Here is a 72,089-nt window from a genome sequence, read left to right as displayed (position 1 = left end):
CTTTAATTAATAAAACTGATTCTGGTAGTTAAGAAATGCTTTCTATTAAGCATTTTTTGCTTAGTTTGTATAGCACCACCATGACCTCCTTATTTTATTTCTAATGCTTCTTACGTCTTGTTAGATTTCTTTTTTTTACAATGTAAAAATCAAATATAACTGAAATATATCGTAATTAGAATATACCTCTTTCTTTCACTTTTTTTTATTTTTCTTATAGGAATATTATTCCAGTCTTCATCACTGAATAATCAGTTCATCATAATGAAGATAATAAACTTTGTGTTTACCCTCCATTAGCAATTTTCGTACGTCGTAGATAGCACAAGCACTTTTGATCTTTTTTATATAGTGAAAATAATATTTAGTTTTTAATTTAATGCTTATATTTTCTGGTGTTGATGCGCTTTCTCCAGTTTAAACGACATTCTTTAAATATCCTGTTAGTGACAGAATGTCTATGTTTATGTTTATTAAAAATTTATTTTATTAAAAATCGGCATTTAAATTTTGTATTGGAAAAAATCATCCTATTTCATCTCTCTTTTTTGTTTATTGTTAGATTTATTTGTAGTTTTTTTTCATGCACAAAGTATTCTGGTACAAATAAATTGCATTTATTATCAATTTTTTAAATAAAACAACCAATATATTCTATTATATTAAATTGCATTTATTGTCAATAATCACAATCTATCTAATTTTTAAAATCGCTATCTAATTTTTTTTTTTTTTTTTATGCTACAGAAGAAGTAATTCTGCTACACATTCAAACGATATTCATTGAACAAATGAGCAATGCATCAGAACAAGAACGAATAAATTCATCATAAGTAATTTTGAATGCAATTATAAAAAAAGATTAATTTAATTCTTTAACATGTCTCAAAATCTAAAAAGATTAATTCTTTAAGAGCTTTTTATCGTGAACAAACATCTGCGCCAATGTCTCGACAATCATCACTTACCAGAACAAGCAATAAGACAGAAAAAAATTAACAAAGAGGAAATTTAAAAGAGAATTGAATTTCAAAATATTTTGAGTAACTAAATATAGATTAATAATGAAAATTATTTTTTTTTGCATATAGACATTATGTAATTTCTTGCGATTAAAAAAATTTTGAAAAAGAGAAAATTTAAATTTCTTTTGCAACTAAAAAAAAGAGAAAATAATTAGATCAAAATCTTACTAAGAAAATCTTACTAAGAAAAGTTAAATTTTAATTTGCTAATGATAATATTATTGTCTTAATTTAATTTATCATATCATTCATTTGTTTATACGTAAAAAAGGATTTATAAATTCCATTTGGCATAATAAAAGATAACATCAACCTATGTTCATTAAAATAAAATAATGAATCTTTCATAAGAGCTTTACAATAAAGTGACTAAGTACAGAGCAATTGATTGATCTTGCATTGATAATAATTCCAGATAATTATTTTTGATGCTATTGGTCACATAAGTCGTACTCACTTTATCAAACTAGTATTTATCAATAATTACTTAAAAATAACAATTAATATATGAATGAATCGTTGAAATTTTCATAAAGAGAAACTAAGGCCGTCGAACAATATGAAACAATGGGAATTATCGAATAGTTTTGTGAATTCAAAGAAAGGTCAGGGGGTAATGAGTTGTTTATTCTGAAATTACATCTACTTAGAAGAATCTTACTTAGGCTAGGCTTACTTACTACAAACTAAATGATATAAGTGAAATATAAAGAAAAAAGTTGCACGAAGAATTCATTATATTTCGTTTTATTGACATACAGGAATTTTTTTACAATAATTAAAATCTAGAAAGGATATTATGCATATATGTGCATGTGCATGTAATGCAAAGATAAAAATTAGAAAAGTCTTGTTATTGAAACCTTGGTTTGCATAAAACAGCAAATAATTCAGGTATATTTGTCATATACTAAAGAAATGTTGAAAAATTCTGCGTGAATATATGAATAACAATTAAATATATTTTTTGCGTGCTAAATAATTATATTCGTTTTGAACTTTATTCAAGTATTAAATAAAATTGAAAGAAAATAGGAAAGAAGTAAAGGAATTATTTTTCTATTATTCATTGATATTTCTCTCAAAAAATAAAGGATGATTAAGTTTTTCATTTTAAATATAACCCAAAGATAGTAAATGTTTTAAAGAATTTCAAAGATTTTTTTTCATATTTGTCTTATAACTTTCTTTTATCTTTGCCTATTTTTTCTCATCTTTTCTAGGTTTTTGATGAAAAGTGTTTGCTCATTTAGGATGTCAACGATATGTCATCTTTGGGTGAGTCTCGAATGACCAATGTCGTGAAACGCCTGCTTGTGGCACAACTTAATAGTAATTTTTTGTCGGCTTCCTTTATGTTTTTCTTTTATTTTTTAGCATTTAACTTCTATCTTTTTTTTCATTTTTTCTGTTTTTTTTTTTTTTTTTATTTCTTGTTAACATTTATGTCATTCACCGGATGCCATGTAGAAGAAAACAGTACAGAAGGTCCGAATCTCTTAGAATGATTTGTTGATTTAGATGGAAAATATTTCTGCTTTCTTTTTTTCGCCATTTTTTCTCCTTTGTACCTGTACTTTTTCTCCATTTTTTTAGATTAATGTTATATTTTCAAGTAGTTATCAGAATTTTGTTCCTCTAAATGTAAATATTAGAAGTGAACATAATACTTCTTGCGTATTTCTCAGAATTTTGTTTGTTGAACTAAATTAGATATATGTAAAATTCAGCTATTATTTTTTAGACTATCGAATCGACCAAATATAATAGTTATTATGACGTATGATCAGGATACTGAATTAGGCTCAGTGGAAGTCTCTTTGTATTTTATTTTATTTATGCTTATTATGTGTTTATATTTTATTTTATTTATGCTTATTATATATTTAATTATTAGTGAAATGATTATTTCACTGATAACTTTCAGTCGAATTTATGATTTTTTTCTACATCGAGGAATCTCTTTTGGATTTATAACCTTTTTAGATGAGACATCTTGAATGTTAGTAGCAATTATTTGCTGAATTTTAACATAATTTAAAGATAACATTGATTTGCTGAATAGAATAATTATGTATCTGTTTATGACAAAAACCGTACATCTACTGAAAAGGGGGTAACATTCAAATCAGGTTTTGTTTCAACACCTATATGTTGACTAAGTCGAAGTTCGATATTGACCGGAATCTATGCGCACAATCAACATGCATTTGCCAATAATCATAACTGTTCAGGGAATGATAGAATTTCATAACCAAATTCTTCCTAGAATTTAGAATTTGGTTAAGAAATTTTGAGCTATTCCCTACAAAATTAGAAAGCATTGTCCACTTGAATCAATTGCATTAATGATTTGAATGTTAACTGGAAAATCCGCATATCCGTCATCTAATTTTTTTTTTTTTTTTGAAACAATAAACACTGTTGCTATATTGAGTGATTGATATAGTTCAAGACCAAATTATCTTACTAGGCAAATGAGAGATATTTGTAATAGTTAAATTTTTTGAATTTATGTGGAGACTGATAAACTACAATCGATGAAATAGTTAGCAGAAATATTAATAAATGAAGTGTAAATGAACTTCATGAATAATTAGTAAATTAGGCGAATGAATTCAAGCTCAGAACATAGCAACATCAAATGTATTTTTAGAAATAATAATAATATACTTCGAAAAAAATATATTTGCTGTATATCTGAAAATAAAGCAAGTTATACAATAGCATATTTTGGTAAATATTTAAACAAATATACCGGTTGATATATTCTATCTTTGCGACTATTGGATGGAACGAAAAAGTTATGAAGAATTACCTTTTTGTGCAGAATTTCAACTAATTCAATAAATAGATTTGACAGGTCTTGTCACTTTTTTCAGCAAAAGGTGTTTTTTTCTTTCTTAATGACTTTGATCAGTAATTAAAATTTCTGAATTAGTACATGTTCCAAGATTATTTCATCGACTTAATTGCTAACAATAGGATAGCATTTATCGGCAATTGCATAACAAAGACCCGTTCAAGTTATATGTGACTGTGGTATCATTGGAAGCAAATCTTTGTCGTGGAAGATCAAATAGTTTAATTATTAATTCTGGGAGAGGGTAATAGTAGAGATACGTGGAGTAACGGAGAAATACAACAATCCTTTATTAACAGAATAGACAATACGTTAATAGAGAACAATTAAAATTGAACTCGTCTGGTTCTTGGTAACAAAAAACACACACTCAACTTTCAATAAGTGTGACTCTTATATAGCAATTATATCCTACATGTGTTAAGATATGAAAGTGACTTATAAATAGACATTTCTGTACGCTGGATAAATTGTCTAAACATGATGATGACTTAATTTAACAATAGTGGATTGAATGGAAAGTACAATAGATTACATTATGATGAGTGGCTACTATAATGGGTCGCAATAGATGTTCATAGTACATGAATTGAGATAAGATCAAAGATCAGTTAAACCATTACGATGAAACGTAAAAGACATCAAGAGACTGCTATACTAAGCATTAAGATTTATTCAGTGCTTTGCAAAATTAAAATCCGCGATATGAAATGTGAATCACACGGTTCTATATATCTGAGTATCATACATCAATGATTTTTGAATAACGGTTGTATATGTCTGAGTATCATACATGCAGTGAATTGTCTCAAGCATATACAGCCCTGATTCGCAATTCATGGATGTATGCTACTCAGATATATACATCCGTAGTTCACAATTCATGTATGTAAGATATTCAGACATATACAGCCGTATTCAATATTAATGAGTATATGAGGCTCAGGCATATACAACTGTAATTCACAATTCATGGATGTATGCTATTCAGACATAATCAACCTCGATTCAATATTCATGAGTGTATGACAATCAGATATATATGACAGTGATTCTGAGTTCATGGATGTATGATATTCAGACATATACAACCGACTACACTAGTTGTTAGTACTGCTTGGATCTTGAGGTAAGTTTCAACAATTATATCTCTTCGTTCTTCTCCTTTTTTCTAAATGATGAACTTGTATCCATGGTCATCGATGTCGAAATTGCTGGATAAACTAAAAATAAATGGACACTGATGTGGAATTGTTTTAAGCTACAGTTTAAATTTCATTTACAGCTAATCAATTAACCTGTTTAGTAAAAATATATCATGTGTCTGTTTCTTTTTTGCTTTTGTTATTATTAATTAAAGACATATTGACTTTTTAGCTGCTACAAAAGGCATTTTTAGGCATGTAATTCATGATAGTTATGCAGCTGATTGTTTCATTTAATTTTTCCTCTTTTTTTGATTAAAAAAGGGATGGAATTTTAACCTAAATTCATGACCAATCGTACTAGAAGTATTGTAACTGTCCATACTCATTCATTCAAAATTATCATCAAAGAAATCATGTTTAACTATCATTTAATTTTTCCTCTTTTTTTCATCCAGCCCACTTATAGCCCCTATTTACATCTCTCCTTTACCATTTCTTTGGCTTCTTTTTCCACTGCATTTTTCTACTCTTTTTCTTATCTAAGGATCCAAAATATAATTAGATATTGTCCATGCCTAACCAGAAAGAAACTGTTGTTAACTGTCTTTTAATTCCAACAAGTGTTGCACATGGAAGAAACGATTAACACACTGTACACATTCCGGAACTGGGCATCGAATTTTTTAATGAAAGAAGGATAAATGAATTTTATTTAATATCTATTTAAGTATTTTTAATATGTCTTGAAAGAGAAATGAATGAGACTGCTGTTGGTCTATATCATTCAAAATTTATGATAGTACGGAAAAAGATAGTCTTTAAACAGTCTTCTACATCGCAAAAAATTTTTTCCACAAAGATAAAGTTGATCGGAAGCATTTGGATGAATCTTAGCTCTATTGTACGAACAGTTGTCATATTGTCGTTCATTACCGTTCTTGATTGTTGACTGTAGTAGCATAATATCGTGAAATACTACATAAATGTTAATTATGCTTAGTATAGCAATCCATTGATGCCTTTTACAATTCATTTTTTAACTAACCTTTGATCATATATCAATTCACATACTATGAGCATCTATCATATAATGCCTATTGCAACTGATTATTTTTCTGTTACTCGACATATTTATACCCATTATAGTAGCCACCCATCATAATGTCTAGATGTAATACATTGATAAAGAACAATTGAAATTGTGCTTTCTTTTGTAATATCCATTGTAAAACCTATTGTTAAATTAACTCATCATAGTATCTAGACAATTTATCTTTCGTACAAAAATGTCTAATTATAAGTCACTCTCATATCTTAACACATATAATGTAAGATATAATTGCTATATAAGAGTCACACTTATTGAAAGTTGAGTGTGTGTATTTTGTTACCAAGAACCAGACGAGTTCAATTTTAATTGTTCTTTATCAATATATTGTCCAATTACTTTTGCTAATAAAGGATTTGTTGTATTTCTCTGCTATCCCACTTATTTACACCTACATTCAACGAATCTTCTTGCGATCAAAAATCTCTCTCTAATTGAACTATCAAATTTTCCATTACAAAAATTTGCTTCCATATAAGGTCTAATATATATATATATATATATATATATATATATATATAATTTTTCGATTTTGTAGGTTGCATTTGTTCATTTTGGTTCATTTGGCATTTTGGCAAAATGGTAATCTTTTTTTTTTTTTCTTTTTGGTTGTTTGTATACGAATATAATGACCTAAACAATAACACAAAAGTAAATTTTATACGATTTTGTTACATTTCTGTGATTTTCATTTACCAAGATCCTTTGCAGGTATGTGACGCTGGAGCTCTTTATAATGTGGCGATATAACAGCAACTTCGCAATTTCAAACAGCTATAAATTGTTATTTGTAAACATTTGTTGAACTGGTGTATAATTTGTATTGTGGAAGCGTGTTTTTACTTAATCGTAACGTATCACCTGTTCCATATTTGTCATGGTTATAGATGTCTGAATATCATGTATGCAATGAATTATGAATCAAAATTGTAATCATTTGAATAGCATAAATCCATGGATTGTGAATCACGGTTGTATTCGTCTGAATATCATACATGGGCTGTGAATCATGATTGCATATGTTTGAATATCACACAATGAATTGTGAATCATGTTTGTATTCGTTTGAACATCTTAAATTCATGGATTGTGAATCTCGGCCGTATTTGTTTGAATATCATGCATGTGATGAACTTTGAATCTCGTTTATATTCGTTTAAATATCATAAATCCATATTCATAGATTATTAATCACAGCTGTATATGTCTGAATATCCTACATTAATGGATTGTAAATCACGATTATCACGATACATCAGAATATCATGCATGCAATAAATTATTGTGATTCAAGGTTGAACTTATCTAAGTATCATACAAGCAATGAATTGTGAATCACTGTTGCATTCGTTTGAATATCAAAAATTCATGCGTTGTGAATCACCATTTTTCCATAATTATTTATATCATATATCCATGAATGGTTATTGATGTTTAATATGTATTCACAATTCATGGATGTATGATACTCAGACCGTTATTCACTATTCATTATGTATGATACTCAGAAATATACAATCGCGATTCACAATTAATGGATGCTATGAATTTATTTTTACAATCAATAAGATCAAGATAATATCAATAGAATAACTTTCATTATGCAGCAGATATTAATTTCTTTTCCATTTTGCTTGAAACTTTATACCATCTTATATCTATGAGAAGAAAATGTGATTATATTTTGAACACAATGGTTTCACAGCACAGAATGTTATAAAGGGTGGTAAACAAGTATGATGTCCTCTTCTTTCTTCACTTTTCAAATATACTAGTAGCAAAATGTATCAGTTATTTTTTCATGAACTTGCTCTAAGGTTTGAAGTTTTTATTTTTTTCGACTTGATATAAAAGCGGCACAGGATATAATTTTATGCTCAAAAAAGATATCATAGGCTCTTTTATGCTCAAAAAAGATATCATATTTACAAAATATGTCCAAAACGTCTTGGATATCAAATACACCTTAAATTCAGTTCGTCCTTATACTTCTTTAGCATTTGAAATTGACCTCTCAGTGATGTGTCTCGGTGTCTCAAGAAGGAATTTTCTGGAAGCCTTATAAATTGTAATATGTAAAAACACTACTTTGGTTTTAAGCGACACTATGGTAAATGGAAGCGACATTCTTTTCATTCTTTTTCAATAACCATCGTTGCTTTTAGTTTTTTAGTAAATCTGTTCAGTTTAATAGCAGTGAACCAAACTGGATCAGTTGAAGCTTGTGTTTTCACTTGGTTAGCTTGTTAAGAGTAGCTATTAAATTATTAATCGGATTTATTTAATCTGAGGAGACAATGAAAGATAAAACAAATTAATTCATAAATATCATTTTATAACCAATGAAAAACCACAGAGATAATTCAATATTGCTATTTTGACCTTTTCATGCAAAAAAAAAAACCTGTTTAAGGGTAAAATTAACTGTTGAGCCTTGAACCAAAAAGTTATTTAATGGAAGATAGTTGTAAAAAAAAGTTTTGAAATTAGATTTCTTCTCTGACTAAAGCAGATGTATGTTCCTGAATTTCTGTTTGCATATTTTCATGTTGCCTATATATTTACATTTGTTCTATCTATCTGTCTGCCATTTAAAATAGTATTTTTTTAAAAGATTTTTTAGAATATTTTAAAATTTCCGCTTCCTTTTTGTTTTCAAACAGCTGAAATTTTTTGATTAACATCTTTTCTCATTAGGACTACTGCATTTTTTTATTTTTTTTTGTCATCACTCTGTGATGACAAAAAACTGTTATGAAGTTTTATCACCAAGAGTGATATGATAGCAGTGATGACAAAAAATATGCTGGAACTCAAGCAGCTTACAGTGCTCTCTATTTACAGTAACTTTAGTTTTATAAATCCTAATACTACGAAAGCATTTTGTCAATGATGATGAATGACTCAATACTGCGAAATCATTTTGTTGGTCACATGGAGAACGAGTTAGTGCTGACCGTATCCTAGAGCTATTGTCTCTGATTTCAAAATTGCCTTTCAATTGGGACTGTTACTGTCAATTTTGACAGCAAAATGTTATTTATATTCTATCCGTTTTAAATTTTGCTTATTGAAAATAAAGAGATTTTCAGAAGCGACGGATTGAGAACAGAGTAAAAGCAATAGTTCAGAATGTGCGTTTGTGTGCCAATAACATGTTCTCACCATAATTTTTTCTTTAAATAACTTTAAATGATACCAATTTTTATTTTTGAAGAGTTTGAAAATGGTGCTATTTGTCGCGGATTTTAACATCGCGAAGCACTAAATAAATGTTAACAATGCTTGATATCTTTTACAATTCATCGTAATACTCATCTGACCTTTGGCCTCATATCAATTTTTATACTATGAGCATTTATCATTTAATGCCTATTGCAACCCATTATAGTGGCTGGCCATCACAATGTCCAGACAGCCCATTATACTTTTCTTTGTGATATACATTCAATCCATTGTGAAACCTATTGTTAAATTAAGTCATCATCATGTTTAGACAATTTATCCTTTGTACAAAAATGTCTAATTATAAATCTCTCATATCTCAACACATAAAAGTAAGATATAATTGCTATATAAGGGTCACCCTTGTTAAAAGATTTTAATATACGTGTAATTTGTTGCCAAGAACCAGACGAGTTCAAATTCAATTGTTTTCTATCAACATATTATTCTATTACTTCTGCTAATAAAGGTATTGTTTATTTCTCTCTCACCCCATTTATTTACACTTACTCCAATCAATCTCCCTACGATCAAAAACCTCTCTCAAAATTATTAATTAAATGACCAAATCTTCTACGACATTATTGCTTTTTCAGAAAACGGCGCAAACCAATTGTTCATAGTGAGATGTTTTAGTTGTGCCATTATTAATAATAATCATATCTGATTAACACCTACTTATCATAGAGATCTAAAATATCGTGCTTTATGCGTAGGATGTGATAGAGGAAAGTTTATTACTTATGTATCCTCGTGATTATTCTTATACCAATTTTCATTTGTGAAAAAAAAAAAAATTACCATTAGCAACCACTAACAAACTTCTTCAGGAACGAAAAACAATTTTAGCAAGGAATCAGTTTGATGATTGATGTTTTCAGAAAGCAATTCTTAAACACTCAAAAGTCATTCTTTACTGATGTTTATTTATCCCAGCTGAATAAGCAATGAAACCCACGTTGGCCAAATTAAGTTTATTTGTCATTTGTCTTAAGAATCTGTTATTTCACATTCATATTTTGCACTCATTCAATTTCTCAAATTTTATAATCACACCTATACTACTAAATATCAAAATCTGTTATCAATTCCTCAATATTATTTACTTTATTGCAAATGCTAGAACAATAAGATAATATGCGGTAGATTTGTTAGAACAGCAAGAATTTTGTAAAAAGTGATATATTCGTTATGAAATTATGAAAAAGTGATATATGTTAGAATCTAATATATATATATATTATATGAAATTATGAAAAAAGTGATATGTGTTAGAATCTAATATATATATTATATGAAATTATGAAAAAAGTGATATATGTTAGAATCTAATATATATAGAGGAAATAAATTATTTTTAGGATAATTTCAAGCAGTGAGTTGCAGATAATCCAGCCGAAATGCGGTAGGCTATCTCTTTGTCTAAAAAATTGAACTCTTACTTATAATACGAGTGGTAAATAAATAATTTTAAATTACTTTCAAAATTGATTCCGTTACAAAATTAATTTCGGAGTAATTTTATTTGATCTAAATCTAATAAAAAAAATCCCGAAAAAAGTTAAAATTTAATTTCAGGATAGTTACATGAAAAAGATTTCAGATTCCAATATCCACTTGTTTATTTTTTAAATCGGAAATAAGTTGCAATGCAAAGCAACACAAGGAAGCGATAAAAGAACCTAACTGAAAACAATTTAAAATTAACTATCAACTCAAATTCACTTTAAAACATGTTGAAAGAATATTCACTGAAAACCCGTTATCTTCAAAACTGCTTTGATGATAAATTAGAAATTTAACATGTTTGAAAGTAAAAAATGCTACTTATTTTTTTGGTATTTTTTAAGAAAAGATAAGGGAAACAGAGTTATTTAATAAATGTGTAAAATAACTAGGCGATGAAGCTAAATGAATTTCGATCACTTAAAATAATTACTAAATGCACTTTTAGTCTTTAATCTTTAATCAGATAGTAGTCTGATTCATATACTTCAACTTAGTTTGAAATCAAACTTTAAAACTTCTGCCACAATAATTATATCTGATTCCTACTTCATTGCCTCTTCTTATCTGTTTGAAAAATTTATGAATTTGTATTTTTTCAAAATAATTGGATTGATAAGGGAAAATAGCAATTATGTTTTTTAAGACAATGGCGGGAGTAAATTTTCGTCTTAAAATTGTGACTTATTAAATTAAAGTGATAAGCTGCTATAGTCTTTGACTACCTCTTATTAGTTTTAGGAATGATAATTTGATTAAAACGGTTTGTGACTTTAAAAAACGAATGCACCTTTATTACAATTCATTGACCAAATAGCAAATGATAGCAATTTATAAAATTACTTCCTCAGGTATTTATAAAAGTAAATATATATCATTTTTCATAAAATTAATGTAAAATAATGTAAAGGATGATATATTATCTAATCATCCTTAGGGTGATATTCGTCATATCATCTTAATCAAATTTTATTCTGATTGATTTATGTCTTTCTCCATTAGTAAAATCAAAGTTGACTCTGACTGCTTCTTAGCGTTTTTTCTTTCTTTTTTTTTTATTTAAAATAAAACATACCCTCATTTGTCAACGTTATAAACAACCAGTTGAATTTTTTTCAACACATGAAATTTTTTCATGTGTTCACCATTTTTTTTTTCACACGCAAACACTAGCAGGAAGCAGAATTTAAACAATGCTCGTATCATGCTGATCCATCATCCAATAATCATTTTTTTACTACCGATTAAGGATAGTTGATAGAAAAAAAAAAGTTTTTTAGATATGGCCTTGACCGTTATAACAGTCCAGGAGAGCAAAGCCATGATTTCATCTGATGATAGATCTTATAGCAATTTCTGTTCTTTTATCAAAACTTTCTCAGATTTTAGTTTATTCAAAGAAAGGGTTCTAGATAGCATCCAACGAAAGTTGAAAATATTTCCACGTTTACTTATTATAAAAAGTTTTTCAAAAAATATTTATTAAGTATAAATTTTGTAACTTTTAAATGTATTACTTCTTTAAATAAAGGAAATAAATTGACAGACCATAATGTCGGCAATTTAGTTTTGGAGATATCATTGTCTATGCTTCAAAATTAGAAGTTAGTTCAGAATTCTTATACTGATGTTTATATATTATACATAGCGTTAAAAAAAACAGTACCATAGTGTCATGACCTGCAAAAATTTTTTACACCCTTTAATATTCAACTTTTTCTGGATTCTACATGAAGAAAAGCAACAATTGGTGGTACGATCCTTAAAGATTGCATTGGAAATTGTCGAATGATGTTTATGTTCTTGCTGCTTTCACTTTCCTGTACTTATTATTGTCAACATTTTTTAAGAAATTGGCTTCCAATTGAATGAATAGAAATTTGCGTTAAAGCAGTGTGGTTGAAGAAATTTGGTTTTCAACAATAATTAAATATGATTTAGCACTACTTCTTCATTATTGATATAATTCACTATACGTTCATTTGTATAAGCTTTGCTGCATACTGGAATACTGTACTTGTTATCGCAGATCAGAAGGGAAATAGAAAAGAAGAAAATTTCTTTTTAAATGGTTATTTTTTCAATTTTTAATAAAAAGTAATTAAGTAATTTAACAAATGCATTTGAATGAAAGATGATTCGAAAAAATTTTCAAAATTTCCAGAATATTTTACGTTCCTACTACTTTATTGTTCAGAAAAACATCATTAATTTTAAAAGTTATGAAAACATTACTAATTTTAAAAGTTATATGCCCTGTTGTCGAATCTCTGGTTAGCTAGTTTCCTGTTTTTTGACCTAAACTTTACAGCTCTGATACAATGATCATTAGTCCCTTGGATTGTAAATCATTTTTACATTATTAAGATTCAAAGATCATTTTGAAGGAATATTGGATAAGTGAATAATTGCTAAAAAAATTATTTAAGAGAACAGCAGGGATAGGATAGTATCAAGAGAAAAGAAATTTTTTTTTTTGGATTATGAATATGAACAAAATGTGGGAAACGATTACATATTCAGTTATAAATTGATACAAGAAAGCAATTAAGGTAATGATATTTTTGAAGGAATTAATAATCCTCTTTGATAACTATTCTTTTTTCGTGAGTGTTCGTCCTTGCTGAACAGTTCCTGCAATCAGGTTAACAAATCAGAAAACAAAATTCGACAATATTTAAAAATTACTTCGTTTTTACCTTTTGTCTCACTTATTTTCTAGTTGTTTTCAAAATCTCGCTCTTTATCCAAACGAGAGGAATCATTATTTTTGATTTCCTGAAAATCCTCTTATATTTTTGCATGCACAGTTATAGTTAAAAGTAAGATAGTTAAAAGCTATAATAGTTAAGTAAAGAAGATGAAAAATTTAAGAAAAGTATTTTAAAATATTTGAGCATTTCCTCAAAATTGTATCTCTTTTTCTCGCTTATATGAGAACTTATTCGTCTAGGAATTTGTATGGATTTGAAATATAGGTAAACGAAATTTCAAAACTTAATATGAAAAGCCTATAAATACAAAACTAAAATATACGGTGACCTTAAAAAATGCCACTATTTTTAAAAGTCTCCGAAACTGAAAGTCTGTGATAATATCATTCAAAAAACAACCATCATGTATGAAGTTGGCTCAAAAAAGAACTAAATAAGTATTACCATGTTACACCAATATTCAATCAAGCCTTTAAGAATCATATTTCTCTCATTTAAATTTAGTTGTTTATTTTTCAATCAAGAAAATAATTACTGTAATAGCAGAATTTGTTATAGTGATACCAATTACAACATATGCAAATATTACTTCTTGCAACACAGAAAGCATCAACTTCACCACTAGAGCTATACCTATTGAATCCATTAGCCAGATAATATTTGTGCTTAATTTATTGAAGCAACCTTGCTGGTGCATTCTAAAAAAATGAAATATTATCAGGGCAATGAGTTCTTTCGATACAATATTAGTTTTCGAGATTTTTTATTATTGCATTTTTTTTTATTATTGCCATGTTTTATATATATCAAAGGAGAAGTGTTCAGCACAGCAAATCTACATAGTTCTGTCATATTATCCATCTACGGTTTTGATCATTTGTTCGAGGAAGCTTGCTTCCTCTATTTACATCACATAGCGAATGAAAAACTAATTTCTCATCCAAATCAGCTTTGCAATTTATTTCAAGCCTTTAGTCACAATAGTGAAATTTATGAAAAAATATAAGTCCAGAAGAGCAAACTTTTCTTTGGAGCAATTCCTTTTGGTGTTCGAGCAACAAGATAAAGAAGCTGAATTCATTTTTTCTTCATCATTTTGTGATTTCCAAATATCTGCCTGATCTAGCATTATTTTTAATTCATCCTCGATCTGCAATTTGCAAATTGTTGATACTTGCAATAACTTCAACACATGATTCAAAGATCGTGTATCTAGTTTCAGAGTAGTTCTCTCTACGATCATTTTTACCGGATCATAATAGTGAATTATTTTTTTCTGCATCCACTCCGTGTGATTTCCAGCAAAACCACAACACTGCATCCTTCTTTGAATATCATCTACCGTATGCATAAACTTTTGCAGATCATCATCTTTCAATAACGTTCCTATGCCAGCGATTAACGTTGATGACACCTCGGATGAATTTAAACCTATTGCTACTGTAATTGTAATAATCATTTAATATTTTAACTATTGTCAACAATATAACAATTATATAAGCCATCTCGTCATCAGTACTTCTACGAAGTTCATTTAGTTAATAAATAATAATTTGCAAATTTAGGTAAATTTATTGATTGCTGCAATTTTTTGATTTTTTAACATACTTTTTAACTTATATTATTATAATTTATTGTGTTAAGCGATCAACTTTGAGAATGGGATGTTTTAAAGAGAAGCTTAGTGCACAAATGAAAGGGCCTGCATTTGACAACTTCAGTCTGAGCATGCAAAAAGGTCAGCACAGTTTTTCAGGAAGATATTGAGGGAGGAACAATTATTGTGTAGGTGAATGATGGGAAAGGTCAATGTGGAATGCATAATATGACATTGCTGAAAAATTGTGACATCAAGTGGCAACAAAACTTGCGATATGATGGCTTCAAATTAGAAAGATGTGTGGAACAGATACTTTTACTGGTGGAAAATTGTGAATTAACTAACGTGATGCAGATATGTACGTCAACAAAAAAATAGCAAAATCTTTTTACGTAAGGATTGTCTTCTGTATTATCATTTTGAGGTGGATTATTTGAATAGACTAACACAAGATCTTCAATCAAAAACAAAAATTTCGAATTTAATTAGGGATTTAAAAATCCAATTAATGTAAATTTCTTTTCATTATATAATTACTTACCGAGAAGTAAGTAAAACAACAAAAAAAGGAATGAGAAAGCGAAGTCCACAGCTATTGATACGCCACAGAAAGCATATTCCTTCTTGATAAAAGTTAGAAATAATATAAGTTGTACTGAGATTAGAATTATTTCCATTCCGCAAAATACGTAAGTAAAAGAACCAAGGCACTTTATCAACTGAAAATTACGCAATTTTCGAAATATCATATACATTTAAACGTTATAAAAAGCAAGACAGATATTATTGCGAGCATTGGAAGTAAGTCGAGCACTGGACAATGAAATAAATGAATGAGATAAAACTATAGGTAGATGGATTGATAGATACTTTCTAATAATGATACGTCCGGGATAGGCAAAGATTAAATATCATTTTTTTATTTTTTGCTTAGAAAAGCTGCTTCAAATCATACAATTTGAGCACTGATTGTAGGCTCTGCAACAGTATAAATTTGATTTGCAGGTTGTACATAATTGATAGCAAAATTCAGTGATATAAGTATAACTGCTATGCATCTAAAATGGGCTTTTTTTTTTATTAGCATTTACTAATGCTAAGATAGGAAAGCTTTTGATATTCAAATATAACTTTGCTTAGCATTCAATTTAATGTAAGCTGAAAAACGCTTACATTAAATTTATTACGTTTTCTTATCGAATTATATTTAGTGCAATGTATTGTTTCATGTGCTTATTGAATGTAAAATATACACATAACTATTGCAGATATTCATGCAGATTCTCAAAATGTTGCCGAGGAGTACAGAGATCGGTAGATCTTCTAATATCTTTTGGATCTTTTAAAATCTTTTAGCTTGAAGATGGATTTACGCAGAATTTCTGAATTAGTAAGAACTACCATTTCGTTTTGCAGTAGATCTTAACTCATAAAGTGGATTCAGTTACCAAACTTTTTAAAAACAAACGTTAATATGCGACAAGTAATTGTAAAGAATATTGTAAAACGAAACAGTTTGCTTGGACACTTCCCGTTTCTAAACGATTTCCTGCAATGTGCAATAAAAAGAAATTTTCTGTAACGACAAAAATGAAGGTTTAAAGAGTGTTAGGGATGTAGGGAATGTCATGCACAGATATATTCGAGCATCGTATCTCATTACTTATTAAGACTATTGCTTTACAAAGCTTATTTTATTAACTGGCCGAACAATAAATTATATTACAATAGCAAGTGAATGCTGTCTTAGGTATTTCTCTAATATTTATTATACCCACATTATTGTTCGATTCGGTTATTTAGAAAAGATAAAATTCAAGATGCGACTTCACTAGATTCTTCAATGAGTGGAATTTTGTAATTAGTTATGTCTGCCGGAAACTTCAGCATCCATGAGATAATATTATCATAAAATGCTAAGCCCGAATGAGGACAAATGTTTCGCATGACGAAAATTGGAGCAAAATAGAAACACCTTAGCGATAAATCTTCCTCACTTCGACAAAACTTGAAAGGGATTTCATAATGTTCCTGTGAATGGTCATTTGTTTCTAAAATTTAGCTAATTTGCGAATCATGATATTGGAAATAAAAGAATTCATTTTCCGACACACGGTTCAATTTGGCAAAATAAGATAGAACAAACAACTTCACGAATAAATTATATCGCATAACTTATAAACTGTCTGAATGGTAGGTAGTAGTAAGTAATGTTTAAAAATTTCAGATTAACGAAAGCCTTGACATCTTGAAAAGTTAAAGAATAATCTCAAAACTTTAAAACCGTTAACTAATTAAAGTTACACTTTTAATCTACCCTTTTATTCATTCATTATTCAATAACAATTAATTTGCGCAATATCAGATGAAGATTTGATAATCTTTAAATATTGCTTTCTATGCATTAGTTTAGCCGATCTATTTAATCAACTTATTTTGATCATTGGATGGAAAAAAGGAACTGAATTCTATACGACCAGAAATCATGCATTATTAGCACATGACCAAATGTTCGCGCATCATTTAGTGACCTCGATAGTGCTTTTATTTACAAAATGACAATTATGTTTAAAGGAATAGTTGTGTGATGCCTACTTGGCTCTGGAAGACACTTTATATTTAATGAAGGAATTTTCATTGTTTTGTTCGAAACTAAAGCTGAAATGTAATGTTTGCAATAGAAAGAAAGTAATGCAAAAAGAAAGAGTTGGAGAAAATGTTGTAGAATTTCACTGCTAACTTGCAGTGAATCACTAACAGATACGAAAACCATTGTTTTAATTCTTACGGAAGAGACGATCAAAAAAGGAACCTTGTTCGCTAAAAGTGAAAGAAATTTGGAAGCAACCTCTCAAATGTGGAACACAACTGAAATGAATATAGATTTCGAAAATCGAATTGTAGTAATATGCACAGATTTTACATAAACATCTTTCAGCATATATGTAAATAAAAAAGATTTCAAGTATATACCATATGACAATATAAATAATAATCGTAGACAGAGAGAAAATGCATAAACCCAGAACAAAGCCATAAATAGCAAAAGAAAGTGCCCAATATCGAAAAACTCAATAACTACAAGAAAAATAGAAAACCGAAGTGTAATATATAGGCAAAAAAAGAAGTTAAATAACAGAAATCCACTTTTATTGCATGTTAACGATATTCACTTAGTTTACACGGTGCAGTGAAATTCATTTTCAAAGTTTATTTACAGTGACTAGGAAAAACAATTTGAGAACACCACTGATAAATAATGGCGAAGTGAGACATCACAGAAGTTAAAAGTTGTTGTTATAGATATCGGCTCTAAACTCTTCTTGCAAAAAAAATAAAAATTTTATTTTAAAAATAAACTACTTTTTTATTGGAAAAATAATGGAAATTGGAATATCTGCAATAGTGAGATCATTTATTGAATTGCTGATCAGAATACATGGAATATCTTATTGCGATACGATCGTTCCAGTTAATGAAGATCTATTTGAATGCCGGTGTTTATTTGAGCTACAAAGTTTTAAATTTTACTTTTAAATTTAAAAGTTAATTATAATCTGAGTATAACAGAATTATAATCTGAGTATGAGTATGACTGAATTACAATCTGAGTATAACTGAATTATAATCTGAGTATGAGTATGACTGAATTACAATCTGAGTATAACTGAATTATAATCTGAGTATAACAGAACTAAAATCTGAGTACAACAGAATTATAATCTGAGTACAACAGAATTATAATCTGAGTATAACAGAATTATAATCTGAGTATAATAGAATTATAATCTGAGTATAATAGTATAACTGAATTATAATCTGAGTATAACTGAATTATAATCTTAGTATAACTGAATTATAATCTTGGTGTAACTGATTTATAATCTTTGTATAACCGAATTATGATCTGAGTATAATGGAATTATAATCTGAGTATAACTGAATTATAATCTTGGTATAATTGAATTATAATCTTGGTATAACCGAATTATGATCTGAGTATAATTGAATTATAATCTGAGTATAACTGAATTATAATCTGAGTATAACTGAATTATAATCTCTGAAAAGGGACAAAAATTATTTATGTAATAAGCGATGAGGGTGATTTTTTTTCTGCAAGAATTTTATTGACAACATCAATCTTGTTGAAAATACTAAAAATGGGATTATTTCATTTTTCTTTCTACCTTCCTCAAATATCTAAAGTAAAATAACTTTTGGATCTGCTGGGATTTTCTACTTATCAAAGAAAAAAGAAGTAAGATGTGAAAGAATATTAACCAAATCTTTTAAACTTGTTTCTGGAAAATTAAAGACAAGGTTTGCAATCTCTTTAAAAATTTTTATTTCAATCCTTCGCTACTGTAACAAAGGATTAACAATTGTGAGAATCGTAAAAAAGAATTGCTTGTTTCACAAGTAGCAATCAAGTACAATACCATTATGCAAGACATAAAAAATTTTTTTTAAATTACTCTAATGGTAAAATTTCTTACTCAGTAGTATCATTATAAACTGCTCTCAAGTGTATTTTTTGGATGTTATCAGTGCCAAATGAGGCTAATAATTTCGGACAGCGTATGTAGATATGGACATGAATTATTAGCCAAATTGCACAGGTAAGTGTTAAAACCGTATTTTTTATGTGGAAGGAATAAAGTTGAACTGAGCTGTTCCAGAAAAACGAATAAATTTTCCGTTTAATTTTATCATTTATGTTTTTTGTGCCGGCATTTCAAACGGGATAAACAGTTTTTAAAATCCATATTGTTTTAGTTCTTTTGAAAGTATCAAATAAGATAGAAATAGCATAGAAATACAAGATATAATTAAAAACAGGAAATGCTGAGAAAATGGGATATATTCGCAAGACGCGCAAATTATAGGAATAGAAAATTGTGCGATATAAAGACTAAACAGGCTAATAACCATCGTCGATTTATTTAAATGTATCATAGGAATATTTCATCATATTTTAATACCAAAATAAGAATTTAAGGGATTTTTTTTTCATTCCTTGTTTCTTTATCTTAACAAATGATAGGTAAGAAGTTGAAGCATCTTTTTTTCCACCACTTTAACTTTTTTTTTTAAATTTAGAAAAAAGCAATAGTTAACTTCATTGTGAACATAGTTTATTTTCAGAGCTGGTTGTTTCATTATTTTCTTCTATACAACTTTTTTCATTAAAAATTTGCTTACAATTGATAAAATAAAGAGAAAAAGTGAAGTGTTACGCCGACTTATTGTTATTATTATTGTTTAAATTAAAAGTTAATTAGGGTTACATATTGATATTAATTAGTAAATGAGAAAGAAAAACAAATTTGATTATTACTGGAATATTGTCAGATGGCAATTTCCGGCGGAACTATTACATTTCGTTTATTCGTTTTGTTTCGAATATTTTTCAAAATTATGCATTTAAAAGATACATATAAATGCTCTTCAGTCTTACTTTCATAATATTTTTCCGTTTTTTTAGAAAATATTAATAATATTAAAAACTTCTTAAAATTTTTTCTTTTCTTTGGGTTTCTAAATGAAAAAAAAAAAAAGAAAAAATTGGTGATAAATACAAATGTTAGCATAAATTATAAAGTTAAATAAGCTAAAGCTCTCTTAATACTTGTTGAGGTATATTCTCTCAGCATCTAATTATTAATATTTAATAGCACCTTTTAAATTTTCATTTCATAGCACGCAAACATTATCTAATTATTTGTTTATACTCGCGTTTTTTTCCGTATTAATTATAAATAAATAGGGAAATTAAATAATTCACTTATTATTTCATATTATATCTTGCTAACTTATTTCACTAATATATTTGCATACTTTTCAATTGTGCAATTTCTATTAATATATTGGGAACTGAACATCACGAGTATAATTAGTCAATTATTTCATTTCCTTATTTATATAAAAATTATTCCTAACTGTTTTTTGATTAGTTATTATTAATCTGCAATAATTCTTCCAAAAAGAAAATAGAAAAACTAAAAGAAAAATATTATATTATTTAGCGTTAATTATTACTAATACAATATTCAACCTATGATAATATGAACATATAAAAAATACATGATTGCAAAAAATAAAATTTCAATACATTTTAGAATTTTTCACAAAATTTGGTAACGACAATTATCAGTTGTGTGATATTCTAAGATATCAAAATGGATGCTGATATGCAAACACCGCTTGATTCGGCAACTCCTCCACCTCTTCCTGGTAGTAAAAATATCAAGAAAGCGATACCAACATTAGATTTTGAAACTATAGGATCAGATATGGTTGGACGGGTATTTTTAGTTTGTTTTCTTTTTTTATAATGCTGGATTAACTAGAATTTAAGTTCAATTTCATGCATTATTTAACTTTCTAATTCATATAAGCAAAAAATGTTAGAAAAAAAAAAAAAAAAAAAACGACAAAAAGTGTTATTTTTGAAGATTTATTAATTATAATTGAGTAATTTTCAATTAATAATTATTAAAGTTGATTGACTAAATTAAATTTTTTTTTTGAAGCTGAATAACTTTACTTACGTGTATTATTTCGACAAGTAGAATGAAATAATTTGATAAATAATATTGCAGGAACAACGATTAGGATTTCAAGAGCGGATAAACTTGATATTGGATCGTGAATGTACGCCGATTCTTTACGTTTATTTTGCTGGTACTGCTATACTTGGCGTTATTACTGTGGGTATTGTTGTTATTATTGGTTTACAATGTAATTGGAATTTTATTGCTGTAGAATGAAAATAAAAAAAATTGTGCCTTATTTCGGCAAGAGAAATAATTATTTAAGTTAATTTAAGTATCAACTGCCGGAATTGTTGTTATCAACATTAATTAATGTATAATCTTCAATATTTTTGCAATATCATATATCAGATACTTTTCTAACTTTTACAAATTGTTCATTCATTTAATCAAATGCATAATTTTTTGCATATTTTATTTTCTTTTAGTAAAATAAAACATAAACTATGACAAGTAAACAAATAATTAAAAGTTATTTGTTATAAAAAATCTGTCATCCGATTTATTCAAATCTTTTTATTTCTATCATCAACCTCAATATTGCCCAATTAATATTTTCGTTTTACTTCTTCTACCCTTGTATTTTATCGTTTGCTAATACCAATTTAATTTTTGAAAATTTCAAATAATTCGTTCCCTTCAAAACTTTACGTCCATTAATTATTTTTTTTTCATCTCCTGCCAGTGTTGCGATAATAACAATAAACTCAACTATTTATGATTTTCTCAAGCTTTTGCACTACTTTGTAAATTATTGCAATATTTTCTTTCATTCTATCAGCACTCTGAAATGTAAAATTCACTTGTTTATTCCAATTGTTCATTCCTTGAATAAACTTGTCTCAGATGCATTTCTCATCTTCTCTTTTTTTTCTAAACAGTTTAAAACACATTTTAGTTAAATAATTTAAAAATTGAAATAGAAATAATTTTTAGATATAGGCTGATGCTTCGATGTTGGCAAGATGATGTTTTTTTTGTCTTTAAGTGGAATCTTAATTAACTCTAATAAAGTCTAATATAAATAACCAAGGTATGGTTGCCAAAAAAAAAAAAAAAAAATAGACATGTAAGACATGTTCCTGCAGCTAAACAAACTTCCACAATACTATTGCTGACTGATCCAGAAAATCATTAGATGAGCACATAGATTAAACAGAATAATTAAACTACTAATTGATTCTTTTTATAATCATGATAAAATCATATGTAGTTTTCATAATATTATATTTCCTCAACGTAAAGATGTTTAACTCATTCGTTTTTAAACAATCTCTAGATATTATATTCAAGATATTATATTCCTGGTAGGAGCAATCAAAGATAAACTGACCGCGAGAGTTATAAAGTAAAGCAGGAGTATTTCCATAAAGTTGATGACAAAGCAGATTGCTGAAGCACAGACTGTTCAACATGATCCGGCTGCCAATAATAACATGTCTGAAATTCAATTTTTGCCGTCAAGGTATGCACTGTTTAGTATGATCGGCATACATTTTATCATCATTTTAACATTGTTAGAGAATTTATTTCATTAAAAAAAATTGTCTCATATAAAATTAAATCCTAAAAAATTACATTGATTATTTGTCTTTAAGGTCGATTACTACTCGGTTAACCAATTTCAATTCCTCCGGTCTTGTTTTATAAATTCCTTCTCTTTTTATTGCTCGATTTATTAATATTACGTCTTCCAAAAATAAAGGCATATTAGTCTTTTTACTGTATTGCAACTATTCGAATATCAACCAGACAATCTTTCACGACAAAATTTATTGGTGCCACGAGCCGGGACATGTCAAGCCACATTATCGCGAGCTTTCAACCGGCAAAGGAAAGGTTAGTCAGTTTTCTTAAAGAAGTAAATCAACTGGAGATCAAATTTCCAGATCCAAATATGACAATAGAAGAAAAGGAAGATTTTTATGTGATAAGAAAAAGAGTGTTAGAAGATAAACTTCGAAGAATCCAATTATGCGTGACTACGCTTGAATCTATCAACGATAAATGGTTCACATATACTCAACAAATCGTCACGATGAAAAGAAGAGAAGAAGAGGAAGAAAAATACAAAACAGTAATAGAAGGTGACCAAGGAATATTTCAATTATTACACGAAGGAAAGGAAGCTGTAATAACACTGACAATGCACAAGGATGAAGTCGACCAAAACTTAAAACAACTCTCAAAAGAGTTGACGAACAAACAAACAAAAGAAGAAGCAAAATTTACTCCTTCTTCAAATATTAATGTAAATCTTCCTCATTTATCGCTCCCTACTTTCGATGGAGACCCTAGACAATGGCGACAATTTTGGAGCAGTTTTAACGCAGCAGTCCACACACCAGCGATTCCAGAAATACAAAAATAGAATTACTTGTACTCATGTCTTAAAGGAAAGGCTCTACAAGCAATATCTGGATATGATATAGCTCCAGAGAATTATGAAGTCATCAGAAAACTGCTCAATGAAAAATATGGCGATCACTCAATAGTAACAACATTACTATACAACGAACTCCAATCAATTAAACGAAATGAAAGAGAATGGATTGGAACAATTGAAAATATAGAACGAGTACTGCGCCAGTTAGAAGCTCTAGGAGAAAGCCTCGAACATTCAAATATTGAAATCTTGATCGAGAGCAAGTTGCCATTATGGATATTAAATAAAATATATAAACATAAGAAGAAGGACATGCCTTGGTCAATTCTCAAACTAAGAAACTTTTTAACAAGTTTAGTTAATGTGAATGAACAGATCAGAAACTGTCAACATTCACTCACTCAGCTCAATATTAAATCTACAACTACCAAACCGGAACAAAAACAACGATACAATCCCGGAGGAACTTCAGCACTGTCGACAATAAAAGATAATCAAAATACTTCAAAAACTACAACAACAAAAAGACGACCATGTGTATTCTGCAATCAAGATCATTGGGACAGCGATTGCGTGAACTACACGACTCTCAATGCTCGACTTAGTCGTCTCAAAGTATTGAAGAAATGTACTATTCGTCTTAGAGACAGTCACAAAGAACAGAATTGTAATGTCAAAAAACAATGTTTTTATTGCAAAAGCTTACATAATAGTCTTTATGTAATAAAAGGAATTCACTTTCTTTAAAACAATACAATGTCTCAAAGAAATGAAGAGCAAGAAAGAATTGAACCTTCGAAACGAAAGGATTGTTCAACTTCCCTCTACAACTCGACATTAACAACTCGATCCAAACAGACAAAGGAAACTTTACTTTTATGTAAGGAGATAAAGGTTTTTAATCCATCACAACCTCAACTACAACAAAATGCCCTTGCATTATTTGATATTGGATCGCAACTCTCCTTCATCTCTAAAAAATTATCACGTCAATTAAAGTTAACCGAAACAAAAACTCAAATCATGAGAATAGCTCCATTTGGTATGAAAGAACCGAAATCATGTCCCACTGCTCGCATACAACTAAATGTGCTAACTACAGGAAGCGAAATCATACCATTACAAGCAAATATAATTGATTATTTAACGAACGAACTGCAGGTAGTGGAGACATCAAATGAACTTCAAATTCAAAATTTAACAAATTATTGGAAAAAACCTTATGTATTGATTGGAGCTGACTATTTTTTCAAATTTATTAGTCTACGAGAAATCAAGGAATTGAAATCAGGGCATATGTTGGTTCAATCAAAAGTTGGTCCTGTGATTGTTGGAAGTGGAGATATTAAGAAGCTTTGCAAGAACGAATTATATCCTAAAGAAGTAGTATATTCTACAAACGCCAGTATTAACTCGGAGCTAGAAAATTTTTGGAAATTAGAGACGATTGGTATCCAAGAATCACCTCAAGATGATGATGATGATCAGGCTTTAAAGCATTTCAAACGGACCATCATCAAACAGGGTTAAAGATATCAGGTTTGTTGGCCATGGAAGGACTCCAAACAAAAATTAAGCAATAATTATGGATTATGCCTGGGACGATTGAAGAATTTGATCAACTGCCTACAACATAATTCAAATCTCCATTCATATCATCAAATACTTATGGATCAACTACATTCAGGTATAATTGAAAAAGTACCTCCAAAGGATGAGGTAGGCGTTATTCATTACTTACCACATCATGAAGTATTAACTCCTAGTAAATCAACAACTAAATTAAGAATAGTATATGATGCCTCAGCACATCACAAAGGTTTTAAAAGCTTAAATGAAGTACTATATCAAGGTTCAGTAATGTTACCGGATTTAGTTGGAGTAATATTACGTTTTCGGATGATGAAAATAGTGATAACCGCTGATATCGAAAAGGCATTTTTACAACTAGAACTACAAAATGAGGAAAGAAATTGTACACGTTTTCTTTGGTTGGATGATATTGATAAAGATAAAGAATTGATAAAGAACTAACCAATGAAAATATAAAATGTTACCGATTTAAGAGAGTTCCTTTTGGAATAATATCCTCACCCTTCTTATTAGCAGCAACATTAAATTACCACCTAGAAAATCATGGTAGTGAATTGGCATGGGAGATAAGAAAGAACTTATACGTAGACAACGTTATTATATCAGCTAATGGAACAGAAGAGGCCTTATATAAATATGAAAGAACGAAAGAAATTTTTGGTGAAGCATCGATGAACATAAGAGAATTTCTTTCAAATGACGAAGAATTTAACAAAAGAATAGCTGAATGCGACCTAAGCCAAACAAACCAGGAAAATTTTCTTGGTCTTAAATGGAACCATGAACGAGATATTATCCGTGTGACACTCTGAAACCATGGATAGGAAAAAGTTTAACAAAGAGGACTATCCTACAATTCATAGCCTCCCAATACGATCCATTGGGTCTTCTCGTTCCTATAATGATCAAACTTAAATTATTCATACAATACTTATGGAAAGAAAACATTCCATAGGATCAATCTTTAAACAAACAGGACGAACAACAGTGGATAAATCTCATCAAAGAATGGCCAACAAATATAATAGAGCTGCCAAGATTTATAATGGAAACTTCACAATTAACAGAATTCCATATATTTACTGACGCTTCGAAAGTTGCCTATTCTGCAGCTATTTATATTCTCAATCATGGATATCAAAACACATATTCGAATTCATTTTTGATTTATGCTAAATCTCGAATTGCTCCAATTAAAGGTATGTCAATTCCTAGACTTGAATTATTATCTGTACTAATTGGAGTAAGAGCAGCTCAGTTCGTATTGAAACAATTAAATCTTGAAAATAATCAAGTTACTTTGTGGACGGATTCAAAATGTGTTCTTTACTGGATACAGAATTATACAAAGCTGCTTCCCAGATTTATACAAAATCGCATCGAAGAAATAAGGAAATCTAACTTCGAATTAAATTACATACCAAGTGATCAAAATCCAGCAGATATAGCCACCAAAGGAGTATCACCACTTAAACTCCAAAATTGTAAACAATGGTGGAAAGGACCTCGATGGTTGGAACTCAAGAAATCTGAATGGCCAAAGTGCAAACTTCGCTATTCAGGAAACGATGAATTTGCAGAAGCAATTGCTTTGAATTTAACAAAGATGACTCAAACTTTTAAAAGGAATACAATTGAATTTATTGACGTATGTCGCTTCAGCAGTTGGACAAAACTAGTTCGAGTAACTGTTTGGACTTTTAGATTTATTAAACAAACCTGCAAAAAGAAATTAGTGTGGCTAGAACCATTATCCGTAAAAAAGAAATATATGACTAAAGTTGATTACGATATAGCAGAGACTATGCTGATCAGACAGGCCCAATCACGATTGCTAACGGAGGACGAAAAGGAAAAATGGAATCTATATCTAGATGAAAGTGATAACTTATGGAAATTAAGGAGCCGACTGGAAAATTCAGAATTAATGGACGAAAGCAAATATCCTATATATTTACCGGATCATAATTATACTACTGATCTTATTATTTTACACAAGCATAATGAATTATATCACGCAGGTATTGCACATACGTTATCTGAATTAAGACGAAAATATTGGATACCGAGAGGAAGAGCTGCTGTAAAACGAATTATAAACCTATGCTGTTATTGCATTCGCTGGAAAGCTAAACCGTTTAAACTGCCAGCGATGCCAAGTTTACCAGAAACACGAGTAAAACGATCCAGGACCTTCGAACAAGTCGGCCTTGATTATATGGGTCCTCTTTCAGTCAAATCTAATACTGGTCTAGTCAAAAGATGGATAGCACTTTTTACGTGCTTCACTACCAGAGCAGTTCATCTTGAAATGGCGGAGAATTTATCTGCCGAGAATTTTTCGCATGTTTTAAGAAGATTTATCGCTCGACGTGGATATCCAAAATTAATATTAAGCGATAATGCAAGCCAATTTCAACTGGTATTCAAAATCATTATGGAAGAAAACGCTAACTTTTTGGCTACAAAGGGTATGATATGGAAAAATACTATACCAAGAGCACCATGGGGGGGTGGTGTATATGAAAGACTTATAGGACTCACAAAAAGGGCATTAAGAAGAGCAATAGGAAGAAAACTTCTAAAGGAAGGAGAATTAATAACATTAATAGTTGAAATAGAAGGAATCCTTAATACCCGTCCATTAACTTATGTAGGGTTTGACGACTACAGAATCATTCGTCCAATTGATTTTATATCACCTATGGCTTCATTAGATCTACCAATAAATTATGATAGTGACCAAGATGAATATACCCTTATACAATAAAGACTAAAGATAAATTAGTCAAGTATTGGACTACCACTCTTAACACATTAGATGTCTTTTGGAAGTTGTGGAAAGAAGAATATCTTACAAGTCTTAGAGAACGCACACAAAGAGAATTAAAATCACCTAGAATAATAGAAAAAAGAGTACCACATGAAAATGAGATAGTATTACTAAATGAACCAGAAATACCTCGTGGTGTATGGAAATTGGCAAGGATAATAAAAATTAATCGAGGATGGGATGGAAAAATAAGGAGTGCAACAATACAATTACCGAATGGAAAACAAATCGATCGATCAATAAATATGCTTTATCCTATGGAAATAGATGCTACTGAAGATAAAGAAGAAAAAGTGGAAGATGAACCAGAAGAACCCATTGCTCGACGAACCAGAAGTGCTAAAAAATCACAAACTACAATCTACGCTAAGGACAAGTCTAATCTTTTGATAAAAACTTTATCATTAATAACGATGATGTCATTAATACCAAGACAGGTATTAGCTAACAATAGCTGTAATTGGATTACTGGAGTACCCTTTAATATTCCTGAAAAATGGAATTGTGAAGAAATTATTCACAAAAATGCTACATATCACAAAGTGGATGTGTACACACGCACCCATGTAAGAATACCAGCTATAAAATGTAGTAACATTACACGGACTGTATGCACGAAAGCCTTTCTCAGAATATCGCTATCGGTAGTGTCAGACCATACGTCTACTACCGCAACTTCTTCACAATTCTGCAGATATTTAAATATTCGAAAACAAATGAACGGAATTGGACTGATTCAATCTTCTCCTAATCAATGGATAACGAATAAGGAAATACAATACTCCTATGGATGGTTAGGAGTTAACTGTCAATCAACTTCAAACTTCATATTAACTCAAGGAGAAATTCTCATCTACGATGGAAGAGGGTTAGTCTCTAACCTTGAAGATATAAAAGACTGTTTGACACAAAAGGGTGAATGCATAACGAATACTAGCATTATCATATGGAATAGCAATGATACGACCAATCATTGTTTATATCGAAAGATCGGAAGATTCAAGGCTACAAAGTATAACAACCACTTCATCATCGATGAGATACAAGCATCGCTTATAATTGATAAAAATCCCCCTATATTAAACACAAAAATTGTAGATTCACCTCTCCAATTTTAATGCAGGACGATATAGTTATTGAACTAGACGTTGAAGATGACTCGAACTCTACTACAAAATTCAAACGAAGAGTAACAAACAAACTATTGATGATGGAAAAGTCTCCGGATAGAAAGTACGATCCTGAAAACGTAAAACTTCAATACCTTTCTGATTCACTAAGACAAGAATTCCTTCAACAACTCAAAGAAACACAGCAGAGAAGTTGCCAAAACAGAAATAACTTATTACTTTTGATCAAATGGCTATCAATCAACAATCCTACTCTTGCCACGAAACTAATACTTCAAAGAAACGATGTGATAGCTAAAAGAATTAACGGAAATTTGATGGTGGCTCCTTGCAAATCAGAACAATCAACAATTGAAAATATCGAATTCAAAGGAGATTTAATAAGTAAGTTTGAAATTGAGAGAATTAATGCAGAATTGGAAATCCTAACTCAAACTCAAAAAACAATTAATTCAATACCACATCAAATGAAAGATGAACTCTTTTGGCAAGAAATCTCTGAAGAAGGAGAAGAAATTATCAAACAAATGGGAAAGGAATTCAATGAAATTGTTCTACCGATAGAAGAAGAATTTGAAAACGTGATAACACATTGGAAATTGATTTTTATCTGTATAGTTATCGTGACAATATTAACTATTTTAGTTATTATTAAGTGTAAATTTAAATTAGTTCAATCCCTCATTTGTAATACTTCAAAACGAAATTCAAATCAAGCTACCATTATTACTCTCCCTACAGAATCACCACACACTCAATTCATAACTAAAGAAGAAATCCCACCTATTAAACTCCGTACATTTAGCTATATACCTCAAAATCACTCTCTCAAAATTACATCTTAAAACAATTTCTCTCCCCCTTCGGGAGTGTCGCGAATTATAATTTCGCGAAAACTTCTAACCAATTTCATAGTATCATAAATCATCTCTCTTTTTAAATTGTAAACAATCCTACAGTATTCACACATGTATTTTTAATCTCTTCGTAGTAAACACTTTAAATTCTTTACACATGTGATTTTATCTTAGACACACCCAATCTTCACTCATATAAATTCAATCCTAATAAACAAAACCATTAATTATTATCATTGTCGACTACGCTCGTTTAACCAAGATCAACTCCTCCAATCTTCTTCTTTATGATAAAATATCTTCTCTTCTTTTACTGCTCTGTTTACTAATAATACGTTTGCGAAAAATAAAGACTTATTAATCCTTCTACTGTATTGCAAACAATTCGAATATCAACCAACAGACAACCTTTCACGACAAAAGGGGTTTTTGTTAATCATTTCGTTAAGCATGTTATTTTTAACGCTTTCGATTAGAATGTAAATGTTTGAGGGTTTCCGGATAGAATTATTTACCTATGACGAACAAAATGGATGTAGACGGTCTGTTTTTTTATCGCAACTGTTTTGCGATTGCATATGCACTGCCTTCATCATTCCATGGTACATTTGGCGTTGCTGGCGAACCACTTTTGGTAAATAATCGCCCAATTGGACAAATTAATGGTAATGTTACATTTTGTCAGTAAATGTTATATTTTCCGGTTGTTTTTTTGATCAAAATCATCTTTTTTTCCCAGAAATGAAACGTTTTTTCTTATATTGAATTAAAAATAATTTTCTTTTTCATTTAAGTAAGATTATAATATTTGGTTATTTCTTTGCAGTAGAATATTTCTTCATTCGACCATTTTTAACATCATGTTGGGTACAGAAAATGAATATTTCCTATGCCAAACACTGGAAAAAGCAGCAACATCTTGAAGTTGGTCATAGGGGTATGGGTAATTCGTATACAAAGTATGTAGTTTCATTACTTAATTTATGGTTTATTTCTTTACAAAAATTATACGATATCACCAAAATTTTATTGCTTTAATAAATTTCAGAAATGTTACCATAAAGCTTTCAGAAAATAACTCCTGCAAAAAAAAAAAAAAAGAAAAAAAAACATTCAATTCTTACAAAGAAGTAAGGGAGTAGGTAAATAATTACTCTTTTTTTTATTTTTGCACATTCACCTAATTTTTCCAGAATGAATTCACTGTGAGAATATAATACATTCGCTCAATACTGCTGTAAAGCATGGCGCCGATTATGTTGAATTCGATGTTCAACTTTCAAAAGATAAAGTACGTTTTGCGTATTTAGAAAGAGTATCATGATATTGAACAAACTTTTATAATTATTTAACTGGCATTTTTTGCAACGAGGAATAGAGTACTGTCTGATAAATTTATAGAAAAATTATTTTCTTAAATTGACATTTAAAAGAAGGATATTGCGGATTTTTTATACATTAATATTTATAATTTGTAAGAGTTTAAAATTAAACTACTGATTTGCAGTAGATGGTGGTAGATTTAAAAATTTTATAGATTGCCGTTATATTTCATGATTTCCATGTTTTGGTCACTGTGGCAAAACGCCGGATTCCTTGTCTGGAAATCCAACCTCTTAAAGCTTCCAATGATTATCATGAAATCGCTGTGAAAGATCTAAAATTGAAGCAGCTTCAGTTACTTCGTGTATGTCTATTGTTTACTTAATTTGTCGGAATCCTTTTCATAGGATCCATCGAGCATTTTCATGCCAAATCGATCTTTCCCTTTGATAATCTGTCTCCTTATTATTTCTCAAAAGAGTGAAATCCAATCATTTTCTTCTTCAATCACGTATATTGGAACAAAATATTGGGTTTGGATATTTTTAAAAGAAGAAAAACTTTGTAGCTAGAACATTATAAAGCGCAGACTCAAACGAAGCAGAATTACACAAAGGTAAGTGCCGAAGCAGATGAAAAAGATGAACGTCTGGCGTTTCCGACATTAGTAGATGCATTACGTCAAGTAGATTCATCTGTGGGCTTCACATCGAAATAAAATATCCAATGATGCAAAAGGTTTCTTATTTTATGATACTTCTCTGTATATCTCAATTTTGCAGTATTGAATATTACTGAAGCAGCAGGAAGACTAACAAGAATTAATAAATATCCGAAAGGCTAAAAATTAGTAGATGTTGGATAACTTCATCTAATTTACATTTCAATATTTGTATTTGCTATGAGTAGGGAGGAGTTTTTACTGAAGTGGGAGTTACGAGACTTTCTTTTTGTATTAGCATTTGTGAAATGTTGTTTTTGCTTATAAAAGCATAAAGTTTAATAATAAAAGTAATAAACTTTCAATGATTTTTTTTTTCAGAATGGATTGCATGAATGTGAAAATTATTTCAAACGCAATGATTACATTGGCATCATTCTTAATGACGTGTTGGAAAGTGCTGGCGACCGTCAAATCATGTTCTCTTCATTTGATCCTGATTGCTGCGCTCTGTGTGTTTTTGCATTTTGATATTCTTTTATGATTATGTAAGATTATATAAGTGACACATAGTTATTCTCTTCGTTAGAATGATATTATGTAAAAAAAAAAAAATTTTTCAATAATTGAAATTTTTGCTTTTGAAAGATAATTATGTGTTTATATTCTTTCATTCCTCTGTTTTTTACACTGTGCTTATAAATATCGTATTTTATTATGGTTCGTGCATGGAATATTGTGCGCTTTTTTATGTGTAGGAACATTTTTATGTGTAAGAACAAGCGCACAATATTTTTTTATGTGTGTTGCGGTCATACTGTGGAGGGGGACATTATTTACAGAATTGCAAAATTAGAATGGCAGGTATTCCCTCATGACTAGCATGATACTTTTCTCATCTATATAGTAATTGAAAGATCGTCTTGACATGGTCAAGATATTTGAAATGTTGTATTTTATATTTTGTTCTTAAAAGATTAAGACCACTTTTGAGAGAGTTCATGCCCTTATAAATATGATTCTAATACCTTCCCGATTAGATATATCTAAAATTCTGTAAATATTATCTGTCAATCTTCTTGTGCTAAGGATTCAAGAAAATGCATTTTGAAGCAACATGTTAACATTACTAGGGACAATAAAATTAAGATTTGGTAATGAAATCTAAAGTTTGTGAGTACAAAGCTATTCAGACTATGAATTGTTAAAGAATTCTTGGGGATTAGTTTTAATGAAATTAAAATTCCATCATAGTAGAATGTCGTAAGTTGCACAGTTCTTAATTCAATCCAAAGTTAAATTTTCGTCAAGATTTTAGTAATTCGTATGAAGATGGTTGGCAACACGAGAGTAGGTAGGATGATTGGAGTATCGTGAAGCGTACAAATAATCATCTCTAACAAACTGAGATTCAATTCTTTTTCTTTACGTGACTGCGCGTTGTGACAACCAGTACCTGCAACAATTGCTTATCTGAAAACTTTATTTATTTCGGTTTTGACCTCCTCAAGTCAACAACAATGCCCTTACTGAACCATTAGAATATTCGAAAGGAATAATGAGTTATTAGGATTTTTTGAAGCATTTTTGAGGTTCAATTCTTTTTCTTTTTTTTTTTTTGAAATTTTCAATTAATTTAAGTGGGAAAAAAAAAGAAACTTTACTTGGATAACGTGCTAAGGGTCATACATTCTTCTTTGTTCATATTTAACGCATCTTTTATGAGCATATATCTGAATTTAATTAAATTGAAGAAAGTAAGAAAAAGTGACGTCGTGTTATAGATAAATTACTGTAAAGTTAAACCAAGAACTAGAAGTGAACTAGTGCTGAGAATAAGTTATTCTAATTATTGCACTTAAAACTCTCATCAGAAATTTTCTTTCACTAATTGAATTGAAATGTTCTACCAAAATGCTAACTAAATTCTTCAGGACTTTTGCGACTGATTTGAATTCAAAAAAAAAAAAAAAAAAAAAAATTGCTTTGCTAAAATCTTCAGTCCTCTAGAGTATTATTACTTTTCACTGCATGAAAAAAAAAATCCAAAATCCTTGGTATAATTTGATATAATTGATAAGTACCACTTCAATAACTTATTAATCTTGATGCTATAATTAGTTGAACTATTGCTTCAGATATTAATATCTCGCTCAATTTTTATATAATTTAACTTACCGTACATAATTTCGTACAGGAGTAATTGAACGCTCAATTTGTGTAGTATATTTAGGTATTGTTGAAAATCCCACATTATAAACATTTGATCGCCCTTCCAACCATTGTTTCGTTTAGATTACGCATACTGTAATCCCTAGTTGCTATCTGTAATTAGTAACGAAAGTAAATCATTTTTATAGTAAATAGTAATAAATAAATAATTTCACAGTAAATAATTAAATAACTAATATATAATGGTTTTCATTTCTTTCTCTTTTGTCATTTGAAAAAAAAAGAAGAAAACTAATTGATTCTCTTTTTTTCTTTTTTTATTTTATTTATTCTCTAGTATAGGAAGTAAGAATAAAGTTTTACAGTTCAATCATAAGCGTAACTTACCAATTCAGTCTGTGTAAGACCAGTATCAGTACCTGCATATGAATAACTTATCTAAGGATATTTATCAGTATAATGAGGTGTACTACGCTGTAAACCCACACTATGAAGCGGTGGTGTCCGTGTTAACACTGAGCTATACAATGAGCGCTCAAATAATGAAGCTGAAAAACAACAACAAATCATTTATAATATTAGCAAGTTAAATGGATATTCTCTTGGATAAGTAAGTTTAATATTTAGTTATTTTCACTTTGTAATTTCCAAAGAAAAACAAACATTTTAAACAATATTTTTTGCAAATTAAAAAAATCAAATATATTAACGAAATGTTAGATTTTGATACGTACAATTTCGTGAATTTCGTGATAATGATTTAGACATGTATCCGCCACTGTAACTGTATTGTGGCATGATAAGTGCGCTACTTCCAAAAAATGATACGCCTGATTCATGAGAGAATGAATATGATCGTCGTACTGATCTAGCTCCATGTGCTTCAGATCTTAATCTGGCCAACGCTGAAATATAATGATATGTTGGACTAGGTAACAAATTAATCACGTTTGTAACTGCTCAGAATATTCTCGAACCAGTCTTCCTGAATAGATCCTTTAAAATGGTATTTAAATTTTTATTCTTGAAATGTTCACATTTTTCTTTCTACCATTGATGCAAATAATCAATTAATTGTTTATACAACCTTTTTTCCTTTTTTTTTTTTTGCAAGTGCAAGGTATTAAATTTCAAAATTAAAAATTTCCAATTCATTATGTAATCAATCTCTTTTTAATATCCTGTTCGATCTATATTTTCCCACTAAATGAAAGTGATATTTTGAGCCCTTTTTGGACTAGATATTGTTGTTTTTATCAGCTAACAAGTCTATAAGTAAAGATTTCTTTATACAAATTCTACTCAGTTACCGAACAATGTCACTTTAAACAAAAAGTCAGAAGATGGAAAAGATTTTAGTGTAATAAATGATAATTTCAATTAAAAAGGATATCACTCACAAAATTTATTCCAAAAAATACATAGAATTTTTCAGTGAAATACAGTGAAAATACAAAGCGATCACATTAAACGAAATTTAAATGAGCAAATAATGATAAACTAATGGGACAGGAATAAAGAGATATATCATAAAACTTATATAACTATTTCGAACGTTATACACGTACAGCAGTGAATCAAATTCTGTGTAACCACAAAAAAAAGTCTTTGCAACAAAGACGGAAAAGTAAAATTTTTGGACTATAAAATTAATGGAACAGTTGTAAAACTCGTACAATCAACAAATGAAAACTATGAAGAGTTTCAATAGGTATTCGAAATTTTTATGAAAAAAAAAAAAAAAAAAATTTTTATAATTTTTTTATGAAATTTACTAAAAAGCTCAGAAATGATATAAGAGTAAATATCTAATGTTGTAAAGCTATACAGAGAAAGAGAACATAAAATATTGTTGGTAAGAAATAAATGTACTATTATGATATATCTGAAAGTCAATTTTCTTCACAACAACTTTTAAGCTATAACAATAGGAAAATAAACTTTTTAAACTGCATAAATATTGAAGTAAGAAGACATAACATCACAAAGATAATACTCATCCAGCAGCTTTCAGAGAAATAAATCAGCACTTGAAACAGTAGTAATAGAAACAGTAGTTAGAGACGATTGTGAATAAAAGTAGAATGGAGGAGAGAGAGAGAAATCTACGCTGCTTACTTCCAAAAAGTAAACAGTTACAACGAACATTACACACAAAGTTGACGTAGCCACAGGCGTACACTGCTAATTTTATTAAAATTTTGTTTTAATTTTTCTCCATTAAGGCCACAATTGGAATAATTAGTTTAAAACAGTTTGAAAAAAAGTTATGATCTTTGTCTAGAAATGAAATTCCACAAATTCCAGCATTCAAATTTGAGCGATTATATAAGACACTATTAGCCACAATAAATTTTAAAACCAATTTTGAATAAATAATAAAAAAATAGCTTTCAAGTTTTTTAAATACATTAATTAAATTCAAACCGTCTACGAAATTTGGTAGGAGTACCATCATCATCATTTGCATATTCTCGGCGTCTAAAAACTGCTGATCGACTCATGTTTGGCAATGGTAAGTCACAATCATCGCACGCATATGGCATCTAGAATATTGATTTGTGAGCAAATCTAACTTCTCATTAGCTAACCGATACCGAATAAGTAAACGAAACACTAACGAAATGATTTTAAAATAACCAATTAAATCGTTTAAAATGTTACATCGATGTTACATGATTTACTGATTACTTTAAAAATATATTTATTGATCATGTCTTCATTTAGCAGCTACAACTATTAATATAATTATGAAAGCAGATTTACGAAATATTCTATGAGTTAGCTGATTTACAGCTGAAGTAAAAAATGCAACCTAATATCAAAAGTATAAAAGTTGTCGTACCAACTGGAAATAATGAGAACAAAGTGCTTGAGTTGAATTCCACCTTTTGTTTGGATCAAATCTGGAAAATTTCATGATCTAATTTTCTTGTTAATAGATCTCCTAAAAAAAGGCAGAGAAACAAATATTTAGTAGGCTCAAATAAAATAAGAAAAAGAAAAATATAGGAAAAGTTTCTGAAAATGGTAAAAAAAAAAAATCCTATCTTAAGCACTGATAAATTAATTCGATGAGATCATCACCGGCAGCAGTGAATACACTTTTAAGTAGAATGCTTAGCATTGGTTTTATAGTTATAAAATCGGGAAATTCCTCCATTCCCTAAAAATGGAAAAGTATAACAAATAGAAAAAAAGACAATACTTCAATTTCAATCTTTTTCATACCACTCACCGACCAATCTTCCTAAAATACTACAAATCTTCACAAATTGATCGATGTCTGACTCTCCAGGAAATATTGGTACCTGAAAAAAGCAAACGAGTATTTAATTAGATTTGTCAAAAAAAATTGAAACCAAAAAAAAAATCAAAAAATTATATAACCTAAAAAAAAGAAATATTTATATGTTTTCAAATAATTATTCCTTAACTACAAAATGAGAGCGCTTTTGCTAAATGAAAGAAGAATTTTATAATTGATAAAAAAAATAAAAGTATGACTCGTAGCAGAAGTTCAGCAATAATACATCCAACGGACCACATATCAATACCTACACCATATGAACGTGCTGCATAAAGCAATTCGGGTGCACGATACCATCTGGTCACTACCTGAAAAATTTTTTGAATAGAACAAAATCATCATACCGCGTGTTTGAACTAATTTGCTTACAACTAATTAAATACATTTAATAGATTTGGAAGTTTCTTGGCACATAGTAACTGAACTTTAAAAGTTGGTAACATAAGCAAACATTTATACAACCATTAGTGGCAGATTTTGAATAATAAGTAAAATAAATTTCGAATAATAAGTGAAATCGTTACTTGATATGTATAATGGCGATGTGAACCGAAAAATCACGCTAGACCAAAATCGGCTACTTTTATTCGCCCTTGTAAGTTAATCAGTAAATTATTTGGTTTAAATCCTGAAATTACATCGTCTAACTTGTATTAATAAGAAATTGAAATCAAAAATATTCAAGATTCAAGGAATCTATGACGAAAAAAAAATCTATAGAAAGCTTATGGTGAGGATTCATTGAATATGTATACCCGATGCAAAACCCAGTGCAAATGGAGATATTCCAATCCTAGCAACATTTGAAGCACCATATTTTTGATATGTTCAGGCATCAGAATTATTGCTTTACATTTCACCAAATGTTCCAGATCTGTCTCCATGAAATCAAACACAAGCTGAATGTTTGTTTTATGCCCGATTACATCTAAGAGCTGTAATATGGCTGATTAAGAACATTTTATTTCCTACATGATAAGGGGGTTAAAATTTCCAGAGTTAAATTTTTTTTTTTTTTTTTTTCAAAACAGTTTTTATTAGAAGATTGAGATATTGCTGGCAAGTTAAATATGAATTACATGCATCTTTTTTTTTTCTTTTGGTCTCAATACTTCAAATTAATATCAATTCCAGCGACTGATTCTAAATGAAAAACTGTCCAGCTTTTTAGTAAATAAAATAATATCAGAAAAATGTTAATTAACTTATAATCATTAAACGGATCGAGCTTAAGCAAATTTTCTAACGCACATAGGAAATGCTAAGAACCATAAATATTTTACTAAATATGTAGAGGCTGAAATCAAATAAGCAAAATAGTTTTGAGGAATAAATCTATTTTGTAATATTACAGTGTGTACCTACACATTTTGCATTCATAATAATCCAAAATCTATTCTGATACTTTGTATTAATGATAAATTATAATCACCTTTTTCATATGTTAAAAAAAAAAAAAAAAAAAAATCAGGTGCGAGTCTCATTCTGATTCGCATTTACTCTTAAACTGTATAAAACTGTATGAGGATAAAGTGGTCAGTGATTCAGAAGCAAACGTAAAATGTTACCCCAATAATTTTTTCGTGATGCAATTTTTATAGTAATTTAATTTCTCTTAAGGCAGTTCGGCTTATACCATCCATTGCTTCGTGTCTCGAGCCAAACTTTATCTAAGATCGCATAGATGATCAACACCAATGATTTTTTGCTCTGACTTTTAATAGAAGTACAAAAAATAAAAATACTAACTCGCAAAAAATAAAAGTACTAACAAAAAAAAAAAAAACAGTATCTCCTAAGATCAATGTCTGCAATTTTTAATGCATTTAGATTCACAGTTTAATTCGAAAAATTCAGGAGAAAAACCTTTTTTATTGCAACAAACCTTTTTTATTGCAACAAATTCATTTGTTTCCGTATCCTTGGCTTTATAAACATTGGCGAACTGAAGCAATTAAACTAATGTTGTATTGTAAATAGCATATTTTCTACCGAAAAAAAAAATTAGTACAATTTTAACAAACTGTGACATATATCGAAACTCAAATGCAAACTTTTGCATACTGTTTGTTGAAAAACAGTTCACAAAGTAATCCCAAGAGATGAAACGTTTTCATCCATTCATTTCAACAAACATTTCTACCAATACTTCAATAAAATCAACAACAGCCATAAAAATTACTAAATTACTGCTAATTAATTTACCTGTCCTTCGCCAAGATGTTTGATTTTCTCATATCGATTCTTTGCTGTATCTTTGGAAATCACGCGGTTCATCCACCTCTTCTTTTGCCTTTCTCTGTTGACCACAGCAAAATAATCGAAATTTAGTACTTTTCCACTATAACAAAGAAATTTTCAAACAATGCCAAAAATGCATCAGCATATATCAACAAACCTCCACCGAATTTCTGCGTCCTCCTCAAAGCATAAATACTCGTTTCATCCTAAAGAAAACATGCTCTACTTATGTCATAATGCCATAATCCATGCAGTTAGCCAGGCAGATTTTTCTCCACAATTTTATTTTCCACATATTTTTCTGCCCATTTCTACTTAATATCCTCCTTGCGACAGCTTTTGTTATAGATGGACAATCAGATATGTGAGCTTTAGTAAAAAACATGAAATAAACTAACATGAAACTAATAGTATTCTTTTATTAGCAGAAAACAACAAGTCACTTGAAACATTTACAAACGCCTAAGAAAAAATTCACTTAAAAATGAGCATGACAGAAAAATAATCATAGCATGAAATCGAACACAAATTTAATGTGTGAATAGCTAAATTTAAAGTCTACCGGAAAACTGATAGAAATAGACTGTAAAGCTATCAATCAGTTTGTTTATCAGCTCTGATTATAGATTTGTGATTCGAACTAAAAGGCAAGAAATTCTGATAATCATTCAACAAAAATCTTGGAAAAATATAAAAATTTAGATCAGAGAAATGAAAAACTCTGCAGTGGGTCTTCTATTTTCTTTTGATATTTCATTTGATGTGGCGTTGGACGCATTTGCTTTTTGCGCTTTCGTCTTCCTTCCTTTTTCACTGGTTTACTTCGATAATTTAATCCTCGTAACGACGGTGGAACTAAAAAAGATATTCTTTAAATATTTTTTCTTTAAATATAAAAAAGATATTCTTTAAATATTTTTTAAGCTACGCAAATTTGGTCGTAAAGTTTGGATATCGAATTAAAGCAAATTAATTTAAAACTTAAACTACGGTTTCACAATTAACAAGAAAATGGTAAAAACCCATATAATCCGGAACATCGCCAATAGCAGGACTATGAAGATTCACAGAAAATAATTTCTTATCGTGTTCCAAAGCCGCCCTTTCACGAGGGTTCTTAGCAAAATAAGCTTCCAGTCGTTTCGAGCGCAATATTTCTGCCCGTATTTCCGCTAATCTAGCTTCTCTGATTGCAGTCTTGGTACAAGCTGCGAGTACTTCCTGTAAGGATTTTTTTTTCTTACTCACTACAACAAACATGCTTGAATTTCTAAACTTTAATATATGTAGCGATCTTTTACATTCTATATTTCAGTTGCTACAGAAATATGAATGGTAATGTATAAAATTTCTCACTTTTAGAAATCTTCATAAAATAAGCAAACAAAACTTCAGCTTTAGGTAACGTACTCGAGTTCTTAAAACGAATGATTCCAGTTCTTTAATGCGAACTTCATATGGAGTGATTGCATGATGCCCTAACTGCGCATTAATTTCTTCTTGAACTTCATCCAAAACCGGCTTTTCTTGAGGTGAAGCAAATGATAAAGCGTTGCCTTTGTTCCATCCTCTAGCAGTTCTCAAATATCACAAATTAACATACTAAACAATGAATAACATCATAATAAGCAAAAGTTCTTAAAATCAGGACTTCCAGTTGGGAATAGCATTTTTATTTTCTGATTAATACCTGCCAACACGATGTATGTAAGAGTTAAGCGATGTAGGAAAATCGAAATTGATGACATTTGCAACGTGATGAAAATCAATGCCTCGCGAAATTCCTGATTCTTTGTCGATATGCTTCCGTTTCTTTTTCTGCATTTTTTTCTTTTTAGATATCTGAAAATAAAATTATGACTAAAGTGATCGCATACCAAATAAAACTGTCTATTTTGAATAGTTATTATTAATTATTATTAATTATTATTAATTATTATTAATTATTATTAATTATTATTAATTACTATTAATTACTATTAATTATTATTAATTATTATTAATTATTATTAATTATTATTAATTATTATTAATTATTATTAATTATTATTAATTATTATTAATTATTATTAATTATTATTAATTATTATTAATTATTATTAATTATTATTAATTATTATTAATTACTATTAATTACTATTAATTATTATTAATTATTATTAATTATTATTAATTATTATTAATTATTATTAATTATTATTATTAATTATTATTAATTATTATTAATTATTATTAATTATTATTAATTATTATTAATTATTATTAATTATTATTTATTATTATTAATTATTATTAATTATTATTAATTACTGTTAATTACTATTAATTATTATTAATTATTATTAATTACTGTTAATTACTATTAATTATTATTAATTATTATTAATTATTATTAATTATTATTAATTATTATTAATTATTATTAATTATTATTAATTATTATTAATTATTATTAATTATTATTAATTATTATTAATTATTATTAATTATTATTAATAATTATTAATTAATATTAATTATTATTAATTATTATTAATTATTATTAATTACTATTAATTATTATTAATTATTATTAATTATTATTAATTATTATTAATTACTATTAATTATTATTAATTATTATTAATTATTATTAATTATTATTAATTATTATTAATTACTATTAATTATTATTAATTATTATTAATTATTATTAATTATTATTATATTTATTATTAATTATTATTAATTATTATTAATTATTATTAATTACTATTAATTATTATTAATTATTATTAATTACTATTAATTATTATTAATTATTATTAATTATTATTAATTATTATTAATTATTATTATTACTATTAATTATTATTAATTATTATTAATTATTATTAATTACTATTAATTATTATTAATTATTATTAATTATTATTAATTATTATTAATTATTATTAATTACTATTAATTATTATTAATTATTATTAATTATTATTATTATTACTAATTATTATTATTGTAGTGGTTTATTTATGATTTAGGATTATTATCATCAAATTAATGGGTTTTTAACAGAATTAAACTTTATTTCCTAAATTATCTTAATAACTCACACAGCTGTTAAAATTGAACGTGAAACAGGACAATCAATAGAAAATGGGGCGAAGAGTATTGTGAAATACGAATCTACATTCTTTTTGGAGTAAATTTCTTTTTTTTTTTTAATTTCTGTAGAGTAATAATTAAATTGGCTGGACGATCATCAATAGTTGAATTGACTAATTTAAAAAAAAATAAAAAGAACTCAACCTCATTAAAAAACGGAATGGTTTAATACAATCATTAATGGTTCTAAGTTTCCAGTCTTCTCAATTGTTGTATAAAATTGAATGGTTTGATAAACTTTTCAAGCAAATATATAAAGTCACCGAATAACAGTCTTAATGTATCAGTTACTTCGTGTTCAGTGAAAATTTAAGAATACGGAAGCAGGAATTGATGCGATTTCATCTTCACAAGAAGCTGATTTAACTATTCCTTTTTCTAGTGAGCAACCTCCAATCGTTACATTTGATGAATGGACTAAGGAAAAGTTAAAAAAAGAAGAGATTAGGAAAGCTGAACAACAACAGGTTCAGTTTAAGATGTGAAAATGAAGTTTTCAAATTCCTTCAGAACAAATGAGTATTTATTTGGTACATAGAAACTTTTTAGAATAGCCAGCATAAAGCGGCTGTATATTCGGATACTGGTGAGACTTTGAAAATGGATTCCAGTTCAGTTTCTATATCAAAAACTGAAGGTACAGCAGGACTTACGCCGCCAAATATGATTTCTCAGGAGGCTACAGCAAGGAACTATGCTTCGAAAGAATGTGGTGCCAAAGTTTTGTTCAGCAATGATGAGGCTGAAAATAAGGTAATCATATTATAACCAATGCATGTTTTATAACCAGTGCATATTGAAGCTTTATTTCAAGATAAACTTGCTAGCCACTATATGTAACCAATGAAGGCAACGTTAGTTTAGGAGCCCAGTTCTCATGGAAACGTTAGCCTAATTCGCTGTCAAATAATATGATTTTTGATGCATTGCAGAATGCCGTATTGAATGAGAAAGAAGCGGTTGACTATATGCGTAATCCTTGTGAACGTGCAGAGCATAAATGGCTTATTATTGAACTTTCTGAAACGATACAGGTGTGAATTCCAATTAAATGGTTTAAATTTATTGATATATGTTAGATTTCAACGAAATTTCCCATTCATCGTTCTTTGAAATTCATATGTGTTTTGTTTGCTCCTGATTGTTTGTTTCTTAATATTTAGAGAATAATTTTCAGCCAACTGTTTTGTAAATAGCAAATTTCGAATTATTCTCATCAGGGCCGCAAAATATAAGAATTTTGGGCAGTAAACGTTATCCTTCAAATGAATGGATGGCTTTAGGTTGTCGTTGAGAACAATCGTGAAATACAACGGTTTCCAATTATTGCGCATTCGTATGTCAAATTTTTGCGGGTTTCAAACATATGATTTAATCCAATTTTGAATTATAAATTATACTCTCAGTGCTTTTCTATGTGTCCTCATGTTACATCAATTTTTTCTTTCAAGAAATTTACAATTTTAAAATATTTCATCTCGTATCGGTACTTTAAATAGAATTCACAGCAGTTGAATGAAAGAAAAAAAGAACTTTATTGTAAAGAGGAATATGTGGGCATTTTCATGCATTGTATTTTTTCAGTTGGAATTATTGTCATACCGAACATTACTCTACGCTTAGTTTAATGCGACTTCTCGGGATTTCAATGGTTGATGAAGCGGAGGCTGAAGCTGCCGCAATTTCAGACACATCGTTTTCTGTTCCTTTTTTAGACGTTTGATCCACAAGTTCAAAGCATCAAATAATTTTTGTGTTTTTGAAGGACAGTTGTAACCTAGTTTTCATTTCGTTGAGAAAAAGAATGAGGATCTCTTTAAAAAATTTCCTGAACATGGTATCTAATTAATATTTTCTGTAAAAATATGTTTCCAGGAAGTATTAGCAGAAAACAATGTAACGGCAGGGAAGATGAATATTTGTATGCCAACTAATATCGCAAAAGAGAATGTTTCATTAGTGGCTGAAACATTCTTTCAAAAAAACTTCGAATGATTTACTTGACATATGCCATTTAACATTTGTCCTACTCATATTGCAGTTAATAGTAGAGTAATAAAATTTTATTAAAGAAGAATGAAAGTGTTAACGATTTGCGCTTGTTAGTGCTGTGGTGAATGCAGTTGGCAGTATAGGAATTGATAATATGAAAAGCGTTCTCGAATCGACTTTTCTGTCGAAACGTACTGGAGTTTCTTTACATAATATTACCAGGTCTTGTTATTTCCATTTATATTACAAAAGTTATTTGTCGTTATTTGTGCAGTCTTGGTATATCTCACCTATCAAATATAAGGCAGTACAATTTGCTAAAATATGAAATTCTGTTAAGTAGGTATTGATGAATTTCAGTATCTTGTGTACCATAATATTGAGTTTTTGTGTTATTGCTCTTGTGTTTTGTAGAAGCAATATAACCATGGCAGAATTATGTACGAAATGTTCTCCCGACACTATCAGTAATTACGTTTTATTTTGTCGAACATTCTTTGGATTTCAATATAGTTTTATTGGCACTGGCAATATTAATGAAGCAAAAAATAAGCAGGTTATTAAAAGGATGTTTTATCATTTATAATACGAATTCTGGCTCTTAGTCTGACCATTTTTTACGTCTTGTGAATATCGACGTAAATTATACTGGGCACTTTTTATATTTTCTTTATTAATCCTTTTTACAGGTTCGTATTTCATCTTTAAAAAACCAGAAGGAAAGAAATCGAACGCGACTTCTAGAATTTTTCCTTTCTTCCGTTTTACCAACCGATATTTGTGAGCTGAGATTGGAAAATTTTAAAAATGTCACTTCATATAACGTAACAGAATCGGATAGTATCTCAACAATATCACCTACCATAAATTCACCGATGGCTTCAAATTCGTTAAGTGGAAAGTTGAACAGAGGTGAGAAAAAATTTGAACACTCCGTAGATTGATCAACTGTTTTATTAGTCTTTATATAGCATAGCTGATGGTAGATCTCTACTCTTTTTATAATTATGCATATGTTGTTTTACAGGATTTATGATTCCTGGAGGAGTTACGATATTTCTGAAACTGAATATAAGCGAATCAGTAGTTTGGAATTGAATATGTCTCTCAGCAGTGAATATCTGTCGGAACTGAGTTGACGTTATGTTTTACAAACTAATGAAAGACGGCGACAGGTTGAATTAATTATTAAACAAGCGGAAGAAGCAGCTATTAATGCCATCAGATCTTCCATTAATGCTCTAAAAATTCAGGTTCTTGATTTCGAAAAGTTCCAAGACAAATAAACTTGATATGTGAAGAAAGTGTAATGATAGGGACATTCTTTGCAGATGGATGCTCTTGCAGCCAGCTTGAGAGAACTCAGTGAAACAGTGAAAGCTTTACCGCAGGAAATTACTCCAGCACATCATATATGATAATGAAGCATGTCGCAAGTAGAACTAATGATGCAGATGTATCATTGGCATCTTCTCAAGCACATTTCCATGGTTATCTTGGCATATGGATGGTATATTTTGTTTGATTTTTAAGATCCATCTAATTTTATTGCGTGTTATGGCATTTTGAAATATATGAAGTATCTTTACTGATCGACCTTCATTATCAGTAGTTGCCAGTATTGTAAATTCAAATATTAATATGGTTTCTGTAGGCAGTTTGTACAAAAGGTCACATTTACTCCTTGCATAGATTCTTGCTATGGTTTGTTGTATGGTTGATTTTACAATTAATACTGAGGAGCTAATTATATTTCAGAGTGGTGAGCTGGTTTGTATCATTGTTTTTATAAACATCGTAATGCTACTCATTCTACTGTTATTACACTATGCTTTTACCATTATTAATCGCAGTGCTGCTGGACAGGTAATGGATGAGCAGCTTCAGAAATTTATTCAAGATAATTCCGATGTTCAATCGACCGGTACGTCCAGTTTGAATAGCGAATAACTTGTATTTTCCAATAGATTTTCGTAAATTATTGATCATGGATTAATTAATGAGAGGAAAGAATAAATCTATTTCATTGAATGCATTTTCTGAGCAGCAGCTGGTAGAGGGAAGTCACATCTGTAACTTGTGACGTGGATAACGTTGTTCAGGTTAAAGTTTTGCGCGACCTTTCATTGCTACTACTACTTAATGAGGCATGTTTGCTAACGGAAAACGAAACAAAAAAAAAATCTTTCTAATATGCCAGGGTTAATGGAATAGGTTGATCGACCACAGTCTCAACTTTCAACACATAGTGAACAGAATCTGTGGCAAACAAGGAAGCGGAAAAATAAAAAACGCAAGAGAAATCGCAAAAGTGAAAATTTAGATGAACTATTGTGTGGTTTCAGAATTCTAGCAAATTTAAGAGTTGAATAGTTTGAGTTATTGTGGAATTTTTTCTATTGAGATTTTGAAAATTTCTTTTTAAAAATGAGCAAATAGGTCTGAAGAAATGGAAACTTTTCAAGATACTATGTGACAAGTCAGTCAGAAATGAGAATTGTTGTAGCCTTTCTCATTATTTAGTTCTTCTTTCTTCCAGAATTGCTGAAAGAGATTACTGAATTTCTGAAAAAAATTGTTGAAAGAGAATTCCTTCAGCTTACGGCTCTATAAATGTTAAAATTTTAGTGCATATTCTTTATCTTTTCATCTTGATTTAAACAAAATCGTTTTATAGTTCATGACAAATTGTTGCCCATTCTTGCCGATTTTTAAGATTTGGGAAAAAGTGAAGGATTTTTTTTTATGTTTGAATTTGTTTCCAGTTAGGTAGTAGTAGTCAGTTAGGTAGTGTATTTTTTAATTCGAATAATTTTAATTTATTTTCACCACTTCATATTGATTATGAATTAGTGCAGAACTGTTTGCTTGAATTTATTGTCCTGTTTTGCAATTAATATATAAATTGCTTTGCTTATTAAATACAAGATTTTGAGTTTCTGTCTTATTTTCTTGCATTCCTTTCCTTCTTAAGTTCTTGTTGTTCCTACTTTCCTTTTTGAGAGTAGTTGACTTACCCTTGCATATTTCTTTAAATTATTCAATAAGGAGAATTTATTTCTTATCTATCTATATAGTATCACGGAAAACTAGTTAAAGATTATTCAAGTAAAAATGCTATTAAATTGCATACAAATTTATTCTGGAACATCAAGTATTACTGAAACTTGATTACTGAATACTTGATAACATAACTTGCAACAACGTATTTATTTGTTTCATATTTCATGTTTCATACGAAATTTTTTATACATACTTGTCCTCATATCTTCTTTTGGACGGGTCATTGCTTATTTGTTCACTTGTATGCATCTATTCCTGTGTGCATATTTGTATAGTTGAAAATGATTAATTTATGATTAATCATTAATGTTGCTGCAATATCGATGTACATTGATGCACTAACAGTTTGATAGAAAATAAACAATGCGGACGAAGAATTGCATTATCAAAGTTCCACTTCAAGTAAGTTCATTCATGCTTAATGCTTAATGTTTGTGTCCAATTAATTTCATTCGATGATGAAATGATGCATTTATAGGTTTTTGCAACAAATTTGTTGTAGATGTATACAGTTAGTAATCTAATATATATGATAAGGCTGTGACATGTCGTAAAAGTTAGTAAATCTAATATATATAGCTCGTGTTTTTTGTCAACATTTGTATCAACAACGTCAACGTTTTTAAATCTAAGATATACAATTAGTTTTTTTTTTTGTTTGAGATATTGGCTATTCACAAAATTGAGAATTTTGTCGTATAGTATTTTAGCAATTATTTAGGGTGCAAATTTTGTAGACTTATTTATAGTAATGGCAAATTATGGATTAGGCACTTTTGTAACATACGAAATTGATGATGAGTTAATGGAGGAGGCTCTTTTGGGGCATAAAAACTATGGACAAGAATGGATCTTTTGTTACTTCTAAATAATAGAAATAGAAGTTAAATTCTATTTCTATTATTTAAAAGAATCGAGTGAAATGAGCAATAATCGAATTAATGCATTCATTACTAATATTGTTTTCTAAGAAATAATTTTTGAAAATTCTGGAAGTTTATTTATCTCTTCAAGTACTATGATAGGAAATGAATTATGAGTTAAAAAAAAAAATTAGTTATCTATTAATAGATTGTTAATTTTTCTAAATGCATATGATTTCCTTTTTGGAATACTATATAGCAAAATTATATTGCAATATTAATTTCATTTCTTTTCATTCATAAAATTGTTTCATCTTATTAATGCTAACACCTTTTGAGTATAAAAAAAAAAAAAAACAATTGATACTACTATCTTTGCTTGATAGAATGTGTTTAATAACTGGATTGATAAAGAAGTGATAATTGATAATCATCATTTACTATCAAAAATTATCACTGTTGTGAGCGGTTGCTCGACTGGAAACTTGATTTGAAGTTTTAAAAAATGGTTGATCCATATAGAATGCGTTATGTATGTTTCAATTGAAAATTCAACTACTTATTTGATTGATGCCTTCTGATAAATTTCTTAAATTGAGTGAATAAAATGGTTGTGATAGGAGAGAGAATTAAAATTCTTTGTTATTGCAAATTCCAATCAAATTTTTTAAAATTTATCTCTAGCATTTACATTTATTTGAGTTAGTAAGAAAGTATTTTATAGAGAAGGCGACCAAAAATGGTTTGGGCACAGCAAAGTGATATTTATACAGGATTAGAAAAGGTATTTTTGTGATTTATTTTATTGAAAAGATAATTTTGTGATATGTTTTATTTGTTATAATTTGGTGGAAATAATTTCAATTTGCCTTCTTCTAATTTTATAACTTTGCTCCATTTGTCATTCTTTTTTTTTTTTTCTTTTTACCTTTATCTTTACTTATCTTTAAAAAATTTTGAAAACAAAAAAGAGTTAAAACTGAGCATTTACATATATGTAAACTTGCAGTCCGATCGTGAATCACCTTCATCGGATGCAATCAGTGAGAATATGAAAAGACGAAAAAAAAGGTTCGTAATTAGTATCAAACAGAAATAACTAATAATAGTGAGCAAAAATTTTTGATTTAATTTCCTTCCGGTTGTTAATGATTCATTTTTTTTTTTTTTTTTTTGATGATATTTGGATGTATTTCAGATCGGATGAATCCGATAATCCATATCGTCGACTTTATGGTGTTAGCTTTTTAATTTAATAAAGTTAAAATAATTTTCAATTTTGTTAAAATTTATTTTTTTTAAAATTTTTTCCATTTCTAGAAAATCTCTTGTAAATAATAATAATTCATTTTATATGATAATTTTTAACAATTTAGCAATTAAAGCTATTATTATTATTATTTTTTGCATCCTAAAACAATGATATTGTTATGACTAAAAAATAATCATTAGTCTTTCTTGATGAAATAATTTAAGAAAAAAAAGAATAATTAAAAAGTTGAAAATTTTGAAAATAAACTTAGATATTATTATTTGCTTTTCTTTTAATATTAATTGAAAATAATGCATTTTTTTTTTATCAAATGCAGTCTACACCATATCAATCATCAAGCGAATTTATTGCACCATCAATAGCTGGAGGGGTATTTTTTTTTTAAATTTTATTTTATAGAATTAAAATTAGCATTAATATATACATACATACTATCATATTGCTCTACTGTTCATTTTATAAAGCATAATTTCAATTTAAATTTAATTTAGCCATTACAAGTGCCTAGCATTATATTTGAAATCGAAGAAGAACCAACCAGGACTTGGTACTACTGTCGTTGGGCAATTTATTGGTTATTATGGTTTATAGCATCTATTTTGGCTTATTTTCTCATTTTTCGACGATATTACTGTTCAATTCTTATGGAATTTTAATTGTATATCTTTATTTTATCTTATAAATTCTTTTTCTATTTCTTCTTTTACACTGATTCATTTAGTAAATATTCATTCTTAAGAAAATTATATAGATAACTCAGAAAGATATACATTATAATAGTTAAATTTATTCAAATTATTTTATTTGCATTATTTAAAATATCTATTTATAAATTCTTACTGAAAATATTATTTCAGCAATTAATATTAAAAAAGTATTTAAAAAAAAATTTTGCTATATATTTGTTTGAAATTTCTCAAACAAGTTAATCAATCAATTAATCAATCCCATTTATTATGAAATAAATTGACTTTTTTTTTAAAGCGTTGAGCAAACTAATAATGTAAGTAATTATTTAGAATAAAAAAAAAATCAATTGAAGATAACTCAGAGAGATATACATTATAATTTAACTTACTTTTATTTTTATTCTATGAAAACTTAAGCCTACATTGTTGGCATACCAACAAATATTTTGAAATGTGGAAATGAGAAAAATATGTCAACACAAATAGAGAACAAATTAAAATAATGATCATTTCATTTATATCAGTAACCGATGACTGATTGTAACATTTGACAATTTACAATTACATATCTTCATTTTACATATGAAACTGTACTCCTTTCTTGCATTCTCGGAGCTGAATTATTCAATTTTATTTTTGAGTAAAAAATTAATGAAATTAAATCAATAAATAAGAATTAGAAGGATGGGAATTTTTCATAATCAAAAAAACTTTTTTTTTCTTTTGGAAACTCTAAAAATAAAAAAAAAAAAACGATATTCTTTGTGATTTCATTTTTAAAGATTTTCTTCATTTTTATCTTCTTAAATTATACATCTAATTTTAACTAGGAAATTCGAAAAAAAAAAAGAAAAAACATGCTGATTTTTCAATTGGAAATTAATGTCAAAAACCAGTTTAGTAATTATTATATTTCAAAGAAAACATCTTATTGAAAGAAGTGCTATTATGAAGAAATGGTTAATAGCATAACTGTCGCGAATTATAATTTCGCGAAAGCTTCTAACCAATTTCATAGTATCATAAATCATCTCTCCTTTTTAAATTGTAAACAACCCTACGGTATTCACACATGTAATTTTAATCTCCTTTTTGTAAACACCTCCAATTCTTCATACATGATTTATTACTCATGAGATTTTGAGTAAAATTTATTGTAAACACTTCTGTTAATCAATATCAATTCCTCCGATCTTCTTCTTTAATATAAATTTCTTCTCTCTTAATTTTATTGCTCTGTTAATACTACGTTTGCGAAAAATAAAGGCTTATTAATCCTCCTATTATTGCAAACAATTCGAATATCAACCAACAAACCCTTCACGACAATAACTTCGTTAAACAATGTAACTTTAAATAAAGAATTAAGCAAATTGTAACAACCAGTGCCTGGCAATTGTTTTTTTTTTTTTTTTTTTCCTTTCTTTCTTCTAATATTTCTTCAGTTTTTTTTTTTTTTTCTCCACATTTCATTTGTTTTTCTTTTTTTCTTCTAATATTTCTTCAGTTTTTTTTTTCTAAATTTTTACGTTGTTCCGAAATTTTTTAATATCTTTCATTACTTGCTTGCATATTAAAATTTTATAAATACAAAAAAAAAAACAAGTTTAGATAATAAATCCGCACTAGCTTTAAAATAAAGTTTTACTAGCTTTTCATTTTCTTTTTATAGCAAAATCTGAAATTTGATTTAATGAGGACTACATCATTGAGAGAAAAAAAAATTGAAATCAGCAGCAATTAATAATGCACTGAATTTTTTACTTTTTCTCAGAATGTCTTCCTACATCCATCCACCCATTTAGCCCATTCACCTCAATAATCACTCAAATTTCAAAAAGAAAAATAAATAAAAAAACATGCTTGCGAATCGTTTAAATACTTTGAAAGTTTAAAGTAACATTTCCTTCCATCACTATAAGATTTCAGCCGATTTATGCAAAAATGTTAACACACCACTCTAATTACTGCAATAATTGAAATTATTTCATCGTATTACAGATAATCTTTTATAAGCTACTTTTATAAATATTGCTTTTAATATTACTATTATAAATAGAATGCAATACATACAAAAGATGCGTAGAAAAGTTTATTCAATGTATAAGTTGAAAAACTTAATTAAAAGATTCATGTATACATGTGATTAAGATGTGTATGTATAAATCTGCAATCAAAAATATAACTGATCAAATATTGCATTACTGTATCACCTCAAGAATACATAAGTTCAGGGAATTATTTTTTGGACAATAAAAATTAACAAAAAAAAAAAAGAAATAGACAGCACCCAATCTGCTAATTCTTGTTATATTTTCATAATAATCGTAATGGAATTAATCAGCAGATCATAGGCAAGAGATTTATGAAAAGGAAATTAAATTGATATCAAATTTTATTTAATGAAATCCAAGAATAAGTTAGACTTTCATACTCCTAAAATTTGCGACATTACTTAAATGATTGGAAAGGATATCAATTCTATCATTCGGGTAAATATTGGCTTCGCTTTTATCTCTTTGTTAGAGAAGCACACAAGACGGAAGTGATTTGCTAATTTCTCAAATTTTTAAATGACGTCAAAAATTCCCAAAATTCGAATGAAAAAGACAGGGCAATGTGTATTTTATTTGTAACTAAATTTTTTAAAGATTTGGTTTCTGGTAAAGAAAATGAATAAAGATGATCGAACTGCGTTGACCAATATGACTAAGAAAAGCCAACGAAGAAAATATTGGTATGCATACACCTGCATAAGACTTCAATGCAATTTTCCGGAATTTAAAAAAACTCAAATTTGCTGTTCTTAAATGACTTAAAATTCCATATCTTTCAGTAAATTAGACAAACATATACTACTTTCCATGAAACATACTATCACTTGTTCAAAGTCTCAATATGACTAGTGAGAAAGAAATATAACACAAGTTTCCGGGTAACTTTTTCTGCCATTCAATTCATCAAATACTGATTTTTTTGATCCATCTTCGATCCAATATAAAAGCTCAATCTGATCTGTTTACTATAATTTACAGATGCTCAACATTGTAACTTTATTATAACTTATAGATGTTACCGGGTAGTTTTTAAAAACGAATTCTATAGCTGCAAATATAACTAAAGCAAGCATGGTGACCAAGTATTCAGAATAAATAAAGAATAATACAACCAATTAAACTTCTGACAAAAATGCGATGATAAACAAGAAAGTAAAAATTTCCCTTTATTTTTAAAGACTCAAAAACAATTGAGGAGGGCAACACATCACAGCAAGCAAGAGAGCATCATTTTAAAGAGAATCTTGGAAGACCACATATATAATTATATACTCGTACATTATTTGGTTAACAATGAGAGAGAGAGAGCGAACGAATAGCGAGAAAAAATGGTCTCCACAAATTTTACCATAATTCGCACTTTTTTCAAGATTTCAAAACATCTACTTTGGCTAATAATATTAAGAATACAGTTGGCTGATGGTGGCATGATTAAAATGATAAAGTATTGTACAGACTGAGAAGCTCGAGACCAAAAGGGATAAACAGATACTAAAACGAAACCATTCATGCTTATGCATATTAAATATATAATGATTATGGGAAATATTGACAGCAGCATCTACATCAGCGAATTGTAGTTTTAAGTTCGTTAAAAAGTGACCTGAGAAAAAACAAAGAGCAGAGAAGGCGAAATGGGAAGTAGGTCCAAAAAGGCTTGAGAAAAAAAATTTGATTGCAAAAAAAGCTTCACGAATAAAAATTTGCGTAGTATGCCGAAACAACCGTTAAAAAAAAGACACACCTATTTTTTTTTCCCTACCCTATTTTTTTCAAATTTGCAATGACTAAAACAAACGCAAAGTTTTATAAATCCCGTGCTTAATTCCGAAACAGAATTGAGCTCAATAAAAGCAGTGAACCGACATAAACAATACCCAATGAATGAGCTATATTGCACCTACTGCAAAATTTGGCATCAATGAGATAGACCCCAAGGAAACACAGAAGCGAGATCATTTGGAACTTTTTTCTTTTGTATGTAAAAGGAGAGAAAAAGATGACAAACAACCTACAATGAAGAGATTGGAAAAAAGTAAGGACAATATATGGAAAAGAATGAAAATATGACAAGAAAAGACATTCGGGAATTAATTAATAGCAATAGCAATAGCAATAATAATAGTAATAACAATAGTAATAATAATAATAATATTAATAATGGCGAAGTAACGATGAGCATTTGCTGGTGGAGTTGTTTCTGCTAATCATAACTGATAATGACAAATGGTAACCATATCAGGAAAAAAAGTTGACAGCAATTAATGCTTAGTTGAATAATTAATAGTTAGTGATATATACATACGTATATATATACATATATATATATAACACAATAATGATATAATAAACAAGATGGGAAAGAAAAAATTAAATTGGCCGAAGTAACGAGAACCGATATTTTCCTATTTGACAAAAAACATGGAAATGCGAGGCAACCAAAGAACAGTAGCTTTCAGTGATCAATAGCAGCACTAATCTTGCTGCTCGAAAAATCTTTTTTTGAGTTTTGAGAAAGAATATTTTCAGAAAACTGAACTTCAGAAAATCCACGACTCTTGTTGCAATAACTCCTTCTTATTCTGTTGGAACTTAAATAATGACTGAATGAAAGCTACCGTACATGCGAATATGGAATAAATGTTGACAGTAAGCATTTAGTACGGAAGCATGAATTAACATCCCGAATAACTTTAGGATTTCGATAAAAAAGAAAACACATGAAATGCTTTATAAAGTGATAATAGAGTGTAAATAAGATAGAACTATTGGCTACTTATGCTATAAATATAAAAATATAAATATGCTATCCCGAGATTTTTGACAAAGCTACTGATAACAACACGACATTAAAGACCCTGCAGTAAATGCAGCAAGTGGAGGCTACTGTACCACAGTGAGCACTACATGTACTGAACGTACACACAAGCTTATGCTATGAGTAAATGTTGCGATAAATAGCCTAACCTAACAAACATTGACAAACTACAATGCATATGAAGCAGATGACACCAAAAGATTCGGTTCAGTGAACAAACTTGACCAAAAATCATTCTGACTTTGCTTGCTAAAAACCTTTTGACCGAACATTTTTAATATGCGGAAGCCATGATCATAAATCAGCTAAAAGATGAAACCAAACTCAAAAATATATTTCCAATCCATCAATAAGCAAATTTACAATTTTCAGAAACTTGGAGTGTACGTAACCGAACCGATCCTGTTTCTCTGACATATACATACCACGACAATAAGCAGAAGCATTCCTCTCACTTCGAGTGAGTTTTAGCTGAGAATGGAAACATATATGGAGCTTTTGGAAATTTAGGAGCCAAAAGCTAAGGAAAGGAAAGGAAGAAAAAACAAAACACAAGTATGTTTCAAACAACATGATTACCATATAAAATTCCTCCAAAAACAAGGAAATTCCTCCTCTCAACAAGAAAGTTCACAGTAGCTACACATAGTGAAATTATCAATGAGCTTGGAATCAAAAAATATGCACGAGTTTGAAAATACCAACAATGGATCAACTGAACTACAACATATAGAATATTTAATGATACAAAAATGAAAAAAGGAAGGAATTATCACGACATAACTAATGCGCTTATCCTAATTAAATGATGAGAAAACACGTACAAAAGAAATAATTTGATGTAATACAATAAGAATCAATCAAGATATCAACATAAATGACCCACGAGAACTGAAGGAAAGACACAAAGAATATTTAGATTAGTTTTCATGTTTCTAAATAATAAATTCATTAGAAATAGAATTACTCCGTACCTCTTACTAGTAAATGAGAACTTATTTACTGCATACACTCTTGTGCAGTATATTAGCACCAAAGTCAGAAATATAAATAAATATTTTGTGCAGTAAAGCTGTTTCATTTTTTCACCTCGGTAATTTTTAAAAAATCCACTAAAGTTAACATACAAAAATGGCTGTAAGGTTATCATAATGCACAAAGTAATAGAGGTGTTAGGTGTAATTTTTTTAAAGAAAATATAGAAGACGAAAAGGGACATACGCGCATTCATCTAATCAAAAAAAAAAAATGAGAAATCGCTGAATCAGGGATGGCATTATACATATTATTTCGGACTAACAAAAAAAAAAAAAAAAAAAATGAAAAAAAAAAAAATGAAAATATAAGTTCCATTACGCATGAATTGAGCTGCACGCGCACCGTGAGGTTGGATTCTGTCGAAAATTTCATGATGAAAAAGGCAGGTATAGCGATGCATGCGTACCTTGCTGACTAGTAATGTTTTATATCTATTATTACATTGAAAACAGTTTCTGTTGTTCAACACGAGCAGCAACATCCAGAATACTATCACCAAAACGAGGAGAAGTCGTTGTTGTAGCTGGTTGCGGCTGCAAAAATCTGCTCAATCTTTAAATTTATTTGCTTATAAAATTAATTTTAAAACAAATCGCCAGTTTTCTTTTAACAGTTTCCATGCTTTCAATTTAATTTCATCCAGTTTCTATTTATTTCTCATCTACTTATTGTACTTACTGTGATGTGGGTAATCCGGAGCACATCATCAAATATTATGGAATTCAACACATATGCTTCTCATATTCTCATTCTGTACTTCTATGCATGATTATATATTACATTATACGTAAATAGGAACACCTTAACACATATTCCATATGAAAACATTTAGGTAAAAGACCTACCGTTACACCGATAGCATGGGAATTTCCACGTATACGTTCACGAATTGTTGAAATTTCCGTTTTAGTTGCAGCAATCTCAATTATTAGTCGACTATATTCTGATCGCTGCTCGGATGTCATAAGATATGTCGCCGTATTCATCTTCCCATTTTCATCTCCAGGGTCGTTATTCTCAAAATTCAAAATTAAATGCAAAACTAAGGCCGTGTTCTAATTATATCGAACTAACAAGAACATTTGTTTAGAAAGAAGCTTACAATTTTAACGGTGTTCATAAGACGAGCTAAGTCATTTTCTGCCTGTTCCAGTACCGGAATGCGACTGAGAAGCGTGCGCATCTCTGAGAGCGCCTCATTCGGAAGTGGCTTACTGAGAAGTGAAACATTAATCAGTCCTAAACTATTTTATTTTAATAATATTAAATCATGATCACTCCAATTATCACTTCTTCAATACCCTAATCCACAGTAAACCAGCTTATAGTACCTTTCGCAACAGCCTGACGTAGCTGTTCAACAATTTGTTGCGTTGAAGCAGACATGGTTGCATTGCCCATACCATCTGGCGGTATCCAACCATTTTCTAGTGATGAAGGCTGATGTTCAGATAGAATTTCCCAAAGAGTTGGAATGGTTGTTGATTTCACAGTTCCTGAAGCCGAACGATTATCCCATCCTAAACGAACAGTTTCAAAAAATATTTCCGGAAAAAAATGTGAAATCACTCAGTTCAAATGCAACCTGGCCAGTAAAATGATCCTTAGCCATCAGGTTCTTAGAATAATTAAACCCTTTTCAATACACCCAGAAAAGCATACAATGCCAATCCAGAACAATCAACAACGTATGAACAACCAGATTTATAACAAACCTGATGAAACCATGACAGCAATTGCTTGCGCACTTTTAGCTGGCCACGCTGGAAGAGAATTCGTCGAGATCGGTGCAGCATTATTATTCGATGATTTTGAGGGAAGATCGTCCCAACCAAGAGGAACGATTACACGAATGCCTGAAATGAAATATATTTTCTTGAGGCGAATAGAATAAGCACCGACTAACAGAAACATAGGAATTCTGTTACATTTCTGAAAGCCAAACTTACCGCTTTCATTATCTGAGTTATCGCACTCTTTTCCGACTGGTATAATCCATCGTTTGATTTCTTCTGAAAGATTGAACTGATAACACTGTTATCAATAAATTCAATAAAGTGCAGTCATATGATAAGTAAAAAGACAACTTTGTTGCTTCTCAGGATCACCCCATGCAACAGTACCAATATCTCGTTGCCATTTACGTACTTCACCTTCTGGATCCTGCCAGACAGCATTATCTCCCATAAACTGCAAACAGCAGTGATAAGATTTAAAATCCTGGACATGGCGCAAGCAAGTATAAACAGAACAGATGAAATGAGGATGTGTCGTTTCAAAAATGGAAAATCAGTAGAAAAACACCAACTGAATCAGATGTGGAGACTTGTGAATACGAATTGAAAGTGTTGGAAGGAGAAGAACAATTCACAAACTTTTGGGCAAATTGTGGTTTTGGTACAACAGTTACTGTTGCACCATTGCTACCTATTGAAGGATTCCATTGTGTCAACCCATTTGGCATCTAAAATGATGAAATGCTTAGTCAATGATATTGATTTTTATCATGTGTTTCATCGAATTTGATTAAGTCACAATTTTTAGTCTTCAAGATAAATCAAAATAAATCGCGATGAAACTGGGTGTCCCTAAAACAACAACGAACCTTTCAAAATATCATTCAAGAAATTCCATAAAACACTTTAACTTCCTAATACACCCAACAGTACTTCCTTAATGATGTTTGGCATAATGAAGATGGAAGAAATTACACTGTACTTGACAGTAGGTGGCGAGAGATACATTCCATTGACTGTATTGTTTACAGCTGGTGTGCCACCCCAAACATTTTGCAGCCGACTTCGTTGCGGTGGTGGAATTGCAGACTGTGGCACCGGCGGCATCACAGCGTTACGATGTGGCATCACAGCGTTACTTTCGAATGGTGGACTGCTGAATCGTGTCGGCGGAGGAAAAACGTTACCACGTGGTGCATTTTGCTGCCAGCCTATGAAGATTTAAAAAAAAAAGATTAAAAAACACAATTATTTCACACATTAATTCAATTACTTACTTGCAGCATAAGCAGGCGGTGGTGGAGCTATTGGAAATACTGAAGGACACTGAGCACCACCCCAAACTTGCTCTTCATTTGACCATAATTTATTTTGAGTCAAACCACCACAAAATGGTACTACTGCTCGTACTATTTGTGACTGCGTAGACATATCCCAATTTCGTTGTTCTAAAATACTCCCAAAACATATCTGAGGTACAATCGAAACATTTATTAGCCCCAGCAATAAAACAGTAAAACAAAGAATGAAGTACCAACCAATTTCAGGTTGCGACCATCCACTTGTTGTGCCACAACTAGTAAACGATGGAGGAAAATGGCTAGTTCCTATAATTAATATTGCAATTAATATGGTATCTTCTTCCAGTCATTCTTAAAACAAAAAACTTGAAAAATGCTAGATGATATAATATTCTTGTTCATATATATCTGAATGACGACACTTAGGACTATAATTATTTCAGTATGCCGTTATAAAAGAGAACAAATTTTTAAATAGAACATATAAACAAGAAAACAAACAAACAAAGAAATAAACAAACAAGAAAGAATCAATCGTCCAATTTTAAAAAAGGCAAAATCAAACTTGATTTAGTGCATAAAATCGGAGGTCAAAAACTACATTCGAAACAAACCACTTAATGGTTCCTGTTCTAAGGAAAACTGGTTGATAGGCGTTGCTTGCCAGATACCCAATGCTTCATTGATGTTTGCTTCTGAAGTATGTTTAGTATTCTAGAAAAATATGGCTCTTTTAATTTTCCAATTCATTGTCTTCAAATAGCTGAGAATACTAATGCAACTGAAATGAAATTTTACCTAATGATTTTGGCTCTTGCCAGACAATTTTCGCATTACTATTACGAAAAGCCGGTGGTACAATTGATCGCATATGCTCATCGAATACTGCATTACTAGTGTAATCACTAACACTACTCCAACGATTCTGCAAAAAAATGCTTCTTCAGACAAATGCACATCTGGTATGTTTACAAAATGATTTCAGCACTTTTGAATGAAAGCTACAATACGTTATACAAGAACAACTACCAAAGATTAACTGTAATCACCTGGAGAATCTACTTGCAATAAAAACCCAGTAAATTGCGATGTGATTTTCTCTACCTCTTCTAAAACATTTATTAACAACAATTACCTGCTGTTGTTCAATGCTCCACGAATTCAGCGAAGCTGTTTCAGCTTGTGTACTATCAACTGGAGCCCACATGAGGCCACTTCTTTTACTTCTCTACGACCTCTCGTTAATGAATATGGTTAGTTCCTGAATACAACGTACGTATATGTTCTACTAATAATATTTATAATGGATCTCGCGGCGCGGCGAAGAAAACATATTTTTGTAAATAGTGCAATATCAAAAATAAAAGAATAAACCGGAGCAACTTTGTTAAACAAGTTTTGTATCCCTAAAATACGATTTAGTTTCTCAACATTAGCACATATTTATATTATGTTGAAAAACTTAACTTCTTTCTATACATTTAACTGAATAATTTTTAATACAAGAAACATAAGTTGCGACATAATTATTACAGCATACCAACCAAAAATCAGAGAAATCATCAAGGCGAATTTATTTTCTACACAGATAAAATGTTTCATATCATTACAGAAGCTAGTGTTGCGGGTTTGTATTCTGCAATTTCACTTATTTCATATTCCACATCATGCCGTGAAATTGCTGGCACACTGGCAGCTGATAATTTCGAGGATTCATCTAAACTTCAATCTCAAAAATCCAAACCCCCAAGATTTATCTGTGTAATCATTAGCTTTATGGCTATCATATCGTGTAATCATTAGCTTTATGGCTATCATATCAGCAATTGGTCTACTTCACTAATATAGTGATAATTATACCTTGCTTTTATAGTGATAATTATAGACCTTAATTTACCATTTATTTCAAATTTCATAATGCGTTTAAGCATAGAAAGTGGCTGACCATATACACCTTTTAAATGCCTTAGAAATTTGATTTATTATTACTTCGTTTCAGTAACTATGCACAATTTTCCATCATTGCAATTAATTCGCCGCATTAACAGACTCTGTGTCATAAGATTAAAGAAATCAAATCAAACACAATAAAGCAAAACTCATTTGCAATAAGTAGACATATTTTAACAGCAAAAGCGATTAGGAACTTCTTTAAAAATAAACTATTACAAATTTATTACGGAACTGAATAAGTTGTAGCGTTTGATTTTAGTGGTGACAAAAACTAATTGATAATTTTGCATAAGAAACACAAAAGGATGCACTATCTCATATATCTAATCAATTCCACATGGCACTTACAAAGCGTCTTTTCCTATCACTATACTAGAGCAATGGTATACGAAAGAAACAAAGTAACGGTAACCGCTTTTGCAACCAATTAAGAAACTGCTCAATGTGACCCGTTGCCAAACGATCTAAATCACCATATGCTACAATAGCACATTAAATAAATAGGAATCTTACATCTTTCCGTAAACCATTTTGAAGAAAATCAATGCTCTGATATCAAAACATTTCATTACTAACAGTCCTATTTTTACTTTCTTATTGCTATTCATAAGTTTAGAACTTATGAATAGCAATAGTATAAAAAGAGATAATTTATAAGGATGTATTTATCACACACATTGTTTACACAAAGTATGATACACAAGAATGAAGCGCAAAGATGTCTTTTCCTAAAAAAGCGAAAACAGATAACTTTATCATTTTAATACTTGTCCCAAAATATTATAAGCTAATGAAGCAGCAGCTAGCCAAGGCCAAGTTAGATGTACTCTGAAACAGTTGATCTTGTCGAGAGAGAGGGAGAGAGAGTGAGGGTGATGTGCACCACAATGAACAACAAATGAAAGGAATAAGTGCGCCTCAAACATGGACCATGCGATCATCACCATCTCAAATGGTAGTTAGTCTAAAGAAGAACCGAATCGTACGTAACACCGAAGAGATGGCCTAAGCATAAACAGATGGGTAGGTAGGTAGATAGATAGATAGGTAGGTAGGCAGGGAGAAGGTAGACATGCAAGAAACATGCCCCAGGATAGGCAAACATGATGGGATCAGTGCTATAGAGCATAAGCAATAACAGCAACTCAGAGGGAGAGAGATGAATGCAGAGAGAGTGCGATATCTGAGAGAAATGGGTGCATGGTGCACAGCACAGCACAGCGCACATCACCACGATGTGCGCTGTGCTGTGCTGTATTAAACGTTCCACTTGTCAATAGCAACACAATTCGGAACCCCTCGGATCAACCAGCACCAGCAGCACTGTGTGCATCTCCGCTCTGTAGCACACCTCTCCTCTCCATTCTGCCTAGTTTGGCCATTACTTGCCCATTGTAGAGTAACAGTCCATCTATGTGTGTGTGTGCTTAGCAACAATGTCTCCTTCCTGGTCGTCATCAATTGTTGGACTTCTGGAAGAGACCAGGAGAGCATTGTGTCACACGTCTCCTTGCTTGCCCTTATCCTCCAGAACCATCCATTTTGCGCACATCACAGTGCCACATACTCTAATGCACAACTCATAATAATAATACCTGAAGTGTAGGCAAAGAGAAACGATGACAATACATATTCAGTAACCTGCATGAAATAAATGACTTGCAATTGTGACTCTCTCTCTCGTTCTATCCTTTTTCTGCATCCATTGTGACCTTCACAAATCTAGTTCCTCCCTACTCTCTATCTGCAAAAAGTTCCACTTACAACAACAACACAAAATAAACATCAACACTTGCCTTCTTCCTTTCCAATCTTTCCAAAATAGTTAAAGAAACAATCGTTAGTCACGGATTACACTATCCTAAAATCCGCAGTGGATCGATCTGGTATCTTAATTTGTTCACATTTAGTGTTAGCTTCTACGTGACATTTATACGTGTAATTGAATTAAGGACGAGAATTTCATTGTTAAATTCATTAGGAAGAAACTTGTGGACGAGATTGATGTGCAAGTCACCGGAATAGAAGAGCATCAGTAAAATACAGTGATTATTACTAAGCTCATCCAATTCATATAAAAATACTATCATCTTCCCGCTCAGTAATCTTGCATATTGAAATAGCTAACTATCATGTGACCTTTGACATATCCCAATACACAGATATTATTTATTCTATCCAAAAGCATTCCTATAATAATTGTAAGAACCAAAAATCTAGGTAGGGATAAGATAAAGAAGAAGATAGAGATAAAGAAGACAAATTCTTCAATTTTTGTTCCTGTGCAAGGAATGATGATGTCACTAGATTGAAAGAACAGTTATGTTTGGGTATTTTAAATTTATCTATACTGCTTCTTTTTTTTCTCACTCATCTCGTTCATGTCCACATATTTTCTCTTCTTTCACTTCAATATTCTTCAAAAAAAAAAAAAAAAAACTACCCGAAGAGTGAAATAACAGATGCACTATGCCATCAACTAAATTGGAGTGCCGTAGACAACAAGCGTCTGTGTCCATCTCCCTCTCTCTCTTTTCATAGTGCTGTGACCAGATCACAATTAACGTACGGACTGATTAATGGTCATCTATCTCCGGTGACAGCATATGTCATAAACATATTGACCTATATATAGTACCATAAGCATGACTATAATAGTAATACTGGGTGATCATTAATATAGCATAAAGGATAATGAAATATTCCACTGAATTACACATTTCCTATTAGCATACTAAAATAACTTTGATCAGCGGATTTCTGATCTTCTTTTGACTTATTATTATTATTATTAAATGAGAATCCCAACACTACAACAAGATATGTTCAAATAGTGAATTCACCAGTGTTATTTATTTTTTGGAGAGATAAAATGTTCGTGAAAGTCCTCATGGACTGATGACATCCTGTTATTATAGGACTAAGGAGTAATAGTGAAATAAACTAAACTAGCTGCACCTCTTAACTCTAAAGAACTCGACATTAAATAAAATAAAAAATAGGTATAGCTGCAAACAATTTGTCATTTTGAAATATCTCATGAATTTAAGCGTTAAAAGGATAGAGAAATAGACGAACTGCACTATATGCCGTAAGATCTTGAAATCAAATTTCATTTGAAATTCGAATCTGAGAAACGAGCAAAATAATAAGTCATTGCCTTACAACACCCGTTTGTGCCCCAATCTAGACGAAATACAGATATACTTTTATGCATTTTCATAGTACAAACACAAGGTTGATCATTTGATATCATAAACATGAACAAGAATGCACTATTTCAGTGACAACAACGTTTGCGAAAACCCGTACATGTGAATCGGAGGTAGTTTTATAAAATTTATAGTTAAAAAGATACATCTGAAAGCTCATCAACAAATGAGTTAAATAACTAAAAATACATTTAAATGATTTCCATAAAAAATTGAACGCCTAAGTCTCCCTGTTCATTGGCAACTACAAAGACACAAATCTAATTATAATACAAAAGAATATGCATTATAAAACTTACTTCTCAATAACAGATGAGTCAGAAAAATTTTTAAAAAAAATTAAAATGCACGATTTTTAAATCTTTTGTCCAAAATTCCAAATTTCCACTTTCTACAGTCATCAATATATGACCTACTAATTCTAAAAGATTCATCAAATGACAACAAAAGTATCAGTGGAAGAAAACAAAAGAAAAAAAGACATCACAGCTCAAATAAAAAAAAAAAAAAAAACAATAAATTCGATAATTCTAGTAATCATTCTAGTACTTCTGAAAGAATTTGTGGATGGAGAGGATTAGGAATGTTTAATCGATTATTTCACTTGGAGATTGATAAAGTGAATTATCCACTAAGTTAGACGTAACGGAATGATATTCGAATAGTGATCGGAAATTTATCAAGCATACGATTTATGAACAAGAACTAAATAAACTAAGGATTAATTCAGACTATAGCATTGTCTGAATTGAGGCTTGAATCCTAGTCTATCATTATACTAGAGAAACGAAAAGTAGATTCACTGAAGAAGTATTTGAGAGTGATCAGTAGCTCAGAATTACATGCTAAAAGTAACTTTAAAAACCTGAAGTAAAAACAAATGATTTATAAAGAAACTGGATTCAAATAGCATCAATTTAAAGTACCAAAAAAATCTATTTCCTAATACACACATACATGCATCCTATGAAATGAAAAATATAAAAATTGTCAGACAGTGGCATCGATGTTGATTTCTAAAACAAATAATTCATAATCTGATGAATCGAGAATCGAAACAAAAACTCATTAAGAACTATAAGCACACGTCAGTTCAGCGCAAAATTAGAAAGAATATCTAGCAAATTAAATCCTATTGTCAGCGTTACGACGCCTTTGTTCATATTCTCCATCACGTTCTGACGGACTGTTGTTCTCCCTAGAAAAAAAAAAATAGATACTGAAGTTAAATTGAACCTATCAAAATAAGACTTAAATTTCTGTATAATCGAAAGAACAATAAACCTGAAAGACTGAAATTGAGAAAGTACATTCTTGCCTTTTCTAGCACCAATTAATTACATATCGCGAAGTCCTCCTGAAACGAACCTATATCTTTTATTTAAGGCCACAAGTTCAACAACTTCCATTGGCACCTGTCGCTGTCGTACCACATCATCTACATCATCATCTGAAATAAAAGTACGAAATAAAATTGATATCAATAGCTGTCACAGATCAGCATAAAAACGATAAAGTATTATCTATTAGATATCTACGAACTATAAATAGCAACTATGAAAACTCATCGTTTTCAGAATCCTCTAAATTCTGCTGATCAACCTGAGGTACTCCACCATCAGCACTTGGCACAGCAGCAGGCCCTGAAGTCTGCTGAAGTGTGCCATTCAGTACATGAGTTTCAGGCTGCGGCTCAAGGAAATCCCAAGTAAGTATCGTGTCATCATGGGAAGAAGACACTATTTGAAATTCATCAAACTGCAGACGAAAAACCCGACCTGTGTGCTCCTGAAGTTAAAAATATAGTGATATTGTTATATCTGTAGAGAAATGATACGAGTTAATGAATTAATCAAAATATCTTCTAGTGATATTGTTATATTTGCAGAATTATGGCATGAATTAATCAAAATGTCTTCTAGTGATCTTGTTATATTGGTAGAGAAATGGTATGAGTTAATGAAGTAATCAAAATGTCTTCTAGTGATATTGTTATGTCTGGAGTCAAATAGTACGAGTTAATGAAGTAATCAAAATGTTTTCTAGTGATATTGTTATATCTGTGGAGAAATGGTACTAGTTAATGAATTAATCAAAATGTCTTCTAGTGATATTGTTATATCTGTAGAGAAATGATACGAGTTAATGAATTAATCAAAATGTCTTCTAGTGATATTGTTATATCTGTAGAGAAATGATACGAGTTAATGAATTAATCAAAATGTCTTCTAGTGATATTGTTACATCTGTAGAGAAATGATACGAGTTAATGAATTAATCAAAATGTCTTCTAGTGATATTGTTACATCTGTAGAGAAATGATACGAGTTAATGAATTAATCAATATGTCTTCTAGTGATATTGTCATATCTGTAGAGAAATGATACGAGTTATTGAATTAATCAAAATGCCTTCTAGTGATATTGTTATATCTGTAGAGAAATGATACGAGTTAATGAATTAATCAAAATATCTTCTAGTGATATTGTTATATTTGCAGAGAAATGGTATGAGTTAACGAAATAATCAAAATGTCTTCTAGTGATATTGTTATAATTGCATAGAAATGATATGAATTAATCTATTATATTAGAAGAGAAATGGTATGAATGAATCAAAAATGATATGAATTAATCTATTATATTAGAAGAGAATTGTCATGAATGAATCAAATCGTCTTCTAGTGTTATTGTTATAATTGCATATAAATGATATGAATTAATCTATTATATTAGAAGAGAAATGGTATGAATGAATCAAAAATGATATGAATTAATCTATTATATTAGAAGAGAATTGTCATGAATGAATCAAATCGTCTTCTAGTGTTATTGTTATAATTGCATAAAAATGATATGAATTAATCTATTATATTAGAAGAGAAATGGTATGAATGAATCAAAAATGATATGAATTAATCTATTATATTAGAAGAGAATTGTCATGAATGAATCAAATCGTCTTCTAGTGTTATTGTTATAATTGCATATAAATGATATGAATTAATCTATTATATTAGAAGAGAAATGGTATGAATGAATCAAAAATGATATGAATTAATCTATTATATTAGAAGAGAATTGGCATGAATGAATCAAAACGTCTTCTAGTGTTATTGTTATAATTGCATATAAATGATATGAATTAATCTATTATATTAGAAGAGAAATGGTATGAATGAATCAAAAATGATATGAATTAATCTATTATATTTGAAGAGAAATGGTATGAATGAATCAAAAATGATATGAATTAATCTATTATATTAGAAGAGAAATGGTATGAATGAATCAAAACGTCTTCTAGTGTTATTGTTATAATTGCATAGAAATGATATGAATTAATCTATTATATTAGAAGAGAAATGGTATGAATGAATCAAAACGTCTTCTAGTGTTATTGTTATAATTGCATAGAAATGATATGAATTAATCAAACGTCTTCTAGTGTTATTGTTATAATTGCATAGAAATGATATGAATTAATCTATTATATTTGAAGAGAAATGGTATGATTGAATCAAAATGATATGAATTAATCTATTATATTGAAGAGAATGGTATGAATGAATCAAAACGTCTTCTAGTGTTATTGTTATAATTGCATAGAAATGATATGAATTAATCTATTATATTAGAAGAGAAATGGTATGAATGAATCAAAAATGATATGAATTAATCTATTATATTAGAAGAGAATGGTATGAATGAATCAAAACGTCTTCTAGTGTTATTGTTATAATTGCATAGAAATGATATGAATTAATCTATTATATTAGAAGAGAAATGGTATGAATGAATCAAAAATGATATGAATTAATCTATTATATTTGAAGAGAATTGGCATGAATGAATCAAAACGTCTTCTAGTGTTATTGTTATAATTGCATATAAATGATATGAATTAATCTATTATATTAGAAGAGAAATGGTATGAATGAATCAAAAATGATATGAATTAATCTATTATATTAGAAGAGAAATGGTATGAATGAATCAAAACGTCTTCTAGTGTTATTGTTATAATTGCATAGAAATGATATGAATTAATCTATTATATTAGAAGAGAAATGGTATGAATGAATCAAAATGATATGAATTAATCTATTATATTAGAAGAGAAATGGTATGAATGAATCAAAACGTCTTCTAGTGTTATTGTTATAATTGCATAGAAATGATATGAATTAATCTATTATATTAGAAGAGAAATGGTATGAATGAATCAAAACGTCTTCTAGTGAATTAATCTATTATATTAGAAGAGAAATGGTATGAATGAATCAAAACGTCTTCTAGTGTTATTGTTATAATTGCATAGAAATGATATGAATTAATCTATTATATTAGAAGAGAAATGGTATGAATGAATCAAAACGTCTTCTAGTGTTATTGTTATAATTGCATAGAAATGATATGAATTAATCTATTATATTAGAAGAGAAATGGTATGAATGAATCAAAAATGATATGAATTAATCTATTATATTAGAAGAGAAATGGTATGAATGAATCAAAACGTCTTCTAGTGTTATTGTTATAATTGCATAGAAATGATATGAATTAATCTATTATATTAGAAGAGAAATGGTATGAATGAATCAAAACGTCTTCTAGTGTTATTGTTATAATTGCATAGAAATGATATGAATTAATCATAACGTCTTCTAGTGTTATTGTTATAATTGCATAGAAATGATATGAATTAATCTATTATATTAGAAGAGAAATGGTATGAATGAATCAAAACGTCTTCTAGTGTTATTGTTATAATTGCATAGAAATGATATGAATTAATCTATTATATTAGAAGAGAAATGGTATGAATGAATCAAAACGTCTTCTAGTGTTATTGTTATAATTGCATAGAAATGATATGAATTAATCTATTATATTAGAAGAGAAATGGTATGAATGAATCAAAACGTCTTCTAGTGTTATTGTTATAATTGCATAGAAATGATATGATTAATCTATTATATTAGAGAGAAATGGTATGAATGAATCAAAACGTCTTCTAGTGTTATTGTTATAATTGCATAGAAATGATATGAATTAATCTATTATATTAGAAGAGAAATGGTATGAATGAATCAAAACGTCTTCTAGTGTTATTGTTATAATTGCATAGAAATGATATGAATTAATCTATTATATTAGAAGAGAAATGGTATGAATGAATCAAAACGTCTTCTAGTGTTATTGTTATAATTGCATAGAAATGATATAGAAGAGAAATGGTATGAATGAATCATAACGTCTTCTAGTGTTATTGTTATAATTGCATAGAAATGATATGAATTAATCTATTATATTAGAAGAGAAATGGTATGAATGAATCAAAACGTCTTCTAGTGTTATTGTATAATTGCATAGAAATGATATGATTAATCTATTATATTAGAAGAGAAATGGTATGAATGAATCAAAAATGATACCAGTTAATCTATTATATTAGAAGAGATATGGTATGAATGAATCAAAACGTCTTCTAGTGTTATTGTTATAATTGCATAGAAATGATATGAATTAATCTATTATATTAGAAGAGAAATGGTATGAATGAATCAAAACGTCTTCTAGTGTTATTGTTATAATTGCATATAAATGATATGAATTAATCTATTATATTTGAAGAGAAATGGTATGAATGAATCAAAATGATATGAATTAATCTATTATATTAGAAGAGAAATGGTATGAATGAATCAAAACGTCTTCTAGTGTTATTGTTATAATTGCATAGAAATGATATGAATTAATCTATTATATTAGAAGAGAAATGGTATGAATGAATCAAAACGTCTTCTAGTGTTATTGTTATAATTGCATAGAATGATATGATTATAATCAAATAACGTATGAATAATAAATATGATTGATTAAATAATGAAGAGATAATGTATGAAATAGAATCAAAAATGATATGAATTAATCTATTATATTATAAGAGAAATTGGCATGAATGAATCAAAACGTCTTCTAGTGTTATTGTTATAATTGCATAGAAATGATATGAATTAATCTATTATATTTGAAGAGAAATGGTATGAATGAATCAAAAATGATATGAATTAATCTATTATATTAGAAGAGAATTGGTATGAATGAATCAAAAATGATATGAATTAATCTATTATATTAGAAGAGAATTGTATGAATGAATCAAAACGTCTTCTAGTGTTATTGTTATAATTGCATAGAAATGATATGAATTAATCTATTATATTTGAAGAGAAATGGTATGAATGAATCAAAAATGATATGAATTAATCTATTATATTAGAAGAGAATTGGTATGAATGAATCAAAAATGATATGAATTAATCTATTATATTAGAAGAGAATTGGTATGAATGAATCAAAACGTCTTCTAGTGTTATTGTTATAATTGCATAGAAATGATATGAATTAATCTATTATATTTGAAGAGAAATGGTATGAATGAATCAAAAATGATATGAATTAATCTATTATATTAGAAGAGAATTGGTATGAATGAATCAAAAATGATATGAATTAATCTATTATATTTGAAGAGAAATGGTATGAATGAATCAAAAATGATATGAATTAATCTATTATATTTGAAGAGAAATGGTATGAATGAATCAAAATGATATGAATTAATCTATTATTTGAAGAGAATTGGCATGAATGAATCAAAACGTCTTCTAGTGTTATTGTTATAATTGCATA

The 72,089-nt window shown here is 29.2% G+C and overlaps 13 protein-coding genes and 1 non-coding gene across 21 annotated transcripts; 7 read left to right on the top strand and 7 right to left on the bottom strand.

Moving 5' to 3' along the window:
• The first annotated feature begins 4,666 nt into the window (after window positions 1-4,666).
• On the top strand, window positions 4,667-4,746 carry Bma-mir-5851. Its single transcript, XR_006228180.1, has one exon. It is a non-coding gene; the product is annotated as a pre-microRNA Bma-mir-5851 (primary transcript).
• Window positions 4,747-13,422: 8,676 nt separating this feature from the next.
• Window positions 13,423-17,827, bottom strand: Bm7967 (Uncharacterized protein; the record flags this gene model as incomplete). The annotated part of the gene is made up of 9 exons (XM_043082877.1): window positions 13,423-13,509; window positions 14,125-14,287; window positions 14,612-14,739; window positions 14,839-15,029; window positions 15,731-15,908; window positions 16,145-16,247; window positions 16,658-16,738; window positions 17,165-17,240; window positions 17,785-17,827. The coding sequence occupies 9 exons, from the start codon at window positions 17,825-17,827 to the stop codon at window positions 13,423-13,425; spliced, it is 1,050 nt and encodes a 349-aa protein (XP_042938811.1).
• Window positions 17,828-21,371: 3,544 nt separating this feature from the next.
• Bm7968 (Uncharacterized protein) lies at window positions 21,372-21,962 on the top strand (the record flags this gene model as incomplete). The annotated part of the gene is made up of 2 exons (XM_001895679.1): window positions 21,372-21,497; window positions 21,795-21,962. The coding sequence occupies 2 exons, from the start codon at window positions 21,372-21,374 to the stop codon at window positions 21,960-21,962; spliced, it is 294 nt and encodes a 97-aa protein (XP_001895714.1).
• A 6,957-nt stretch (window positions 21,963-28,919) lies between these two features.
• Bm17137 (Uncharacterized protein) lies at window positions 28,920-29,532 on the bottom strand (the record flags this gene model as incomplete). The annotated part of the gene is made up of 3 exons (XM_043082876.1): window positions 28,920-29,036; window positions 29,121-29,246; window positions 29,440-29,532. 3 exons carry the CDS (start codon window positions 29,530-29,532, stop codon window positions 28,920-28,922), a joined length of 336 nt encoding a protein of 111 aa, XP_042938810.1.
• Window positions 29,533-31,074: 1,542 nt separating this feature from the next.
• On the top strand, window positions 31,075-33,060 carry Bma-gpcp-2.2 (putative 90.8 kDa protein T05H10.7 in chromosome II, putative; the record flags this gene model as incomplete). Its single annotated transcript, XM_043082875.1, has 6 exons — window positions 31,075-31,210; window positions 31,372-31,469; window positions 31,756-31,836; window positions 32,083-32,232; window positions 32,437-32,553; window positions 32,911-33,060. 6 exons carry the CDS (start codon window positions 31,075-31,077, stop codon window positions 33,058-33,060), a joined length of 732 nt encoding a protein of 243 aa, XP_042938809.1.
• A 2,150-nt stretch (window positions 33,061-35,210) lies between these two features.
• Window positions 35,211-35,579, bottom strand: Bma-cdk-7.1 (Uncharacterized protein; the record flags this gene model as incomplete). The annotated part of the gene is made up of 2 exons (XM_043082874.1): window positions 35,211-35,249; window positions 35,436-35,579. 2 exons carry the CDS (start codon window positions 35,577-35,579, stop codon window positions 35,211-35,213), a joined length of 183 nt encoding a protein of 60 aa, XP_042938808.1.
• A 4,027-nt stretch (window positions 35,580-39,606) lies between these two features.
• Window positions 39,607-40,288, bottom strand: Bm9415 (Uncharacterized protein; the record flags this gene model as incomplete). The annotated part of the gene is made up of 3 exons (XM_043082873.1): window positions 39,607-39,681; window positions 39,897-39,956; window positions 40,217-40,288. 3 exons carry the CDS (start codon window positions 40,286-40,288, stop codon window positions 39,607-39,609), a joined length of 207 nt encoding a protein of 68 aa, XP_042938807.1.
• Window positions 40,289-43,620: 3,332 nt separating this feature from the next.
• Window positions 43,621-46,806, top strand: Bma-suco-1.2 (Uncharacterized protein; the record flags this gene model as incomplete). The annotated part of the gene is made up of 12 exons (XM_043082872.1): window positions 43,621-43,623; window positions 43,711-43,863; window positions 43,946-44,149; window positions 44,329-44,430; window positions 44,680-44,732; window positions 44,981-45,091; window positions 45,503-45,610; window positions 45,803-45,944; window positions 46,078-46,300; window positions 46,416-46,471; window positions 46,564-46,641; window positions 46,720-46,806. 12 exons carry the CDS (start codon window positions 43,621-43,623, stop codon window positions 46,804-46,806), a joined length of 1,320 nt encoding a protein of 439 aa, XP_042938806.1.
• Window positions 46,807-46,895: 89 nt separating this feature from the next.
• Window positions 46,896-47,602, top strand: Bm8290 (Uncharacterized protein; the record flags this gene model as incomplete). The annotated part of the gene is made up of 3 exons (XM_043082871.1): window positions 46,896-46,898; window positions 47,147-47,312; window positions 47,589-47,602. 3 exons carry the CDS (start codon window positions 46,896-46,898, stop codon window positions 47,600-47,602), a joined length of 183 nt encoding a protein of 60 aa, XP_042938805.1.
• A 1,212-nt stretch (window positions 47,603-48,814) lies between these two features.
• On the top strand, window positions 48,815-51,243 carry Bm128 (Uncharacterized protein; the record flags this gene model as incomplete). Of its 5 annotated transcripts, none has more annotated exons than XM_043082867.1 (6): window positions 48,815-48,853; window positions 50,039-50,098; window positions 50,324-50,385; window positions 50,513-50,552; window positions 50,904-50,957; window positions 51,079-51,243. In XM_043082867.1, 6 exons carry the CDS (start codon window positions 48,815-48,817, stop codon window positions 51,241-51,243), a joined length of 420 nt encoding a protein of 139 aa, XP_042938801.1. The 5 variants fall into 5 exon arrangements, with proteins under 5 accessions (XP_042938801.1, XP_042938804.1, XP_042938802.1 ...); XM_043082868.1 differs by lacking the exon at window positions 48,815-48,853 and adding an exon at window positions 49,820-49,846; XM_043082870.1 differs by lacking the exon at window positions 50,904-50,957 and having other exon boundaries at window positions 50,513-50,550; window positions 51,079-51,095.
• A 6,383-nt stretch (window positions 51,244-57,626) lies between these two features.
• Bm2020 (Uncharacterized protein) lies at window positions 57,627-61,433 on the bottom strand (the record flags this gene model as incomplete). 4 transcript variants are annotated; one of them, XM_001896458.1, is made up of 14 exons in its annotated part: window positions 57,627-57,722; window positions 58,035-58,205; window positions 58,292-58,428; window positions 58,521-58,709; window positions 58,905-59,045; window positions 59,139-59,201; window positions 59,277-59,379; window positions 59,498-59,653; window positions 59,901-60,136; window positions 60,203-60,373; window positions 60,464-60,532; window positions 60,841-60,921; window positions 61,025-61,151; window positions 61,362-61,433. In XM_001896458.1, the coding sequence occupies 14 exons, from the start codon at window positions 61,431-61,433 to the stop codon at window positions 57,627-57,629; spliced, it is 1,812 nt and encodes a 603-aa protein (XP_001896493.1). The 4 variants fall into 4 exon arrangements, with proteins under 4 accessions (XP_001896493.1, XP_042938798.1, XP_042938799.1 ...); XM_043082864.1 differs by having other exon boundaries at window positions 58,521-58,685; XM_043082865.1 differs by lacking the exon at window positions 60,203-60,373.
• A 1,946-nt stretch (window positions 61,434-63,379) lies between these two features.
• Bm8289 (Uncharacterized protein) lies at window positions 63,380-63,577 on the top strand (the record flags this gene model as incomplete). The annotated part of the gene is made up of 1 exon (XM_001896457.1): window positions 63,380-63,577. One exon carries the CDS (start codon window positions 63,380-63,382, stop codon window positions 63,575-63,577), a length of 198 nt encoding a protein of 65 aa, XP_001896492.1.
• A 2,939-nt stretch (window positions 63,578-66,516) lies between these two features.
• Window positions 66,517-66,800, bottom strand: Bm18144 (Uncharacterized protein; the record flags this gene model as incomplete). Its single annotated transcript, XM_001896456.2, has 2 exons — window positions 66,517-66,589; window positions 66,760-66,800. 2 exons carry the CDS (start codon window positions 66,798-66,800, stop codon window positions 66,517-66,519), a joined length of 114 nt encoding a protein of 37 aa, XP_001896491.2.
• A 145-nt stretch (window positions 66,801-66,945) lies between these two features.
• On the bottom strand, window positions 66,946-67,179 carry Bm8288 (uncharacterized protein; the record flags this gene model as incomplete). Its single annotated transcript, XM_043082863.1, has 1 exon — window positions 66,946-67,179. A coding segment is annotated over one exon (234 nt), but the record flags the coding sequence as incomplete, so codon positions are not given.
• Window positions 67,180-72,089: the final 4,910 nt, after the last annotated feature.

This window comes from Brugia malayi, assembly GCF_000002995.4.
Source record: "Brugia malayi strain FR3 genome assembly, contig: Bm_017, whole genome shotgun sequence".
Taxonomy (NCBI): Eukaryota; Metazoa; Nematoda; class Chromadorea; order Rhabditida; family Onchocercidae; genus Brugia; species Brugia malayi.
This window is presented reverse-complemented; position numbering and strand designations above follow the sequence as displayed.